Source organism: Chelmon rostratus, chromosome 2, assembly GCF_017976325.1.
Source record: "Chelmon rostratus isolate fCheRos1 chromosome 2, fCheRos1.pri, whole genome shotgun sequence".
NCBI classification, from domain to species: domain Eukaryota; kingdom Metazoa; phylum Chordata; class Actinopteri; order Chaetodontiformes; family Chaetodontidae; genus Chelmon; species Chelmon rostratus.
This window is the reverse complement of record NC_055659.1, coordinates 23,237,237-23,309,325: the sequence shown is the minus strand read 5'-3', so window position 1 is coordinate 23,309,325 and position 72,089 is coordinate 23,237,237. Positions and strand designations below refer to the sequence as shown.

The 72,089-nt window shown below is 43.2% G+C and overlaps 2 protein-coding genes across 2 annotated transcripts; both read right to left on the bottom strand.

Moving 5' to 3' along the window:
- Positions 1 to 23,013: 23,013 nt before the first annotated feature.
- Positions 23,014 to 40,191, bottom strand: LOC121621658 (monocarboxylate transporter 2-like). Its single transcript, XM_041958206.1, has 5 exons — positions 40,088 to 40,191; positions 39,046 to 39,266; positions 31,972 to 32,115; positions 28,758 to 29,573; positions 23,014 to 23,306 (listed from the first exon to the last, which is right to left on the bottom strand). The coding sequence occupies exons 2-5, from the start codon at positions 39,260 to 39,262 to the stop codon at positions 23,014 to 23,016; spliced, it is 1,470 nt and encodes a 489-aa protein (XP_041814140.1). The 5' UTR covers positions 39,263 to 39,266; positions 40,088 to 40,191.
- A 1,331-nt stretch (positions 40,192 to 41,522) lies between these two features.
- On the bottom strand, positions 41,523 to 48,632 carry kbtbd8 (kelch repeat and BTB (POZ) domain containing 8). The gene is made up of 5 exons (XM_041955440.1): positions 48,597 to 48,632; positions 46,310 to 46,517; positions 45,825 to 46,131; positions 44,838 to 45,657; positions 41,523 to 44,660 (listed from the first exon to the last, which is right to left on the bottom strand). The coding sequence occupies exons 1-5, from the start codon at positions 48,610 to 48,612 to the stop codon at positions 44,197 to 44,199; spliced, it is 1,815 nt and encodes a 604-aa protein (XP_041811374.1). The 5' UTR covers positions 48,613 to 48,632; the 3' UTR covers positions 41,523 to 44,196.
- Positions 48,633 to 72,089: the final 23,457 nt, after the last annotated feature.

The window sequence follows — 72,089 nt, the reverse complement described above, 5'->3', positions numbered from 1 at the left end:
ACTTGCCTGGAGACAGATTTCACATTTTTGCATGTTCTGCTGACTTGCTGTACTCTGAGTATGAAACACTGTCCAGGTTGCACACAGTTAATCTGAAATCATTAAATGTCAGAATAGTAACACTGTCTCGACTTTCCCTTTAATTAGAGAAAGTTGTGACACAATTTTGTAATTGCAGGGAAACCTTCTAGGAAATCACAAGGTGATGAAAGACCTATGAAATAAAGTCTTGGGTGGAGAGATCAGGGGTGGGGGGTGTATGGGGTTGCCATTGGGAGGATGGGGGCATGTATTTGGGCTTGGAACAATTCCCAATTCAGTTGTCATACAGTTGATGGAACCAGTCGTAATTGACAATAGATCTCAGGTGATTTTTTTTGACTCTCAGAGATAAAACTTCCTCGACCACGAACACCGAGATGTGCACTCACACAAACCTGGTTTGCAGGTGTATGTCTGTGTATGTGTGGAGGAAAATGCATGATGTATAATGTTTCATATTTTGCCCTTATTTCAATTAGAAATAAAAACAAAAGAATTCTTTTAGGTCATGTGTCAGTTTGTAGTTTGGCTCCTTTTTAAGTTTTGATTAGATCGAAACATCTCTGATCTACTGTGTGCAGGTAGATGGAAATCACTCCTCCCAGTCCCATGAAACCCATGCACCAATAAGAGAGACACAAGCGGCAAAAGCAGATGGGAGAGCGTTGGAGAGATTGGTAACAATCAAAAACTGTAACCAGAGACTCACATCAAGAACTAAGACAATCAGATCTGAGGGAAGAGTTGAGCAATATGTGAGTATATTAAGAGTGGAGAAAGTATTTGATGATTTTAAAACTATTTTAGTGGATACACGTCTGGATGAAAAAAGCACACAGCTGGATAGAAAAGAATATTTTGAATGCAGGTATTAAGCTTTTTTATGCATATATGTCACCTTTTTATCTGCTTGCTTAGTCCTCAATCATCCACCTGCCAACTGCCCAACATGACGAGTCTTCCTTATGTCTGCACCGTCATTTCTCCGTCAGCAGTACCCTCTATTTTTGGCTTTTGACTATTCTGTGCAGTGAAAAATCTCCTTGTCCGTGTGATATTAAAATCAAATTGATATATTCTGTTTTCATTTCTCTCTAACCAGCCAGCTGATGGGGTTTTTTAATCACATGACCACCTCACCCACAGGTGCACTTCAGGGCCTGCGCATCAATGATGAAATAAAATGAGAGTTTTAAGAGCACAGGGAATTATTTCAAAATATGGAAAAGCCTGACAGATAGAGAGACAGAGAAATAAAGACGGGAAGAGAAGGGAATTAAATGCAGAGGGGGAGAGAAGAGTTGAACAGAGGCAGACTTGTGAAAAAATAGATGGAGAGAGAGAGAGAGGAGTCTGAGGGACTGCGATCCGTCTGTACGCTGAATAAATAGCAGGCCATTTCCACATCATAAATATCATCCCCGCTTAATGTGCCGAGCTCCGAGGTGGACCCAGACTGAGCTACCCCGGGGGGGTTTGGAGGAAGGGGGGTGGTGGTGTTGGCTGCAGGAAAGGATCCCTTACCTGGAGCCTCAGGAGAGGGGGCGAAGGGCAGCTTAATCCCTGAAGCAGGTACCATATCTGTCCTGGTCCCAGCGGGGCAGATGTGCTCCAGATGCCAGGATGGACAAAAAGGGGCATTAATCATTTTCAGCCTGATGACTCTCCCCTTCATCTCCTCAACCCGGATGAGTGTGTGTGAGAGCGGGTGAGTGAGGGACACACATGCACACATGCAGCACTGCTGCAATTCCTTGTTATAGGAAAGCCAAGACGGCCGATCACGGGGGACCAACTGTCAGAAATTGAAGAGAAATAGAGGGAGATAGTGTATGGATACACATTTTCTATCGCTTTTATCCCTCTTGAACGGGGACCTACCATGCTTACCGAGTCGGTGACATTGGGCTCCGATCTGTCCTGACGTGCGGAGGGCTGAGCTCATTTTTCTGTATGTCAGGCCTCGTCCCCTCTGATGAATCCCGGGGCCCGAGGCCTGGTCGGATTGGCTCACGCGCCGACTACAGGCAGGTGATTGATGACTGGAGGAGTAGTCTTCAGCTTTGCTCCGATTTCCCTCGACCAGCCCATCTGACAGCCCCAATTGCCAGGCGGACATCTGAATCGGGCCCTCCGCCATCCGACGCCACAGCCTCTGGCAGATCTCACCGCTCAAAGTGCCTGCGCTGCTCTGCGTTGTGAAACGGTGGAAAATCTAAGCTAGAAATGCCTGTGCAATGAAAAACAATTGCGCCTTTGGAAGGCTGTGGTGTATTACACCCACTCAGACATGAAATAACAATAAGCTGGTTGTTTTCCACATTCAAGTGCAATTAAGACGGATTCTGAGGTATATCTGGGGCCCCATTCAGAACAGCTTCTCTCAGCATCCTTATGGGCGAGGAAAGCAGTGAGCCAACGCCTCACTTCACAGCCTAGTTTGAAGCCCCTGCATCAGCTATTTGGATGAATGCTCGCCTTGGAACACACGCAGGTGGTGCATCGCCTCCTCAATTAGCACCTTGTCCAAAGCCCCCATGTCCCATTCCCTCCCACAGTATGGGTGTGAAATTTAAAATCCTCCACCAGCGTGATTGCTCTTCTCTTCGGGGCACGGCGCTGCTGAGGCAGCATAATGACAATCACCACAGTGGCCCGGGATCGCAGAGCTACAAAACAGGGGTGTTTGCAGGGGGAAGCACCGCGAGCCAAACTCAGCGTGGAGCGAAGACAAGACAGCGACTTAACAATGGAATTAGGAGCGTCGTACTGCGTATCTCAGATGAGTCATCAGGTTTACTCAGCCACGCTTCTCTGCGCCAGTCCTGACCGTCTGTTTGTTGCATGAAAATATTCCTCGCTTCCATCCCTCGGGTCAAACTTCTCCCCGCCTCTTTGCATCCCATGGCAGCTTGCCAGGTGGGCAAAGTTGCGACTGGCAATTACCGCCCACCCACCAGGGAGCGAGGGTAAACGTCTGGTTGATTTGAGGAAGCGTGATTAGCCGCGCCTGTCCCTGCTGATGGATGGCTTTTTGGGCACCTGTCTCAGTGGAAGAGGTCGCAGATGATGGCGGGTGGGGGTGAGATTTCTTTTCTTATGTTTCTTTATAGAAGAGCTGCAATAACCCAATTACTTTCTTTCATGCCTCAGATCTGCCGATGCCGGAGGATGAAAACAGGACAGAGAAGACCCGCCCTTACTTCCTGTTGCCACATCTGTCTCTCTCACACACGCACTTTGGATAACGAGGCAGATTTATCGCTCAAATGTCTGAGTCGTTTCTGAAACTACGGGTTCTTGACTTCACACATGGCATGCGTATCATTGTAGCTGGAGACAGTTGATTCTGTCTCGAGGCTAAGGTTAGCTCTGTGAGTTTGAAAACACTGCGATTCATTTGAAAGTGAGAACCTTGTGAAGGGTCGTAGTTACACACGTGTTGGCAAAAATACATGATATCATGCAATAAGACTGAAGCTACGGCTAAAATAATGCAGGCACAAACCCCTCCTCATCAGCTGAAAGGCTTTCAGGATGAGGACTGGTTCCTGGAGCATCTTTCAAATCCAATAAAGGGTTATTGAAGTAACCTGTAATCCCACAAAGTAGTGTAGTTAGTCAGTGACACCCCTTGTCCTTGGATGTAACGCTTGGTTAGTACTGTAAACTAATAAGCCGTTCATGCTAACGATGGCAGCTTACTTGCTGCATATTTCTCCACCACAGCTCCATGAACACTCGACATGTGGAAAAATCCAAGGCTCGACAGGTCTGCCGTGTCTAGTTACGGTTGCTGCAGTGGGTTTCAAGGGGAAATAAAGCAGCTGAATCTATTTCTGCACTGACAAACGTGACATTTGGACAACTGAGGTCAGTGCATGTGTGTCCCTAACCGTATGGATTATCTCATCTCCTGTATGAACCCAATGCGGCCAATCCCCTTTTCAGCCGAGGCGAAGCCATTAATTCTGCTGACGCCTCCACTTACTCACCTTCAGATTCTTAAACAGCCTGACCAAACATTCGTCACGCTGTTAACAGGTTTCTGACAGCTCACAGGAAGCGCTGGACTCCTGTTTCCGGGCCCCTGGACCCCTGGGCTGCAGTGCCAGGCAGCAAATATTATTAAATCACAACCTGCAGCTAGATGAAGATGAGAAATAGGAGGAGGGGGGAACGGGTTTGCAGGGAAGAAATGCATCCTTACAGCCAAGCGCAGACACATCGCTATGGCAGTCTTCCCAGTGTCCTGCCCATCAGAGCCCAATCAAATATTCTATTACATTATTCTCCAATTTCTGCCCCCTATCAGCCTCGAGGGCCCAAGGGCCTCGCTTGCACCGTCGGCCGAGGAAATGTTTCCTCTGCAACCATCTGTGGTGATGGGAGGACATATTGGAAATCAAAGCAGGAACAGGAGGAGGGTACAGAGGGCAGGTCCCCCGGCTCAGGACAGGCTCCTCTTTGGCCGGGAATTACCGCTCCATGGAAGGAAGGGGTAGAAAGAGGTGAACTTGCACACTGCACACACACACATCACTTACTGTACATGCAATGCATGTGGGCGAACCTTACGCATACAGGAGCAGAAATACGAGCCTGGCACCTTCAGACACAGGCCAGGAGCAGCAGGGTCGGGCGTCTTCAAGCTGATGGATCAAACAGCAGTGAAGAAACAGCGAAATAACAAGAGAACAAAAACTGCGAGCGAAAGGCAAGGTCAGAAAAATAAACACTGCAAAACTGAAAAGTAAGAAAACACTGATGCCAAGACGTGAGAAAAAAAACACGGCGGAAAGACTGGCGAGGACACCCAGTGAGGACTCTCACCAATTAATCCGTCTTCTGCTCGGGCTGCCCACTGCTTCCCTCTGAGCGGGGTTTACTGAGCACTCTGTAATCTTCCCCCCAAAAATACCCCTTCAGGAGGCCTCGACTCATATCTCTGCAATACAGTCGGTCAGAGTCGTGGTCCCGGCTTAGAAGCACAGCTGCAGAGATTTTGGCTGCACGCTGAATAAAATTAGAGGTTTCGCTCGCTGTGTATGGAGAGAGAATTTGGAAATCTGGCATTAACAGGCAGGCTTTAAAATTTCTAATTAGGTTATTTTATTGCAGACTGGCTCAATAATCATTTGTAGAAGATATGCTGTGTCCATTACAGCATCCACTTTCTCTTGGAACGGATCTGTCTGCAGTATCTTTTTATCCGTCCCCCACAGTAAATGATGGAAAACAGCATTTTGGCTGGCAGTAATTTCCTGAAAAAACAGGGTAAGTTCAGCAGCAATGAAGACAGAGCAGTCAACTGCTAAACAGGCTAATCAACAAATACAACACCTCTCTACAACCTGCAATTCAAGGTTGACGAATGCAATTCTTACCCATACTGGGTAATCTATCTATCTATCTATCTATCTATCTATCTATCTATCTATCTATCTATCTATCTCGGCTCAGAGGGTTGGAGTGAGACAGTAGCTGGCTGTAGCACTCAAAGAGAAAAAACACTAGACAGCTTGTTGCAAACAGTCACATGTAAACATCTCCCTGAAGACGGAGGAGTGAGAATGCGATCAGCAGCTTGTGATTGGAAGAGAAAGAGGAAAACATGTCAGGGGCTTTGAGCGCAGGGAGTGTGTGAGATGCCTCACCTCTGGACCAAACACCACCACCCCCTCCTCCTCCTACTCCTCCTCCCCTTCACTCCACAGTGTCGGCCTCTCTAGCTGCTGCCAGTGGGTAGCAGGTGATCACATGACTTGCCCAGCAGCTTTATGAATTATGCAGCCTGAACAAACATACAAGCCACAGGGTCACTCGAGGAGAAGGCTGCTTGCCCCCCCCCCCTCAATCCTGCAGGTTTCCATTCTGAAAGAGAGAGACTGGACAATGAAAGAAAGGAAGGAGGAATGGAATAACAGACAGATGCTTGACAAGATATCAGCTGAGGTCCACCGAGACGTGGCGCGCGCCCAGTCCTGTTTTCCACACATGCGCCCCCCAGCTCGGATCACCACCTCCTGACTGCCCAGCGGGAGACTGGGGCTGATCTCACAGCAGTGTGACAGGGCGGCGGATCCTCCGAGGTGGGGGGTCAGAGGGACGACGAAGGTCAGTGGATGGTGGGACACCATGTGTGTGTAAAGAGGGTGGTGTGGAGCCTCCGTCTCCATTAACAGTGCCTAGGCCTGAAGATCAAGCCAAGGGCGCTCCAGCCAGCCACTCCTCTCGCCAGCCGTGTCTCTAGTGGGGGTGTGGGTGTGCGTGTGTGTGTGTGGGAGTGTGTGTGTCGCCGCACGCAGGGCCATGTCTGTATCTATGTGTATCTGTGTGAGTGTGTGTGACTCACCTATGACCGGCTCTGCTTGCTCGGAGGCAGCTCTTTGTCTTTGTGCTGACAGGGTGAAGATGATTGAGCGCTCTGCTCCTCCGGTTTTACGCCGCAGAGGCCGAGAGCTCCACACAGAGAATAAGTTCTGTCCTACGTGCTGGAGCGTTGTTCTGTTTCTGCACACCGTCACTTGTAACATGTTCTTTTACAAACACGTGTAGATACACGTAAAATAAATTAGCCTGCAGCGCCAACGACAGAAATGTGGCTGCGGTTGTTTTCTGGGTGCGTGCAGATTGCACAATATTAGTTTTATACATCGACTGGAACTCTGAGGAATTCAAACGACATCTGTGTGTGTGTGTGTTTTAACACGACATCACGCTGCACTTTCACTGAGATAAGCCTAAGTGGTTCGTATCAAGATGCACGTGCTTGAACAGCAATGAAATGAGCGTGCAATGAGAGTGCGAATGTTATCTGTGCTCATGTAGACGTAATTGTGATTTTTATTTGCTTTAAAATATATCTGATTTTAAGATTACGAAATAATTGTTTTTGTGCGCTCCTTTGTGTCTGAGCTAATCTTGCGTTCGCCGTGTGATTTGTCTTAATTAAGTAAATTGCTGCTCGTGTTGACGGTGGTGTACTTGCACAGGGATTACACACTGAAACAAAGGGATAAAACTGTAATGAGGTACAAAGAGGAGTGCAAGAGGAGAAAGGGGAAACCAAAACAGAAAGACAGGAAGAAGAGCAGCACTCCGGGGGACAAAAAGAGCAAAAGAATGACCTTTTGGGTAAAATTCATTTGCAGTCGATAGGCTGCTTCAGCGTGAAGCCTTCATCAGAGCAGGCATGACAGCAGCAAGCAACCAGCGGAAAAACAATTACACCTGTACACCTGCAGGAAGCGCTTCTACTCCCCAAGCCACAAAAAAACCCCAAAACATAACAATTAAAACCCCAGCACCAGAATAAAATCAAACAAATATAAAAAAGAAATAATAGCAATACATTTCAAAAAGTAAAAAACATGTAAACACGTTGGAAAAGCCCAGAGGTTCTAACAATCACAACAGAAAAAAACTAAAAACCATTTGCGTTGATGGAATAAAAATGTCAGAAGGCATATAGAAAAATTTCAACATGTTTGACAAGATGAAAAATATGGCAAAACACTATGGTCAACCTCATGGATTTATCTATAATAGTCTATAAGTTCAGGGCTAAAACAATTAATCAGTGAATCGTCTGACATAAAACTCGTCTGCACCTATTTTGACATTCACTTCGTATTTGCTGATTTTCTTTGTCTTATGTGATAGTAAATTGATCTTTTTTCCAACATGGCGGCTGTGGCTCAGGGGGTGGAGGGGGTCGTCCACTGATCGCAGGGTTTGGCGGTGTGGTGAGCGAACGGGACGAAAACTGCAAAGTGCTTTGTCCGCTAAAGTAAAAGGCGTCATAAAAGTGCAGTCCATTTACCATTTTATAGACCAAATGATTAATCAGTTAGTTGAGAAAACAATTAGCAGGTTAATCCATCATGTAAATAGTTAATGCAGCCCTGCAGAGGTCAATAAAATTTTACAACGACTGACTGAAGTGCTCTCGTTCTGGGAGGATGGTAGCAGGAGGCAGACTGCGCTGTTTCTCTTCCTCTCCCGTAATTTCACATTTCTGAGGCTGTTGATACCATTATGTTGACAAGTGTGGGCTGAAATGTGCAGTTTGGCTCGTGTCCCTGGAGAGCGCGTGCTGTTGGAATGATTAGTAAAGTATGTAACCAGTCTGTATCTTGTTGAGCCAGGCAGACAGGGAGCATATGTATGTGTGCTCGGCCTTGTAATCAACACATGGGCTGCGAGGCTGCCGCTGCTGCCGCGGCCAGAATTCACTTCTTGTCTCTGCGGTTCGAGGGGAATAAGGTAAACGGCAAAACAAGTCTATCCAAATCACACACACGCACGCACGAGTGCGTAAACATGCTGAGATATAGATGCCAAGAAGCAATAAAAAAGAAGTTTATGGCTCCTTCTCCACTGAAAGAGATGAACTAAATCAGATTTGGAGTGTGAACAGACAGGATTATCCATTCAGCTTTTACAGCCACACACTTACAAACACACAGAGACGCTCACATAAAAACAAATCCAAACACAGTTGTCATTTGAATAAAACTGACCTAAACAGCGATATGAAGCTGACAGAGGCTAATTAATTTCATTGGCAGCCCCGTATTCCCTGTGTGTGTGTGTGTGTGTGTGTTAAGCCTCCAGTGTGTTAGATGTGATCAGTATTCGTCTGTGGTCGTCAGTAAACTGAGAGAGAGCGGTGTGACAGTGACCCTCTGGGTGCACACAGACCCCACTGCCTCCTCACTCTGCCTGCCGTCACTCCCGTCCCGCCGAAGGCTGCCTGTAATTAAGAGCCACACACTGGAGGTGTGTGTGTGTCTGTGTGCGTGCGTGTGTGTGCGTGTGTGTGTGTGTGCGTGTGCGTGCGTGTGTGTGTGTGTGTCTGTCAGTTGAGCAATACAATGAGTGAGTAATATCCATGGAGGTAATAAGGCAGCGACGGATTAACCCTGAAAATAAACTGGAAAATCCATTTCCTTTTTTTTTTTTTAATTCATGGAAAATCTTAAAGCGTAAGGCTGCAATATTTTTAATTTTCTGATTACTGACAAACATTTACACAAAGACTAAAACCAACACCGTCTGCGTAGGCGAACGTAGCCTGGAGCTTGTCCCTCTGGGCCGGAGATCTCTAAACCACGTCAATATACAGCACCATTGCGCCGAGTGACCTGGTCCTCACTATAATGAACACGGGCCCTGGGGTTTATTTTGAGTCAATTCCACCATCACAGTCCAGTATCTGTGGGGGTCCCACAGGACCATCCACACTCCCTTCAGAAATCGTTCCTATAACTAAAAAGTATTCATTTCAGACAGGCAGTGGAGGACTTAAAACTGTAACTTCCTCTAGTGTCGTACTATTCTTTACACAACATAAACGGTATATATGTCATATATATATATATGACGCCTCCTGTGCCAGTGGCTGAACAGGATGCAGTGTGGACCTTTGCTGAGTCTGAGCAGCGCTGCCCTCTGGCCTCAGCGACCACAGATCGCTGGTCCTGCTTGAGCGAAAACTCAGTAGTGCACATCTGTATTAATCCGCAGCTTGAAAATCTTTTTCAGAAACTAAACTGTGTATTTGTTTTGAAGGAATTACGTCTTAAGTAGAAGAGAATGGACCTGGAGCTCAGCGCCGTCTTTGCTAGATCCCCTTAACGCACTCGTCAGAGTGAGTGAACACGCTGCATGCTGAGTAGGCATGTTCATCATATTATCCAGAGTAAATAAAGTTAAGCTGTCTGTCAGAGGTGAGCTGAGAGCAGCTCATCCACACGTCTCCCATTCACGTTTTCCATCCCTGTCGCTCAAGCCTGTTTCCCCGGCGCGGATGTCAGCTGAGGTGAGAGAGGAAGATGATGGGCCCGACTTCCTGCGAACGCTCTCATCAGTGTGTTGCATTGATTGCGTTAGTATCTCCCCCTCACCGATCAATGGCTCTCTGTGGCGTCCTGAGCTGTGCTCGACGTGCAGGATTTCACCTTACATCATCACATCAGCACATCTCCCTGCTTTTTTTTATCACCACTGCTCTGTCTGCATCATATATGACATCTTACACATGTACATACAATCTGGAATGAATACAGAATTGTTTTAATCACAAAACGATATGAAAGTCTCATATTTACATGGATTTTTTGGCTTCCCCCACCTTTTCATATCCTCATTATCAGAGAAGAGACGAAGAACAGGAAGATCAGGATTAATGCCATTGCTTGACCCTCGACCAGGAGATAATTTCTCTGTCTCTCTTGTTCTCTCCATGTCTGTGACAGGGAGGCAGGTGTTAGATGAAACAGAGAAGATGAGCTTGGTGTAGAGAGCCATTAGACGCCAGCAGCAGGGGCTCAGCTGAACAAATAGAAACACTGCGTCGTCTTGGTTTCCCATAGCCACCTGAATGCAATCCTATCAAAGGATGAACAGGAACACACGCACACACACACAGGTAGGGGGATGTGTTCGGTAAATTAGCCCGGCTCTGGTGCAGGAATCACAGAGTTGTTGATTGTAGAGCGGCATTTTCATCAAACGTGAGCGTTTAGTCTGATTCTTTTTTTTTCTTTTTGCTCCAAAAAATGAGCTTTTCCATCATAATTACTGTTTCTTTCAGACTCTACAGCCAGTGTGTTCTGTCCTGTTATCCATCACTTGGCTTCAGTTTCATTGTTTAACCTGTGAAATCACCAGCCGTAACAATCCCCACCTGCAGGTTACTGTAAGTCATTTTTATCCTGACCTCCTTTTGCTCTGTATCTCTTGCACCAGCACAATACTTACTGGACCGTACTGTATGCAATCTCTCCTCTTCCTCCTCCTCCTCCTCTCCCTTCTGTCGATTTACTGTCACTGTCCTGCTCACCTTCTGGCGCTGGCATGTGTGCTGAAATCCACCGCGCAGCTTCGCCACCGCCCCTCCCCTAACTCCTGCAAATTTATTAATATGATTTACATAAAGTTAAAGTTCTCCCGGCAGCCAAGGAGGCCGCTCTAAAATAAGCTGTGGTGGTGACAGAGCCAATGTGTTATGTGTGTCAGAGGCCCGGGGGGCTCCAGGGGCTGCTGGGTTGGGAACGTCGTGGAGGGTCCCTGGGGGACGCTGGCCTGGAAATGACACAGAGTGAGGGAAGAGCCCCCGTACCCCAGAATCAGTCATCTCATCTGCAGGGGGAGAGGAGGAAGGACAAAGACGCATCACTGCACCGCCGGGCTAACACACACACTCACCATGGGAAATGCGTGCATGCCCTCTCTCTCTCACACACACACACACACACACAGCATAATATAATATTTTATGTGTGATTTTTAAATATGGCTTCAAAAAGGATTATGCTGGGGATGATGCGGGCCGATTATGGTTTCAGGACATTAGGGACACATGATCCCTTCAGAGGTGCCCAACACATGAATGTATTTATTCATGCAGCGCACAGGTTTGCAGAAAGAAGATGTACATTTTCCAGCTTTTAAAGGGTCTGTTCACCCAAATGACAAAAACATACACACATGTTTTTTCACTTACATCTAGTGGTACATAGCCATGCAGAGAGTTTGGTATTTAAGGGTCGAGGTTGCTTTTATTGTCTCCTGAATAAGAAAATTGTCTTGGATTTCAGAAATTTCTGCAAAGACATTTCATAGATACCTCACTCACAAAAAACTATGGAGCCAACACAATCAGAAATACTTTTTAATTCTATTTTTAAACATTGCTTGTTTTGGAAGTTCTGGCTTTACTATATTTGTGTTAAAAGGCTTATAGTCAGGTTTAAGTCACCACCGCGCTCCACTATCTGACACAAGATAGCAACAAAATCAATTGTTAACATGGCCCAATCATCACCACATCTGCCCATGGAGGGCTGAAAATAGTAGTGTGTGGTGTCGCTTACCTACCACAAGGTCAATATCTGGCCCCACCCGATGACAGCTGACTGATCTCCAACTACACTGACAGCTTTTTGATGGGATGATTTTTGAGAAACCGCCATCAAAGCCCCCGGAGGTTTGAGGCCCACAGCACACTGGAAATACAATCTAGTGTAAAATGGGACAGAGGAGGTTTAAAAAAAAAAAGACCAAATCCCCCTAGAGGGACACACAGCAGCCCAAGCCGTCTAAAGGGAGCAGAAACATGAGAAAATCAAAAGCTTTCGTGACAACCTACCGCAAGCAGAAGGCCTTTTTTCTGAGCGAGAATAAGTAATCCTAAAAATAACTTGGCACGGCCTGCGTTACTCCTCGCCATTACCCAACACGGCTGTTAAATTATCCCAGTGTGTCTCCTTTGAGCTGCTGCACGACGATGAAATGGCTAAATGTCAACACCTAGTTTACCCTGCAAATATTGAAGAAAACCGTGACTAAAGGAGAAGCCCTCAGAGGGAGAAGGGAACAGAGAGAGGGGGAATTAGCTGAAACATTCATATAACATTTTGCCTGATGTTTCATCTTAATTACCGCCGTGCAAGCCATGCAAATCCGATTGGCCGTTTATGCCAGGAAATTCATAACCACAGTGCGATATTAATTACTCCGGTAGGATTCGGGCTATATTTGATATGCACGAGGCATCGCGGCCATTACCAGCCTTGTGTTTCAGCCCCAGCCCTGTGTGTCAGCGGTAATCAAATCTAAACGTTGACAACAACACGTTCACCAATCAATAGAGGATGGGAGGGATCCTTTGATGGTGGAATTTTAATCTCTCTCCTCTCATGTGTGTGTCTTAATCTGTGTCAATATCCTGCTAGCATCTCTCACACACAACTCTATTAATTTCTCTCCACTGTCGCTCTCTGGACTTCCTCATTCAAAGCACATCTTTAATGTTCCATTGTTCGTGAAGCCATCAGATTAAGTGGAGTCAAGTGCAATTATGGCTCATGGTTGTTCAGCGATAGCAAGTATCTGCTGTGTGAGGAAGAGGAGATATTTACACTGTGCTGTGACTGTCACATAACGCCGAGTGAGATTGAGACACTAAAGAGAGAAAACAGAGAGAGTGACGGAGGGACGGCAGACAGAGAGAGCGAGCTGGCCTTTAGCTTCATCAATGGAGCAACAGCGACCTCTGCTGGCGAAACACACCTTTCCTGTCAGTGTTTGTCACACGCTTCAACTCCCCACCAGTGGCTTTAAAATTGCTTTCTTAAATCATCCGCAATGTGAGTGAGAGGGAACATAGATCAAGCACACTGAGGAGTAGAAATAATAAGGGGAAAAAAAACACAAAGCACTGTGCCAATTACTGGCTCAGGTTGTACATTGCTCTTATAAAAATGTAATCAATCACCTGCTCCAACGTGGGCCACACACGGCGCAGTCCGGAGTTTTACGCCCCTCTGCTGCAGGACAAGGTGATGGGGGGTGGGGTAACATTGCACTCCTGTTAACAACGCAGCAAATACATGCCTTTTAGTGAGCTTACTAATGAGAGAGACAGCGAGAGGAGCACACAAGATGACAGGCAGGGTTTCGCTTTCATCCATATCCATAAAACCATTCATCTCTCCCTTCAGGACCCCCTGCACGACTCCATTCTCTGCTAAAAGCTTCAGTTGATTTTCAGACAGGCACTGAGGATGCCACCTCAAGCTGGTAGCAGTAGGAGCGTGTTGGAGAGGGGAGAGGGGTTGCCCCAGGGGTCCTCGCAGTCCAACGCATGTCATTAAGGCCACAGACGGCGAAGAGCAAGAGGTGCCAAAGAGTGGCGGCACACACACTGATGTAAAGGCACATATAGTGCAGCATGAACTTTCACACTGTATCGCACTAATATGAATGTTGAAATGTGTACAAAGTATTACAGACGCACACACACGCACACACACACTTTCTGTCACTCGTTAATTTGACTATCCACATACTGTGTGTTTGTTCAACTGCACACAAAAAAACAGATCTGGTTCATGAGCAAACCGCTATCAGAGACCATTACAAAACCATACAACCTGCGTTTGTGCGTGCGCGCATGTGTGTGTGTGTTCCTGCCTCACAGTCATCCTCTGCCTCGGCTAATGATGTGTTGGCACGCGCGATGTAGCCGCGTAGCCATTCGCAGGGCTGGCACGTGTTAATGGCCCTGGCACCCCACGCCCACAGTAAAGTGATACATCCAACTGGCTTAGTGGCGTGCACACAGTCAGGACTGAACAGATGCCACTCATTTCTGCTGGCCAAAGTGACCCAGCCATCAGCTGGCTAAGCACCTAAAAAATCTCAGCAAGCTAGTAATGAGAGGAATGAATGCTCTACTGGGTGACAACACAGCGTGGAGCCTCGCCACAGTGGCCGCATTTCTCTCTCCGACTTTCTCTTCGTCCTTTTCCTGCTCTTGCCAGTTTCGGGGCTGATCCTTACTTAGCTGATATTTCGCTGACCTCCACTCAAGTCTCTCCATCCCCGACCTCCTCCTCTTCCTCTCCTCTCATTCTCACTCTGTGTCCTCCTGCCATTCTCTTTGTCTCGTTTGCTTTTCCATCACACAAAACACTCGTTCGCTGTCTTTGTATTTTTCTGCCCTGCCGTCCTCTCGCTGGTATGTGTGTGCGGGCATGCATGTCTGCCTCTGTGCATATGTGTCTGTTTGCGAGGCTGCTAGCTGATGCACTCTGTGACATATTGAGGTAATAAAAAGCTCCTCTGCAGGGACGGCTGTGGCCCACTAATTAAACACCTCCTATGCGACCTTATTGCAGGCTCCAGTTGCCATAGAATCCAACTACATCTTCTGGGCCCCGCGTCAAGCTGCATCTCCAATCTCTGAATCATAGGAAAGGGGGAAAAAGGGAGAGGAAGGGAAGGAAGAGAAGCTGCAAGGTCATTACCTCAGAAAACCCAATTATATCGTACGCAAAGTAATCTCCTCACTCGGGATGGAGGTATTGACTTGCAGGACGCAGACTTGTTTTCACACCTCTATAAGAACATTTATGCTGACAATTTCAGAACAACGTGGTCATGATTCGTCCTCATAAACAGCAAAATATTCAGACGACAGGGTGTCTCTGCTCTTTCCTCAGTCTCACAAGAACAAAAACGACCTGCGTGACTTTTGTGCAGCTATTTACAGTGTGCTTTCTGACTGTGTGCTTTATTAATGAGATTACATTTACCTAAAGGACAGTAACTCAAGAAATGCATCTTTAATATAAAATAGGTTTGCCAAGGTTTCACAGGCCTAGAATCACCCCTGTAATAACTGTGATGCAGGTCAAAGCAGCAGCTTTCCGAGAGCTCTTGGTTATTAAAAGCAAAAAAGTTGACTGCACCTGGCAATAAACCACCCAGCAAAGGTTTACCAAAGAGCATCATCTCTTTACCAAATAGCGTTTCTCTTGAGCAAGTTTTCCAGCTTGGTCTCATTCCCCGATCGTCAAATAGTGATGCTTTGTCACACCCCTCGCTGTTTCATAGACACACACAAGGTACCTTTAGTGTCTGTATGAGAGGCACTCTCAGCTAACTCCATCGTAAACACATCTGTGGCAGTGTTGGACACCCACAGCAAAGGGAGGAAGGTGGGATGGATGAGTGGCTTGAACAAACCCGCAGATTTCACCCGTGTGAAACCATCTTTTTCTAAACTTAACCAAGTTGCTTTGGTGTCAAAATCTAACCAGTGAACATAACATTAACCACATTTTAGACAGGCTTGAGTGAGGACATTTTTGCTGATCCTCACAACTTCAACGGGCTGTTTGAAGGTGAAGGCTTAGAATGGAGGGTAGAATTGGGTTTAGGGAGGGTAAGTGCACGGGGCCGGGGAACATATTATGTCAATGAGTGTCCTCACAAGGATAGAAGTTGCACGCGTGAGTGTGCGTTAGGGTCAGGCCTGCTGAATGAAGGTGTCCTCCGATTTGGTCCGTTGTGGGGCTGGGGTCAGCGCGACAGACGACTCAGCACCTGTCACCGGCCGAGCCCCGCTCATCAGTCACCACCTCCATATGCTGCCCATTAAAATCAGACATGTGGGCACTCGGCTGGCAAAGTCCGCACACCTAGTGACCCTCTCCACATCTGTTGACAAAGCCTTAAACACATGCAGCACGGAGAGGGGGGAAAGGACAGTCGACAGGGGAGGGAGAGCAAAACGAAACAGCCTCTACATTTACACACAATGAGATCTGACTTGGAGTAAACTGGCTCACGGTCGACGGGTCTAATACCCATCACTCAGTTACCTCAAGGCTGCTGTTATTCTTCATTTTTCTTACTGTCAACTACCAACTCCCATTAAATGACCAAAACCAACAACGTTTAAATCCGTTTCTGACTTTCCTCCCCCGTCTGTAGCGCTCAGCCCTAAGCCCTTTCACTACCACTGAAGATGTAAATCTTTAAAAGCAAACATATACTTTCATTAAAAAAAGGCTTGGTGATTCCCTAATAAACGAAATAAAAGAAATCTACTTTCTGAGGACTATTTTCAACTGCGGATTAATTCGTGCTAGTGAATATTTCTGGCAGCAGGATGGTGTAAGTGGGATCACCTCAAAATAAATTACAGTGCCCATGTTGATCATAATGAAGGAACGTGTCACATCACTGTGCCTCACTGATGTGTTTTTAATATGGGCTTTGGCACAGAGGCTGTACCAGACTGTGACCACACAGTCAATAATAACAATAAAAAAACAGAGAATATCTCCAGACTCATCCTTTAAAATATCATCTTCTGAGATTTCAGAAAAGGACATTAGTACTGGTATTTAGAACCCTTTATTTTTAAGGTCGCTTATCCATGCATCTGCTCTTGCATGCTGTGACTGTGAGTTATGCAAAAGATAGAACCCGTATGAAACCGGTTGACAGCAGGTAATCTTGTGATTATCCAGACTAAAGGTGACATTGTGTCTAGAAAGACAAGAGCTTGGACAAATAAAACCAAATCTGCATACATGGCTCAACATCGCCTGAGGACGTTGGGAAAATATCTTATTTGTAATTTGAGTGGGCCGACCTGTTAACTGCTTTATCCAAGGCAACAACAGGAAAACTCGGCTGAAAGGTAAAAAAGATGCATGTAAGCTGTTTAACCTGAATTAGACCTTTTCTGGAGAATGGCCAGTAGCTGGAGTAAGGCCATGCATATAAGTGTAGCCAGAGAGAGAGAGAGATCAAATGAGGGAGTATGAGTTCAAAGTGGGAGAGAAATACACTCTCTATATACCAATGACACTGCTGAAACTCGATGTAGGCGTGAATGCACGCGTGTGTGTTTTGATGCGAGCCAGTGTGCGCGAACGTGGGCGCGTGTGCACGTGTGATTGTGTTTCCGCATAAGCCTAATGTGTTTGTGTGTGTGTGTGGAAATGTAAGAGAGTGTGTGAGCGCACTTGAGTGACTGTGTAAAAGAAATGCAGAGGGCATTCGCTTCAAACGGATGGTATTCAAAGAGCAGGGAGTTTCAAAAGGAGACAGCACTGAGGGCAGTCGGGTTTGAACTGTGTTTGTGCAAAGCAGTCTGCCTTTAGAAAAGAAAAAAAGAAATTCCTGAAGTGCATTCGCTTTTCTTGGAGGAAGAGAGACTATTAGGAGAAGTAAAGAGAGCCAGACAGACAGGGAGTTTACGAACCAACCGGAGAGCAATGAGAGGAGCGAGAGAGAGGAGGGAGTTGTGGACTGGAAGGCGAGAGAGGGAAAGAGAGAAAGAGCAGGACACATAGAGGGAGAACATTGGCCCGGGGCGCTGCTACGTGCTGCGCCTCCCTTCTCCCCTTTCTTCAGGAGACTCAGAGAGGAGGGAAGAAAAAGAGAGGGGACAAGAAAGAACAGAAACCCACTTTCCACCCGTACCTATGGGAGAGCTGGAGCCGGCGGTGCCCCATATAGCTGCACCAATCTGACCTCGGCGCTGCTGGAGTGATGGCTACTGAATTACCATGTCAGTGGCCCAGTGCCCCGTCATGCCAGCCCCCTCACACACACATAATAAACACACTCCATCATCCGTTCGGCCCAACCACACTGCCCAAAGAGAGCATATTAATTATAGATGTACGTTAAATTACTTTCATTACCTCTCCTGCTCGGTGGACGGGACAGAGACGGAGATGATGGATGGAAAGGGGTTTGCTACATCTCCCCGAGTAGCAAGCGCCCCCTCTTTTAAGTTCTCAAACCCCTTTCCAGCCCTTTTGTTCTTTATGTTGCACCAATTCCAGCACTTTTTCTGGTTCCTCTCCCTATTTGTCTCTCTTCTGTCTGCCGTGCAAATATTCCTCCCTCGCATGATCCCGCTCGAACAGGTTATTTCCTGCTGCGACACAGACTGGAAACTGGGAGACGAGCAGGTAGGAGGTGAAGCAGTAAGGGTGCTAAGGTGTTCCCCAAAACAAAGCCTTTAGGGCTGAGATATGATGACAATACAGCTGAAATCCTATCTGTGAGTCATATGAACAGAGAAATTATGGTGCAAGAGAGTGCTGAGACATAGTCTGATAGAAAGCAGAGGCCTATGTAGCTTTTCATACATTTTGATTATTCTGCAGAGGAACCTACAACCAGGGCCACCTTTAAACCTATATAGTCTTAAATACTCAGTAGGTAGATTTCCAGTGGAGTGTCCCTTTAAAGCAGTAGTTCAGTTTTTCAGGAAAGACGCATATGTGCTTTCTTGCTGAACGCTAGATGAGAAGATTGATAGCACTTTTGTGCTTGTCTGTTAAATGTCAAGCAGCAGCCAACAGAGGAATAGTTAGCATTCAGACAGGAGGGAAACAGCTGGCTTGGCTCTGTCTAAAAGGTAAAATAGCTGCCTACCAGCACCTCTAAAGCTAACTGAAGAACACATGACATGTGGCTTCACAGGTGCTGGTAGGAGGGAAGAAAACTGTCGTAGTGTCTGTATGTCATCAGGCACTGCAATGTTTGCCTCTCGAGGGCAGATGGGCTGACTGTGAGTGAATCAATGAATTAATGAATGATCACAGAAATTCACCCCTGTACAGTTGTCATTAGCTGCAGAGACCAAAACTGTTTCTCATACCAGGCTGATGTTCATTTCTGCTGGTACGCTGGGCATTTTAATGTGGGGGTTTATGGGGAACCATAATCAACCATTTTGGGAAACAGCCTCAAGTGGCCATTTGAGGAACTGCAGCTTTTTGCAATGCATTTGAGCACTGCATTTTCAGCCCTGGGGGTTGCTGCTTGTGCTTGACCACAGAACTAAATCATTTGGATCCTTGAATTGAAAGATATTCAGATGATGCAAATGTTTTTCGTGTTCAAGGCAACTTTTCAGATTCTTTTTCAGAGTCTGTCTGTCTGTAAATTAAACTTATTACTTGTAAAAAACAAATATCACCTCATTCATAGAGACATTGTGACATTTCAAACGGTGCTTGACGAGAGCTAAACTAGTCTTTCTTGACAAACTCTCTCTCAGATGTTAATTCTAACACTCCACTGAGAATCCATATCTGACGTGGCTAATGTGGAAACAGGACATCTCTAGTGTTATCTGGCATTACCGCTCAGTGTACTCTCTGAGCAAATAACAAAGCATCACATCTCTACTTCAAACCTAAAGGCCACTGGATGATCAGTGTGTGTGTGTGTATGTGTGTGTGTGTGTCCTTGCTCCACTGTGTTCTGTAAGTTTGATCTCACTCCGCTGAGGGAAGCATCACATCGGTAGCCGGTGCTTGCTCAACATCCTGGGCCTATCTAATCTCTGCTGCTCTGAAACATCCCATTCAATTTCTTCTGTTGATAGATGCCGCTGCTCTTTGAGCCCTCTGGGAGCACATTCTTTCCCTCCCGCTTGTCTCCGACTCTTCGCTTGTGTAAGACCGCTCCAGATTCATCAGGTCAGCCGCCCATTGTAAACAACCGCGATCCGCTTCGCACTGATCCAAAGGTCAGGAGAAGGTTCTGATAATCAACATCCCGAGACCAGCTTCTCGTCCCCGCTCGCTCCATTTATGCAAGCAGATGCCGATGAAGGCAAATGTTTGGTGCACACAGGACAGGAAGGATGTTTTCATGAGGAGTGAAACTCAACTACGATCACGCATTCCCAAGCTGGCGGCTAGTTTAAGGCCTGACATTTAACTGAGAGCTGTCAGTTACAGTTACCACACGGTGATTCAGTCTATCTGCAGTCCTTTTTACGAGATTGGTGAGACACTCAATCACAGCTTCCGTTCCTGTTTATAATTGAAGAAATGGTTGAAACTGGATGTGTTTCAAGCCATTTTACAATTCATTTCGGCAGCAATGCGAGGGCTCTGAACGCCAAAGGGAAGGAGAACTTCCATACTGAGGAGGAGAAGGAGAAAGCCACGCATGCCACGTATAACCACATAACATGGCAGTAACCATGACATTACACCGCAATAAAAGCAGAATATCAAACTACCTGAAGGCATGTTATTCAAATTCTTGTTTTTTTTACTTGCCCAACGGTATTTGTTCAGCCAGTCACCCGACCACCTACAAGACACTCTGGAGACCCAGAAGTCGTTTTGAGCATGGAGGACAACGATCATGGGGCTAAGACAGAACACGCATTGTGGGGAGGGCGCGCTGTAGAGGAGGGTCAGCAGGCCAGAGGGGAACAGCAGGTGAGAGGAAATATAATAATGATAAACAGATTTCTGGCCACAGCGCCCATCGCCTCGTCTCTGGGGTGCCTTTCCACCTTGTCATGTCCAAAGACCTTGCATAATACTGAGCAAAGGGACAGGAGACAGCGAAAATGTGTGTGTGTGTGTGTGTGTGGGTTTGCACGTGCAGTTCTAATTTATTGGCCCACTGATTTGCTGATGTGTGTGAGGCTGCATGCAGCTCAGAGCACTAGCCTGGAACATCCGGGCCTTGCTTCATTAGGTGCTCACGCCCTCAAGCTGCTGACATTTCCAAACTTGTTCCCAAGTCTTTTAATTGTGGTTGAAAAATTGGACACAGCCACCAACGTCGAGGAGTCGCGCGGTAGATCTGGATTTGACGACATTTCTCTTGTGTCTATCTGCCATTTACCTCGCTGCTCGAATGTGGAATACATAAACTTGCTTACATCTGTCCTAGACACCACAATAAGTGCTGGAGGAAAAGAGGCTGGACTGATCATTGTCTTCTTTAGCAACAACAAACAGGTCTGACTTTAAGTTAAATCCAATTTTATTTATACAGCCCAAAATCACAATTCGACAATATAGTTTTATTCATTGTATCCATGGTACATTGTACACCACATGTGCATATAAGACGTCAGAAACTGAAATACAGCTAAAATGATCAAACTAGTAAACTAAAGCTTTCATTACATTTTCTTGAACACAGAATCCAAAAAGCTGCCATCACCTTAAAATACAAACTTACAATAACTAGATTTTGGATTATTTCTAACACGTTCTCTTTCCGTCTCTCAAGTCCATTCACTCACATGCACTAATACACAGCATCAAATCAAGTAACAGTGCATACAAATCCATTCTCACCCACGTAACAAATGTCACCGTTCAGTGTCAGCACAACATTATTGCATTGCTGTGGATCACACGTCATAGTTTAGAATGTGTTTCGGCATAAAAGTTCAAATGAAATAAACACTGACATGAAGTTTTAGAGACAGTAGATCAGTAGATCAGAGAGGTCAACACCACACGTCAGTAACAGGCTTTGTTTCTGTATGTGCACCACACGATTTAGTACTAATTTTCAATTACTTCAAAGTGACTCGAGAGGAGATAAATCATCTCTTCACAACTGCAACGCTTCCATGTCTTTGCTGGCAGCTGCAGCGTTTCATGTGCGAAGCCTATTGGCAGTTTTAGAACGTAAACACTGCAAGTGTAAAATACAGTATCTCACTTTTCAGAGACAGATGAGATGACTGCGAAATGAACGGTTAGGAATCACAAAACAGAAAAGCAGATGTTTGCATTTCCGATTGAGAGAAAAACGTTAACAACTACAATGTTCCCTCTCACATATTGAGGCTATGTGCGTTTCAGCATTCTCTGCGGCACTCATGATGCCCTGAGGACGAAGCCTGTTGACTTTGGTGATCCCCTGACTTTTCCTCCAGCATTTTCACTTATCCTGTTGAATATCTCAACTACAACTGAATGGACTGCCATGAAATGTTGTACGGCCATTCCTGTTCCCCTCAGGATGGACTTAAACTAGTTTGATGATCCTGACTTTTTATCTAGCACCATCATCATTTTGAGAACATACTGACACACATATCAGCCATAATTAGCAAACGTTAGCATGCTAACACACAACGCTAACGTGCTAAACATGACCAGACTAGCATCATAATGTTTAGCATTGTCACTGCGAGCGTGTTAGCATGCTGATGTTAGCATTTAGCTCAAGTACGGCCTTACACAGCCCCTAGCTGGACTATAGGCTCTTCTTAATTGCTTGCTAAATGGCTTAAATTGTTAATCAAATATCAAAATGATTGCTGATTGACAGAATGCACTGGGTGAGTGCGCTTCCATCTCCCTGATTTACGTGCATTTTCAATCTGCACATAACAAATGTGAACAGACTTGGTGAATAAATCATGACTTGTGACTTAAAAGTTCACTCAAGCATTTGTTCCACTGAAGAGTAAAAAATGGCGGCAGACAAAACCATCACATCCGTGTGGCGCGATGATGAGGCTGTAATCTGATGATCTAATTATTCAGAGAAACAAACACAAATGTCACACTTGCATCGTGTTTTCTACATTGTTTTTCATAGTTTGAGGTTTCACAGGCGCTCTTTTCATTCCGTCACCTCATTGCACGCTCTTTTTCTGCAATGATTTCATGTCACCTGACTGGAGCGCCACCAGCCGTTCATCCTGGTGAACCAACTCCTAATATTTGCATGACGGTAGTGGATTAATTGCGGAAATCTGGTTAAAATTTGCACTACCATTGGATGGAAACCTGGCTTATGGGCAAGCTGGCGTCGCATTAACACCTACATGCCCCCTGACGTGCATGCTGAACACAGGAATCACGTTTAATTTGGGGTCCCTGCGTTCTCTGGACACGGATCTCTCTGGGTTCCGTTCTTGTGTTTAGCCTCAGGCTCAGTCTGTCCCATCTCTACCTCGGGGGCCTGTTTCATCTCCACTTGGTCCTGGTTCTCTGTGGTTTTTTGGTTCTGCTCTTTGCCCTTTGCTGTCTCCTCTCTTTTCAGCATGTGGTAGTTGTAGATGTTCATGATAAAGAGAAAGAGCCCGCCAAGCAAGATCACTGAGCCACACATTATGAAAAGGTACTTGTAGTCGCCAAAGATGTCCACCAGTAACCCTGTATGGAGAAGAGCAGAAGCGTGCAAAAAAAATTAGGAAATTGCAAACCAAACAAGTGTCAGTTCTGCCCATTTTACACTTTTACACTTGCAAATGTTGCAAACCGTGACAAACAAAACACAGTGTGTCACTGAATAGCATCTTCATTCGACCCCTTATCAAGTTTGAAGGTGAGGAGCGAGCCCAAAACTCGGATTTGGCTTATGTGTTTGTGCAAGAGAGTGAGAGTGACCACGGGTCAATTTTGAGAAGAGCCATGTCGGAAATGACAGAGGGCCATTACACCCCTCCCGGCTCTCCCTGCATCTCTGGGAAGGCGATTTGGACGGCTGCTACCAAAACGAATCAGAAGAGAGGCCAATTCTCAGAGCCATAAATATCGAGGCCAATTCTGCAGAAAAGTGACAAATGTGGTTTAGATCAGATTTAAGCCTCCAGGTTTTCAGAGTCTTAACCGCACCCCATCCCGAACCCCCCCACCCCACCACCTCCAAGACGTGGATCGAGGAGCCAGTGTTGCTATCTCTCTCAGACTCTGCATGTATGACGGCCTGTCTGTCTGTCCCTCCATCTCACTGTATCACTATCCCTCTTTTCCACTATTTTAGAGCCTTATTAAATCAATGGAAGAGCAATTCAATATCTGATTCATTTTGCGAGGGAATGTGTTCTACATTGTGGTCTTTAATGTCACCTAAATTATCAGACAAGCTTTCTACAAATTCTATAAAGGGGAGATATGCATCATCCAACAAAATATATGTACTTTGGAAACCATTTGTTTATCACCACATTATCACCTAAAGCGTTTCTGACAACCTGGTTCATTTTCTTCCCTCCAACCTTCAAGAAATCTTTGATCATGGCTGGTTTGCTCCATGAGGGCACATTTATTGCACAGCACATTACGGTATCTTATCAAAATCTATTAAATGAAAGGGCAGTTTAATTGGTGGGTCTCCTGAAAGCTACACACCAATTACCGCCTTTACGACAAACAATGATGATAACGATGCTTGTGTGCTGCACTACACTGGAAGGGGTCACTGCGTTTCCCCCTTTAGTGCTGTTAGAAAGCAGAAATGTGACTGTAGCAAACAGGGACTGTATACAAGCTTTTTCAGTGGCAGCAGCTCACACATGGAACAGTCTACCAGCACTCATCAGAGGCTGTCACACATACCGTACACTTAAAATGAACTTCAAATCATGGTTAACAGACAACTGAGTGTGTGAGCATACTCTGTCGCTGATGCAAATAATCTGAAATGTGCTTTGTTTAAAGGTGTTTTACGTGTTCTCACGCTGTGCTCTGCTATATTGCCGTTCCTCTTGTGATGTATTGTATCTTTTGCAGCTGCCATTACACGATGTCCAGGGACTGCAGTTGAATATGAGCCGAGATGACTAAACTGGCACATTTCCATGCATGTGCACGGTCCCTGTAACTTTAAACTAATTAACTAACCAACTAAATGAATCAATCAAAAGAATCTGGATCTGTCCCAGCCGTCTCAAAGCAGGCTGGATCGTCTGATTGATAGCACTCATCTGGTGCGTGTACGGCAATGACCATCACCCTCATTAAGACAGCCCTTGATTGGCTGAGCGGTAATTAAGTCCATCTGGCACAGTCACCTCTTTTTTAATGTATTCACAGCGTAATTATGGCCCAGGTACAGGACTTCAATGACGAGAGTTTGAACTGAGCGTCATTAAACACCCAAAGCAAAAGGCTAATTACACCCACTTACCTCACTTCCTCCTAATTGGATTGACCCGCAGGTTTTGGGGAGCGGTAACAAGCAGACTAGTTAGGGGAGACATAACGATTGTGCCCTCTGGAGGAGAATGTTAGACGTACAGGGAGGCACTTATTTACCCTATTAAATGAGGTACCAGACAAACTGGGGGGGCATATGAATTTCAACTCATTAAAACTCAGGTTGGAGGTAAAGGAAAGTTTGTCGGTGGGCCCATATGCAGCTACACTGCTGTGTGTCCTCACTGCATTTATCTAAGCCTCTAAACAGGCCTGTCTGAGTGAACCTGAAAGCTGACATATTGATCAGTGCACAAGCTGAGCACTTAATAAAATGGCTTTGACCATTCTGTCCGACAGCTTTTAAAAGGACATCACTTCCAATGCAAGCATTATGGCTGAGAAGGTTACTCTGCGCTATTGAACGGACTGAAATACACACTACACACTACACATTCCTCACCTGGGCTCAGTTAAGTTCAGTACACATGTCTTTTTAGACCTTTTTTTTGCTTGTTTTATACTACACACACTCCACATAACAAGCTACAGTGGCCACAGCAACAAGCCAGTTATCAAACAGCAAGCAAGTACATTTTCCAACACTTAGGAGGAAGCCTCGCTGTTTCTTCATTAGTGCGACTGCAGCAAACTTCACATCCTACATTTGACTGTAATATGACAAGTGGCGGCGGCAAAAAGCCTCATCAAATTTCTTTGAGGACCAGGAATGATAGAGACCTTCCTGAGCGCAATCAATGGAGAGTGTTTAACATTATGTTGTACAGGATCCCTCTACGACCACTTTGTGTATATGAAATGTCTGAAACTGCAAGACCAAACTGATGTCTCCAATATGTGGCTTTGTCTTGACACAGCACAACAAAGTAGCTACGTCAGCAGGAAACATTAATACATTTATGTTTATTTGCCTACTTTGGCAGCTGTTACAGACTCCATCAGCGAGGCCTCAATTCAAAGCGCTTTTGTTCAAATGATTACAAATTGGCCCTCAAAAACAATTTTTCCCAATGGCTGCTTTGTCACAGGCCGTCTCTGTCATTACGTCCATTCTTCCAGTTTTACTGAATCGAGAGAAGAATGTTCTATAGCGAGGCTCTCACAAGTGCGCTAATCTCAAAAAAGGCCAGGGAGTGGAGAGGGTAAACAATATCCTTCTGATTACACAGTTATTTAGACCATGAAGGTTGCTGTCCAGCTCTTCAATCTAAAGCCCGATCGGAGGCAGGAGAGAGCTGCACATATAAGTGATCAGATGAAAAAGGGCTTTTTCTTCTATTTGACAGGCTGGTAAGCAAAAAGCATCCAATAATTCCACTTGCAGGTTGTTGCTGAGGAGTGAAAATAAATAAAGTGAGTCTGAGCCACCACATAAATCCCCACTAACAACACGTATTAAAAGGCAGTCACTTAATATAGAAAGTAATATTATCTTAATTACTGAGAAGATCCATTTAAGATTAAAGACTTAACCAGAGAAGTTTGTGACAGCCAGTGATCTCATAAAGGTAAGGTGACCTCTGGAGCGCCCCTGGGGAACATCTGAGGCTGCTCAGAGCGCTTTTCATCGCCGTAGGCTGCAGCTCGTTTAGCTATAAAGGCAGCTAAAGGGCTTGTTGTGCATGTTTGTGATATCATCTCTGCTGAGAAATACTGACTGGGAGAAATGGGCTCTGCGAGGTGAAAGGGACAGGTTCGTGCTGCTGTTTTGGAACTAACGAGATGTTAGTTAATGCGGTTTGGCGACAACACAGTCGGCAGTTAGAGCAGCAGTCGCTATGACAACACAGCTGACAGACTTTATGTACAGTAAGCGCCTGAGGAGAACAGAAAACACCAACTCCAGAGTACTCAAGTCCCTTTGTCTATAAACACAATGTCCACCTGTTTTTTAATATATTCTTTAGCATTAAAAGGAAGGAATATCAGAAATGCTCCTTTTCCTCTCCGTCGGCTGGAGGGGCGTGTCCCTGTCGGTGTTTGATTGACAGCAGCTGGCAGGCTATGAAGACGCACTCAACCATCTTGGGCTGTAGGCTACACATCACGGCCAGACAGCGGCGTGTCGTCAGCGGCACTGAGGACCACAGCAGCGTCGAAAAGGACTGAGGTGACATTTGTGTTTACATGCTGCCCAACGTGCCGAGCGGCTAATTAGCTGCCTCGTCTGGAAGTTAGCGGTGCACTTTTCCTCTGCCAGCGTTCGCTTGGAGGCTTGTTAACAAGCGAACATGCAGGACAAGAAATGTGTTGGTGTAGGTAAGTTAGATAAGTAGGAGGCTTTAGCAGGAAAGCTTAATGTGGGTTGTTGTTCCGAGTCTGTGGCTTGTGGTGGAACTGCTAATAGCTAAACTGAGATATTTAATGGCGCCAATTTGCGGTAGAGTCTTTCTGACTTGGGGGACCCACAGTGTCAGACCCTCAGTTTGAAGCAACAGAAGGACCAAACCATCACTGGAGTTCAACATTTTAATTCCAGTGTATTTCTTCTGTATTTCTATTCGTGCAGTTTACAGTATAACTTTGCACATCAGTGGCTTAAAACTAACCTGACCTTGATTCAGACTCTATCGACCGAACGTCAGCCTGGTGTCTTTTTTATTTAACAACATTGCCACTGCTAACGTTAACATTCCACTACAAAATGCTGCAGGAAACCTTGGTGCAATGTTCCCTTGATGGTAACTGCAGACCATACGCAGCAAACATGACTCAAGGATTCTCACAGCCATTTATAGCAGAGGTGGACCATCTTTGCTCATTTGGCAACTGCTATTTTTTCTTATTGAGTCAAAACCTTAAAATATTCAGGGGAAAATGATAAAATATCTTCATGATTTGGGTTATTTTAAAAAGGAGCAGCTCTGCCTCTCAAAATGTTTAGGCTCAGGCTGGATCACACAGCCAGAACAAGTTTTATTTATTAGATCCAAAGATCCGGGGCCATCTGAGCCTATGACCTCATAGCACTGCCTGAATCTGCATCGCAACGCCAGAAAACACCTAAAGTGGCCACAGTTTGTGGACGCTGCTGCCTTTACTCTCTTGAGGAAATGCGATTCTGTGGCTCTTTTCTTAGTACGGTATAGGAATGTAGTCAACATAAAGGAAGCACACAATCCTCAGCTTCTTAGCTTTGTGTTCCAAATGTTCCACCATTTGTCTGGAGGCCAAATCCCACAGTAGAAATTTCATACAAGCCTGAGCCATGAGTACCGCCAGCTTCTCTACAGCAGTAAACAAGCGTGACCAATTACTAGTTTTTGTGGACCGCTCATGCACCCCAAAACCACCCTCCTCTAATCCTGCTCTGTCTTACAGTAATGACAGCACATGACTATGACAGAGATAAACACACATTGGCTGTAATTCAGTTTGCTGTATTGTTTGCAAAGGAGTTTTGCTCCAAACTGGCTATTCCTGCTGTAACAATGGAGTTTGTTCCAAGTGTGTTTGTATATGTGTACAGTATTCACTTCCTCTTGGCCCTTCTGTTGCAGACAGGAGCAGCATGAGACAGTCTGAAGTGAGCTGAAAGTAAATACTAGTGCCTGTGCCTGGCTTATTAGATTCGACAATCCAGATAAACATGGAAACGTGTTTTGTTGAGAGCTCCTGATTCTTCAGTGAGTCTAATGGATTCTGGTGGACGGTGTGCACAGTTACCTGCAGCAGGCGGCCCCACTAGCATGGGGAAGCACTCCATGATGGTGACCAGTCCGACGGCTCTGGGGAAGCGTTCATTTCCCATCAGGTCCATCAGGCATTCAAATATCAGGGCGAAGACCATGCCGAAACTCATGCCATAAAGCACCGCGTAGACCACCAGGAAGCTGTAGTTGTTCATCAGTGGGCACAGTAAGTGGCACGTGCCGTTGAAAATCATGGCAAAGCTGAAGAAGTACTGGATTCTGGGCCTGACCCACTTGCTGTTGGCTACCAGGCCTGTGCCAGGCCGAAAAAACATGTCCACCAAGCCCATGATAGAGAGCAGATAGGCTGCAGAGTACTCATCTACGCCTTGGCTGATAGCATAGGCTTGCAAGAACATGATGGGTGAATAGGCACCAAAGATGAACAACATGTTCCCAGTGAGGTAAATGACGAAGCCTCGATCCTTGAAGAAGGAGAAATCCAAGAACTTCTTGAGATTCATCATACAGCTTTCTTTTAGCGTAGTTTTGCTGTTATTTGGCTGTTCGTCCACTTTTGTCTGTGAAGCAGAGGAGGATAGCTTACAAGGTACAGTGACAGGTCTCATCAGGGCCCCAGCAACACAACAGTTGAGCATCAGACCCCCGATGATCAGGAGACTTCCTCTCCAGCCAAAGACGTCCAGGAGATATTGGTTGACAGGGGCCATGACAGATTGAAACACTGGACTCCCAGCCATGGCTAAACCGTTGGCTAAAGGACGCTTGGCCAGGAAATACTTGCTGATGATGGTGAGAGACGCGTTGAGGTTTAAGGCGAGCCCACAACCTGTGTGTAGACAGAAAAAAATGGTCAAATATCAAAAATCCTCCATAAGAAAACCTTCCTCAAGCTAAACTCCAAAGGGTACCCGCTAAATTCAATCAAGACTGATTCTGCTTGCTGCTCATTAAGGTTCCATCTCATTTCACTTTCGCCGACCAAAATCTCATTACAGAATGCTGGAATTATTTCAGAAATAATTTCTCCATTTAAGCAGAAATAAATTAGAGGGCCTGGGTAATACATCCACTCGCTTGCCTTTTTACTCAAAAATTCAATTTAATAGCACCTTGTTTTCCATGAAGATGAACAGCTACAGGTAGATGGTTAGGGTGCTATACTCTCCCTCCCCAATGTCAATTCAATCGTCTTCTCTCGCTTCATGATGAAGCTCGAGGAAAAAGGTTTTTGTTCCTTCATTAAATGGAAATCTTTTTACATACATTCAACACTGAAATGAACCATGGTCTTTCATTACTCTGAGTTTAAAATAATATATTTAACAGACAATGTGGCACTGGTGAGTTGCTATTGTAAACGAAGGTTACAGACAAGTTACTGCAAGCTTGCGACTGGTGAGGGAAAAGATAATGTTCCAGATTTCTCAACATCTGAGGAAATCTTTGGTTATCCAAACATCAAGAGTCAAACAGTACATTCTTATCTGTAATGTATCTGACAAATACTACAATAAAAAAGAATTAGGAAACCATGAAGAGATTTTGAAAAGTTAAAGGAATACGAACATCGTGAAATGTTAATGAGTAATTCACTTACAAAACTAGCTTTGTGTTAACTTGTGAGTGAATCTGACATTTGGTTTAATTTGCTAATTTACACACGCAAATACTCCACTGTTGTTCCACCTTATCTCCATGTCTACGAGATGGGGTGAGAATCAATACATGGTGTAAAGTCCATCAACAGCCCCGACGCAGCCAGCTGATGTAGGCATGTGGACAACACACACCTCACAATTTCTCAGCCCAGTTTTTCTGCTGTCTTTTCAACATCTCTTTTTTATTTTCTGCATGTTTTCTCACAATCTGTCACTGTTGATGCCGCTGTTGACCTGGCAATGTCAAGACCTGCGATCCACCCCCGTCCGGACACGCACGACCAAGCCAGGTACTGCCACCTGGGATTTACGAAACAACGGAACAGGCTCACATTTCACTGCCTCTGAGATAACCCACATGTTTGGGCTTTACAAAGAAACACCCCATCCCCAGCCACTTTAGCACCGCACAGCTGATCAGATTTGTTTACCACTTCAATGGCTCCTGTCATTATTTGAACTGTTTTGCTCTACACGGCCTATATCTTGAACAACTTATCACTTGAATGTCCGCCCTTGTCCCACATAATCGAAACCTGAACCTTTCAGATGTTGAAAAGCCAATGTGCCGACCTCTAGGCCTCATGGGAATCCACAGCTGCTTTTCTGCAAGCTTGTATAATGACAAAAGCTGACATGGATGGTTGATGCCTACTTCCTAAAAAGCCGCAGAGGGACACAAGGCAATTTATTCCATTTGAAAACATGGCTAGGAGCTGCATATACAAGGATCCGTACTTACTAAAACAAACTCACTGAATCCGGGTGTTTTTCAACTAAAAGGTTATATTTCAGTGTGTGTATTTGTGTACACATGTGTCTGCACGTCTGCTAGGAGGAACTGTCCGGTGTATCAGTGTGCCGGGGCACAGGGGAGCAGAGCAGGGCACACTCATGCCCCCTGGCACCGCACATGGCCCAGCCACTTGCTGGGCCTATTAATCCTTCACAGCAGTCCTTGGCAGGGTAATGAGCCTCGCAGGGTGGCAGGGAGCCCCCATGTGACAACCATGATGGGAGCCTACGGGAGAGTGCAGAGGGCCACGGAAGACCATGCTCTCTGGGATCAGGGACAGTTTCTTTCTTAATTACCGCCCTGGTCCTGGTCCCTCTGGTGCTGTAACTGCACCCCAGGAGGTGGGGCAGATGCCCAGGGCCCTGACAAACTGCACAGCGGTGGAGTCAAGGGAAGCAGATCTGGCAACCAAGAGATTCTGAAGGTATGTGAAAAGATGCAGACTTTCCCTACCACGAAGAAGCTTAACCAGGGCTGATGGGAATGGTAAGCAAAGAGTTAAACAAGTCTAGGATCCATATCATGAAATTAGTTGGCTGAAATACTTGATTGCAAAGACACGGGTACTGTCTAAGTTCTAGTTGTGATCAACTAATGGTCATAAGTATTTCCTAGGCTGGTACACAAATAGTAAAATCTATCTATCTATTAACCTGGCTTAGCTTTTCAAGCAGCAGGTTAATAGATAACCTGGCCTAGCTTTTCAAGCAGCAGTGTCACAAAACATTGTAAAGAAAGGACAATATCTGGAAAACATTTACACACTGTACCTCCAATGATGCCAATGCAAAGGTAGAGGAAAACGATGGAGTTCCCAAAGCTAGCAGTTACCATAGAGACCGCACACATCACTCCACCCAGCATGGTTACTGGCCGGCTTCCGAAGCGACCGACCAACACGCTGCTCACTGGTCCTGCAAAGAGGAGGAGGAAGACAAAGAGGAAGAGGGAGAGAGCAGTTCAGAACGATCATGTTACATCTCAGTACAGTTACTAATGAACTTACCTGCTGCCACTGATCAAGGGTTCACACAGCTGCATCAGCTCTCACTCTAGGTCTAAACCAAGGGCAAAAGGACATCACAGCCGGTGATGGAACTCCTCCACACTGCAAAGAAACTTAGCGGCTCATTATACTCTCCCCTGATAATGTCAAATAGTGCACTCAGTGATCAATCAACAATTAAACAGCTTTTTATATGCTGTCACTCTTCCCTTCATTCATAACCTTGCCTGAAAGAGTGACATTGCACCACCGGTCCTTCTGCAGCACGCCATAATAACAAGTTGTTTCTCCTCCTTGCTTTGATCGTTTGAATATATATATATTCATTTTAGTCAGTTCATAAAGAAAATTGGGGAGAGCATCAATCAAACTAATGTACGGACTGACATGATTATTGAAACATGCGGCAGCTTTTCAAGGCGGTGGTGGGAAGGGACTCTGTGTGAATGGTGATAATTGAAAACAGCCCCGTGAGCAGTAAGAGGATTACACACCTACTGTCTTCAAGAGCATGTTTACCGTGGCTGATGATTCATTTCTCAGTGCACGAGGAAAAAAAACCTAATACTAAAAGGGAAAGTATGTTGTCTTAAAATCAATTAGTTGGCTAATGGTTTCAGCTCTACAGTACAGAGAAGTTTGAGAGGAGAATAAAGCAGCACCTAAACATTTTCTTTAGCTTGCTTTTGTCTGACAAGCTGCCAACTTGCTGAGTGCTAGTACAGGACAGTACAGGACTGGCTGACTGAGCTAATGTCCGTACACTGATATCACAACTGACAGCGGAAATACACCTTTAAAAACCTCCTTGTTTGTGCGCTTATCTCATGAACTGTACCCTAAAATAAAGTTGATTTCATCTCATCTTCTATGCACATACACATAAACATGTGTAGTTTTCTGTCATTTTCTTTTATCGTCACCCTGAGCTGTGCAGAATTGTCCTCAGCTACTGAACCTGCTGTGCCGCTGTAACTACACTGCATGAAATAAAAATATCCATCCCGCTGTTTATACAGTTAACCAGGTGCCTGCGAGGGTCAAAGATAGATCATCTTTCTCTCTGTGGCTGTGTCACAATAGGGCATCTCCTGCACTACCACCATTTCTACTTCCATTATAACTTTATCATTCGGACTCCTTGAGTCAGAGGTTCTCTGAAAAGGCTGTCACGTCTCTCCCGTGGGGACCTGGTGTCAGACCCCAGTGTGCTGAACCTTCCTCTGATATATTCCCCCTGTCTCTCTCCTCCACTGGGTGACATTGCTGAAGCCTTGCCAAGGACAATATGATAAAGCCCTGTGCCTGAGCCACAGTGGAGGGGAATATTTCACCAGTTAGGCCTCTCTGAATTGAGTGCAGGTGAACCACACACCCTGTTTCCCTGTAACCTTGAAAAACAGCTAATGATAAATTCATGTGAGGCCTAATCAAGACTTTCATTTTGTCACATCTTTTGTCATCAAATCTCTATAAACAGATATCTGCATATTAATTTTGAGGCAAGGGTCAAGATTTTGCTATTTGGGCTTCTGTTTGTAGTCTGTCTGTAGCCTATTTGAAATTGTCTGTATGGAGAGAAAAAGAGGCACAATGCTTTGGCCAAAATGCGATCTCGGGACCAATCGGTTATCATCTGAGGACAACTCCGCTTTTTATCTATTTATTTATTTATTTATTTATTTTATTTATCTACACTGTCTTTAAAGAGATTTAGCTGAAAGGCTCACATGCATTTCTATAATTCAAGTATTCAAGTATCGGCCCACAGGCCCTCTTCAAAATCCGGGATCACAGCCAGACCCAGGCACCGGTATGTTCAGTAGGCCACACCAAAGCATAACGTCTGAAGGGGGATTAGATCATCATGGTCCACCATTCAAAGTGACACGAAGATTATGTCTCATCCTAGAGATTGAAATATTCTATATTATTCTTTAGTTAAGTCTTCCAAAATGTTAAAAATACATTTATAATAAATGAACAGAGAAAGTGAAACATCAGCTCTGAGTGAACATCAGTAACACTTTTATCTGAATATCTAACAAACTGAGGCACATTATAGAAAACACTTCATCAGTATGAGAGGAAACAGGATGTTTAAATTCAACAAAACATGCTGCTGCTGGATAATTCATGTCTTTGCACCTGATAGTATTTCTGTGCTGAGGATGTTCATCACTGTATTTCTGGTCATAGATAGATAGTGCAGCAGCAGCATTACACACAGTGAAATAAGTGAAAATTTGTGAAATAGGACTATAAAGAACAAACTATACATAATAGCAGGCAGTAAAAATGATATACATAATAATAAAATAGCAAAAATAGCAAACAGTAGTAATAAAAAGCAAGAATGTTGGGGTGTTCTACTTTTAGGAAGTCATGTTCATTTTCAGAAATTTCACCACTCTGTTCTAGATTCTCAATGGCCTGCTGAAAGCTCACTGTAAACACTCCCATCAGAGAGCAGCCGTTCATTAACATAGTCAGCCTCATTCACGGCCGCAGCACCACCCCTCTGTCTGCTTGCTTCATGACAACAGACTCATCTGACTCTAAGTCCTTCAGGGCATGTCTTCTCTGGTTAGATTTTTGGAAGATAAACGTTTCTGTTTATTTTTTGATCTTGTTCTTCTGGTCTACAGTTGTGTCTCAGTAGTGTAACTGCAGTTTGAGGCAGGTACAAACATTCTTCTGCTTCTGAGCATGGCCTCTTGTTTCCATCAGATCATGGAGATGGTTGAAAGTGGTCATATTCTGCGCTGTCGCCTCATGGATGGGCTTGTTAGATATTTAAATAAAGGTGCACGAGCTGAGGCTTCACTTTTTCTGTTTATCTCTTTGAATCTATTTCAAATTAATCTATTTTTCTAAAATTCTGTAAGATACTTAATGGAGAAACTGCGCAACGTTTAAAATTAGGTATGAGTCATACAACTTTGTTACTTCGAAGACGTGTGATTGGCTGTAGCTCCTGTCACTGTGTTGTGTTAAAAAAGAAATTGATTTGCTGACGGCCTCTTGGCGATGTCTCTCTCGCCATGATGGTGGACCATGACTATCTAATCACCATCAGATGAGTTACATGGGTGTGGCCTATTTAACATACCAGTGCCTGGGTCTGACTCTGATTGTGAAGAAGGCCTGAGGGCCCAAACGTCATCTGAATAAAATAAATGCATATAGAGCCAGAGTGTGGGACACCTCTTCTCTTCTCTCTTGCTAATGGGACTGTTAACAATGTCCAGCGCATGTAAGAAGAAGTCTTGGCCCAGATACCCATTATATGGATATCAGCTGGCAACACCGGAAGTCCTGAAAAATGTGGCTGTTAATCATCATCAGACGATAGCTGATGGGTTCCCAGATTGTGTCATTTAACGCATTACACACATATATTGTGAAACGAGAGCAAACACGCATTGTGGAAAAGTCATTTCAGGTCTCTCACATTGTTCAGTCTGCTGTGAAAGACGTGATTGTAGCATGAGTATGATTCAACTGATTAGCTGGGCCCAACACGTGCAGGTATTTACTCATGCACCACACAAACATTTCATTCTGTTAAAATTAGGCTTGAAATTGTATTGCAAATCCAACTGCTGGAGCATCAATAGCTTGTTTTATCTAAGGGGACAACTTGTAGTTTGTATTTTGCTGCCTACGGCATTTACTTAGAAGTCAAACCCGGGCCTCCTTTGTGGTCAATATAAGATCTGCCACTAATCTAGCAACGCTGCAGTGTGGATGAAAGAAAATAAATTGGTTCAGACTAGATCCATGAGTGGTGAGACATAATCTGGATCCAGGCGCTTCCAGTTGTTTTCACACATTTGATATCTGTGCAGTCATCACAGATCCAGCCAGTGCAAGCTGGGTGAAATACAAAAGCAGAGGAGACACATGTGCATAGCGACAACTACAAAATAAGTAGCAGAAATACACTGCTTCCGTTACAAAGTAAAATAACGTGAACGTGTGCTTGCATGTATTTGATTGGCCGACGCAGCACCTTGCCAGATGACACCGCATTGAGCTCCAGCAAAAGTTGAGCCAGGTAATTAGCCTGCAAGGTCAGACAGCGTAGGGGCTAAATGAGAACATTGTGTTTTGTGGAAAAGGGTTTTTTTTTTAAGACAGCCATAGCAAACGACCAAACCAAACCATGAAGGATTCCGATGCGGAGAAAACACTCTGCTGGGGGCCACTGTTGAGACTGACCACCGGAAAGACAAATCAAGCATCTGTTGCTGTCTGTTGGAAAATGTGGCGGACACAGACAGGACCGGGGTTCATCCTCACTCCTTAACGGCTCCTAATCAATTTTTTGCCGGACGCTTTCATTGCTATTTTTTTTTTGCTTTTTTTTTGTGCAGGAGCTCAGTAAAGGAATTCCATTGAAATGAATGAGGAGGCTGTGTTTCTTCAAGCGGTGCTGTTGTCTATTTGAACACAGCCTTAAGGGGTCACAAGATTCATCTGGTCACAAGATCATTAACGCGATAGGGAAGAAGATGAAAAAACATCTCTGCTACACAAAACAATGTTTATTTTTCCAGACCTTTGTGGAATCTTAAATTTTGTCTTTTAAAAACAGTAAAGAGTTTAACTTCTTAATAAGAAACCACCAAATTAAACATCCTGACAAAGAAACATCGCTGTCTGGTTTAACTTTGCCCACAAGCGCACGTTGCTTGGCTAAAGAGGGTCAGAAGTCAAAAACGTTGGCAACCACTTTGCATGAAGTAGAGCTGTGACAACAGCTGCCTGCTCTGACAGTGTTACTGTGAAAATCTTCTTCTGGCACCGAACTCTTTACAGTCATCAACACACTCGGAGTGTGGAAGGGAAAAATGTGAAACTGCTAAACCATAAATGAGTCACAATTAACAGCGTAAGTCAGTGTGAACAGTAAAATTCAAGTCAGGTGAGTAATGCATACTAACGTCATTCCTCTTATTAGGCAGCTTAAAGCTATTTCAGTGGGTGCAGTAACTCATGTGAAGTCAATCTATCAATTATCTCCCTGGTCCAAATGAGCACACAGCACAACAGCTGTTTTATCTGTAGAGTAAAAAGACACGAAACAACTTTTTATTTGCCAGAAAACTGGGATTTACATTTGGCCACGACGCCATCTGATGCACTGACCACTTATCCCCTCCCGTGCAGGCGTGTGCACGCCAGTTTAGCTTTAGTCCTTGTGGTGTCCTTGAAAAGTAGATGTGAGGCGATTTAAAGAGTGTTTGATCAGGAGGCCATTATCAGGGCTAGGTCTTGGAGGTGGACTTGGTGTGTCAGAGCTGTAAGAGAACAAAAACAACCCAAAAAGAAGACCGAGATACAAAACAAAAAGAACAGCTCAGCGTGGTTAACCTGCAGGCTGTTATATGGGATCCACTATAAATGCGAGTCATGTAAGAGTATTGATTTAAAGGTGCTGAGTACAGAACCTGTGATGGCCTGGAGGCATGTGACCTCACATTTCACAGCTCTGCTGCAACACCGGTTTTAAAGTCAATGCATTTATGGTAACCAGCGTGTATCTGCTGATATTACCGACAAGTAATATGACATTGTAGTGTGGCCGCTCAGAAAAAGACGGTAATGGTGTAAAATAATAGTAATAAAACATACAATTTTATAATAAAAAACCCTTTTTGAATTTCTTTGAGGTGCTCTGCACACTGTCAACAGCTTATCCCGGGTGTTCTATAACTTGACACATATTTTGAGCTGCGCTCACCACAAGCACACTCACTTGCTCTGAACTGCACTGAACAGCATATTGCTGCATCGGGAAATGTACCAAATCTGTCTTTGTGGCTAAAAAATGGTTAAATTGAAAATCATTGCAGTCAGGGGAGAAAATCTGTAGAAAATAAAAATGACGTCATGTCATTCACTGCTATTTCAAACCTTTTTTCTCATTTTGAGTCGTCTCCTGGCAAAAGGCAGGCGGGTTATTAACGCGGCCCTGTGGAGTTTTCTTGTAAACAAACACAAGCATTTTAAATCCAGGATTGTTTACGTCCACGTTTGCTATCTCCCTGTCTTTGCTGGTGCACTACAGCACAGCTACCTGTTGATCAGTGGAATAGCACGATGCAGGATTGTGTAACGCGTCGCTCATGTTTGCGCATCCTCATGCACGAGGTAAACAAAACGGGGGCCCGCTCATCGCTACGGGAACTCTGAAACTCCACAGGACACCTTTAGGTTCTCCTTGAACATACAAGAGATTCACTGGAAAAAGAGCTGCGAACTGCAGTGCATCTAAACTTGACCTTTAGCCAATTTGCATATATCTGGACACATACCAGAGACCGGGTCTGAATAGGGCCTAAACTAAAAAGTAGGCGTCTATAACCCAGACATCCCGGAGGGGGGGAGTATGAGGGAAGGTGTCAAAGGAGAGGGTTCCAAATGTAAAGTGTGAACATCACTTTTTTTTGTTAGGTTACTAAGATATTTTCAAGCTCAGTAATGAACTTACAGTACTGACACTCAATGTAATCACCAAAATGAAAGACATGAGAAGCTTTTCCTGCCCTGCAGCTGAAAAGCATTGTAGGCCTGCTTAACAAAGGCAGACACAAAGCAAATGTACAGACTGAGAACATCCCGTTTCAACAGCAAATTCATCAAGACGCGCATTCCTCGACGAGACATTTACCAACTTAAAGGCAACTTAAAGGTGAGCCTGCCTTTTTCTAATAGTAAGAAGAAACTGATCTGTGAAAGAGCCGACGGTGCTGTATTTGTTCACAGATAATAGTGATTAATTTTCCATGTGAGGGGACGGATGCAACAAATGCTGATTGGATCAACTCACCGCCTCCATACATGGCGGCTAGCATGATAGAGGAAATCCACGCCACTTCACTGGAGCTGGACCCCAGCTGCTCTTGGATCTCGCCGAAGAAAATGGACAGGACTTTTGGAGTGGAGTAAGCAAATCCAATGGAGATGTGGGCCCCAAAAACCACTACCCAGCCCCAACCGCCATCCCGGGGCTTGTGGTCTGAGTCATCTGCAGGAGCCGGGGACATATTCCTGTTTGAAGAGTGGAAAAACGTACATGACATTCTGTGACCAACAAAAAGTGTGTTGTAACTTGAAAAACCAAAACGATAAATGCAGAATTGATAGTTTTGCTTAAACTGCTATATTTGTGAAGCCAAATTTCAAAATAAAAGACTGGTTAATTGGCAGGTATTTTAACACATGGACCACCAGTAGCTGTGAGAGGTTTGTTTACGGAAGTCAGGTTCATAAACACAACAGCAAGCAACAACTGACCGAGCAACAATTTCATCAGGATGAGATGACAAACACAAAATGCTGCTTTATCATCATTAAATCAGGCTCTTCGGTTATGTCGCGAGTGACTGTGGACGCACATGTAATCAATGTGATCATTACTCATACTATGTAGCCTCGAACGCCTAAAAGCACGTGACGGTGTGCCTAATTAATGAGGCTGTAACATATGTCTCGTTACTGCAGTATAAACAGGAGAAGTTTCAGCTGTTTGTTGAGTAGTCAGCCAGAGAGATACCATCTGTTATGTCACACATCTGACTCCATTCACGAGTAAAACTAATAAAACGCTGATCGCAGTTTAACTGAATCTGAACCGCTTTTCCCACTCAAAAAAAGTAGCGCACAAGTGTCCAACTGTTACAGAAGACGTGTCTCTGTCAAACTACAAAGAAATGAGAGGAAGTAGTCGGACCGGGAGGGAAATATTTCACACGTGGACAGCGATCGATCACTGTGATAGAACTTTAGCGCGATGTGAAACCCCGCGGATCTCAGAGCGTTAAGGCGGATCAGCGCACGGACGCGTCGTGGAAAGTCTCGGTGGATCTTACCTCTCATTGAGCGCCTGCTCGGTCCGTTCGTCTGCACTTTCTGAGTTGAGTTTCAGCCTGCTGCTTTATTTGCCGTCGGGTCACGTGTCACACGGTGGCCTGGGGGCTTCCTCGCAGTTTTGACTCATCTCAGGGTCATGAGTGGAGGAGCTTCGCCTCCCCTGCACGGCGCTCATCCTGCAGCGAGTCAGCTCACGATGGGTGTCACTCCACCCAACGCGTGCGTCTACCTGCGGCTGCGACCCCTGACTGGGGGGTGACACGCACAGTAACAGTTGAAGGTGGAAGTTTACATGCACTTCAGACTACAGACATGTGGTTAGGAGATCTACTCTGTGCATGTAACATGTCATTTTTTTCCCCCAAGGACTGTTTAAAGATGATTTCACTTGTAATTCATCACAGTTCCAGCAGGTCAGAAGTTTACATTCACTAAGCTGACTGTGCCTTTAAACAGTGGATGTATTTTAAGGCCTGACTTTACACTCAGTGCCTCTTTGCTTGGCATTATGGGGAAACCAAAAGAAATCAGCCTCCACAGGTCTGGTTCATCAGTGGGGACCTTAATGTAGTTCATTCATCTGTACAAACAATAGTACACAAGTATAACACAATGACATCACACAGCTGTCATGCTGCTCAGGAAGGAGTCGTGGTCTGTCTCCTAGAGATGAATGTACTTTGGCACGGAAGGTGCAAATCAGTCTCAGATCCACAGACTACAACTGCACAAGACTGAACTGTTTGGCCATACTAACCATTGTTATGTTTGGAGGACAAAGGTGGAGGCTGGCAAGCCGAAGAACACCATCCCAACCGTGAAGCAAGAGGGTGGCAGCATCATGCTGTGGGCTGCTATCTGCTGCGCTCGTGCAACATCTCAAGACGTCAGCCAGGAAGTTAAAGCTTGGTCTTCAAAATGCACAGTGACACAAAGCATACGTCTGGCAAAATGGCTTCAGGACAACAAAGTCAAGGTATCTGAGTGTCCATCACAAAGCCCCCACCTCAATCCAACAGGAAATTTGTGGGCAGACAAACCTGACTCAGTTACAGCAGTTCTGTCAGGAGGAACGAGCCAAAACTCCAGCAGCTTATTGTGAGAAGCTCATTGAAGGCTACATGAAACATTAGACCCACGTTCAACAATTTAAAAAGGCAACGCTACCAACTAAGTGAGTGAATATAAACTTCTGAGCTACTGGGAATGTGATGAAAGAAAGAAAAGCTGAAACTCTTTATACTATTAGTCTGACAGTTCACATCCTTAAAATAAAGTAATGATCCTGAGTGACTGAAGACTGGGAATGTTAACGAGGACTAAATGTCAGGAATTGTGAAAAACTGAGGTTAAATGTATTTGGCTAAGGATTGCGTACATTTCCGACTCCACTTGTATTATTAAAAAAATGAAAAAAAATGGATAAACTTCACCTTTAATAGTTTTATTTTCAAATTATGTGCAATGTGAATTTCACAGTTGAGCTCAACCACCACTATAACCCAAAACAGACAAACCAGCGAAGTAAAAGGAGGAAAATGCATGAACACAATGGAATAGCACCCATAAGCGATGCATGGAGATGAGCAGGATGAGCTCTATATTGCAGCCCAAGGGCCACTAACTTTTGAACACAGAAAGCAGGTTTTTTTTAGCTTGTTGTATTACATGACTGGTGTTTGAAATGTGACGTAACAATGGAGTTACTCGATCTGTAATGCTTAGTTTCGGTGAGATGGTACAAACAAAATACTACTGTACAACAAAGGGAGAAAAAAAAACTCAAAATGTATCACTCGTCCGGGTAATCATTTTTTCTCAACAGAGCAGGATTACTCTACCATAACTAAATAGGTAATTACATAAAGAAAAAATAAAAAAAAACAGCCACTGGAGACAACAAAAAAAGAAAATCACATCTATTTTTTTCAAGTTATAAAAGAAATTGAAGAGAAGTTTAAAAAACTGTGCAAGTACAGCAAACCTATAGTACAGTATATTACACATAACAAAAACATTTAAATACAGTACTGTGTATCAGTAGAAATCCTGAGAGTTCTCCGTTCCTGGTTCTCCAATGGCCGTCTGTAGACATGTGGATGAAGCTCAAACCTTCTCTCACACTTGATGAGGGCTGTTTCGAGGGCAAAGCTGAGTCAATTAAAAATCAGCTCGAAGTCGGTCAACAGTGGATCTTCTCTTGGAGAAGTTATATATCCTCAAGTCCTTACTGAATGTGACTCTTCTCGTATCAATTTTCCATGTGAATCTCTTTGACGATCGCCGCGTGGTTACTAAAACCTTTTTCGTAATAGAGGGGCACTCACTGTCTAGATAAAATACAATGGAAATGTGTAGTGCAAAGATGACACAGGAACCTGCATGAGGAAATTGACGGCACTGAAAATGTCACACTTTCACAGGGAACGCCACTCAGTGGTGGTATTAATTCTTCTATACAAGATTGTCAAAAAAAAAAAGGAAAAAAAAGCAGCACCAACAATTTGTGTCCTCTGTGTGATGGCGTGTAACGACGGATTCGTGGCCGTTGGATGAATCAGCACACAACCCGGCCCACCTTCACTCGTGTATATAGTCTGCTTGTTCAGGAGGGTGCCGCGTAGACGCTTGCAGCTAAGGACTGCTGAAGTGGAGAGTGATTCAGTGCAACGCTGAGTAAGACTTTTCAGATATTCTTCATCAGGAGGCGCAGTTTTTGATTCTGATGCCCCTTCTCAAGCCACAGGCACATTGGCATCCCAAATGATCTGCACTAAATTACGCATCACTTCAAGCCTGCACCCATGCAACAGCCACACAATCATTATTGGAACTACCATGATTTTCACGAGCAGAGACAAGCACACGAAACAATTAATGCACTTTTACTAAGATAATATAACGTAATATAGCCTAATCACAGTTCCATGACTTATTGCTACCACAAACTTATTTTCAATGTCCAGAACAACTATAACAAGACCTCAAATGCTTTTATTGGCATTTAAGAGGAAGGCTCTTTCAACCTTTTTTCCAAATAATTATCATCCAATGTCGAAAAACAACCTCAACAGAGCTCAATGCTGAACTGAACTTTTCACACAGTTGCTTAATCAACACAATGGCCTGAAATGTCCCTTTACTCCCAATCAAATACATATGAAGTTTCTGAGGTAAGCCTGTTAGTTGGTCTGAACTTTCCACTTAGTGTTGCCACAAATTTGACTCCGTCCTTATTTCTCCAATGTGGAGAGTGAGTACTCTTAACATTTCACTTAAGTTGTCTTCACATGTGACACAAAATGGATGCCAACTCAAAGAGTGGGAGGCACGAGCCCCCATGCAACCGGAATCTCAAACTAAACTTAAAAACAGCTTGGAAGCCACACATAGTGTATTGTTTGACACACTGACGCATGTGAAGGAAGAGAGGGCCATAAAAATAAGGTACGAGCTTCAAGCTTCAAAAACACTAAAGTAATGTAAATCACAAGCACACTTCAAATTAAAACTTGTCTATAAAATAAGCTGAGGAGAGACTTGAGCACAGAATAAAGAAAGAAAGAAAAAAAACACACACACACACACACACAAACCTCAGAGCCAGCAACCTACTAATGAGCTATGGTACTCATCTTACCCGTATGAATATATAGTTTATATAGTTATTTATATATAGATTTATATATAGATTTTCACTTTATGCTGACACGTAGCATCCATATCTCCTGAGGGCACCTTTATCTTGCCAATACCCTCATTCGCATGCTTATCATTTGTAAAAATCCTTACCTATAATAAGTATCTAAAACAAGAATAGAACAACATGGCTCAACAACAAGCAAAAAATAGGATAATTGCACTTATGATTCATTGTACGGTTTTGTTAAACAAGCATCAGTGTGGGTAGCTGGTGCTGTGAGGAAAAAAAATACTGCAACCTTTAAAAGCACCCCCATTTTGATCATGTTAAACCAAAGTGTGAACGACTTAAGACTTAACCAAAAATGGTCCTTGTGGCGCAAACCCAAGGTAATACCAGGCACAAGGCAGGCAAGACCACACCACTCCCTCCGCCTCATAGATTGGGTTCACAAAACCAGCTACCTCAAAGCACTTTCTGTAGACACTGTGGGTAAAGTTTGGCCACCACACATTCAAAATGGCGACCCAGATCCCAGAGGCGGTCGGGTGTCTCATAGACTTTGGTCCATTCATCTGCCTCATCGTCATACTGGTAAAGGGAGTTCTTGCGGCTGGTGCGAAACACGTGCTCCTCCACCATGACCTGCGTGGCTCGTACAAACAGGTGTAGCTTGCCTTGCAGCAGCATGGCCTTTATGTACGGGCTTGTGGCTTGGTCAAAGGGCAGATCTCTCTTGCGGCTCCATGTGTTCTTCTCAATGTCGTAGACCTCCACAGTGAAGGTGCGCTGGTGGTTCCTGCAGATGCCAGCGATGTAGTAGATGCAGTTTTTATACAAGGCAGCCAGACCCTGACTTCGAGGGACACTCATTGGGGCAAGATGACTCCAATAGTCCTTACGGGGATCAAAGCAGAAGAAATATTCACCTGCAGAAAACAAAAAGAAATGTTAATATCAAGCTGGGATCAACAAATTAGCTCACGTACGTTTGTCTTGTAAGTGTCAAATTATGTACACATTTTCCAGTAAGTTAAAATGAATAGGAAATATGACTTTATCAGGGTCAGAGAGTGCACGATGTCACTCAAGCAGCATAACCTCACCTTGGAGGACATAGATGCGGTCCCTGTACTCCACAGCACTGTGAAACTCCATGGCCACTGGCATAGGACTGACTGCTGTCCAACAGTTGTCCCTGGCATCGTAGCACTCCACTGACTTTAATGCATTTCGCCCATCACCTTCATATACTCGGCCTCCCAGTGCATAAAGCTTCCCGCAGCAGTGCACAAGTCTGCAGCCTATCCTCGCTCTCAGCAGAGGTGCACGTGGAAGCCATCGGTTGCCTGCATGTTCGTATTGCCAGAAGTCGCTTTCTGCTCGATGGTCTATGGACACCTCACTGTTGCTTGGTCTGTAACCTCCAGCAATGTAGATGTCATTTTCTGATGACACCAAGATGCCGACCTCCCGGAGATCATTGGGTGGTTTGCAGAGCTTGAATACCCTTCCTGTGGCTGTGTCCAGGCAAGGCACCGTCTGCTTCTTCCCTGAGTGTTTGTGAGCAGCGTCGAAGCAGATGACCATCTCAGAAGCGGTCATACCCAGGCGCTGTGGGCAACCATTGGTGCCAGTGAGGCGGGCTTTGGCCTCAGCAGGGTCCTTGGACAGGGACAGGGCACAAGCGAAGGGGGCAGGTATCCGACTGAGGAAGGCCTCATCCAGCAAGGGCAGACGGATGCATTGGGAAAAAACCTCACCTAGGTGGGCCTCACGGCCTGGCAAATCATGCTCCAGCCAGCGGACAATGCTCTCATAAACATGCTCTTCTTTCTCCACGTTGAGGTCATCATTGTTTAAAATGCTAACAAGCTGCTCCTTGGTCATCTGGAGGAACTCTTGCTCCCACGACACACACAAGAACTACCACAAAAACAGCAAAAAGAAAAAGCTGTGAGAAAACTAGACTATAACAATGTCTTCGGACAAAAAATACAATGCAAAATTGAAATAAAGTTGTATCTGGCATAATCATTAAATTACAAAGCAAATAACTTTTAAGAAACCAATCCTGTGCTGATGTTACTGACCTTCTTGCGGATGTAGTCCTGAGAGCGCTCCCTCAGCTCCTGGTGTCCATAGGCATCAGCAAACATGTAGACCCCAATACAGTTCTGGGGGTCCAGTCTGCTGATCATGAACTGGGCACACTGGTCCTGCAAGGCAGGAATCTGGAAAATGCTGGCTGCAGTGAACAGGGCCTGGACATTGGACTCAGAGAGCGTGACCCTGGATGTGTAGGCATAGTCTAGGACGAGGTGCATGGATTCTGATTCCACCCCAACAATTCTGACCTCACGCTGGCTGCTCTCTGTAAGGCCACTGGTGAACATGGACCTGGCGGTGATGGTGGAGAAAACACAGATGCTATCACTGCAGTAATCAATTGCCTGATGACTCAAATATTCTATAACTTGACAAGGAAGAATGATCTGAATATTATAACATTCAACAGTTAGCCTGTACCTAAGCTGACTTTAAAACAAAGTAATGTTCTACTTTCAACATGTGTTACCTAAAATACGGACTGATTGCTGCAAGGACATTTCGGTGACATGAGAAAGTCTTGCCGTGGTCCACTTCTACGACGATGTCTGTGAGCTGTGCTTCATCATACAAGGCTTTGAGCTGCTGAAGGATGTTACAGGCATGAACAGCATCTACCCCGTTGTAGTTGGTGCTTGGAGGTGTCCCATTTTGTACTTGTAACAGCTTCCCTACCTCTGAACAACACAGTACAAAGACAGAAAAACAAAAGATCACTAGAGCTGCAAGAATAAGTTGATTAATCCATTAGTCAATTCGAAAGGAGAACTATTTTAACATCTGATTACTTTTTTCAGTCAGTTTTCACACAAAATTATCAAACATTTGCTCATTCCAGCATATTAAACTTAATGACTTGCTGCTATTGTTTGGCATTTATAAATAATAGTAAATGAAGTCTTTGAGTATTGGACTGTTGGATGGAAAAAAGAAGTTATTTGAACACATCACTTTGGACTCTGTGATTGACATTTTATATACAACAATCAACAGAAAAATTGTGAAAATAATCTGCAGATTAATCAATAGTAAAAATAATCGATAGTTGCAGTCCTAAAGATCACCATAGCAGTTATAGTGTGGGCAGGACACAACACAAATATTAAAGACTTAAGCAGACCCCTATAAAAAATGATTTGATAGAGGGTCATGAAATTCTAACAGCTCTAAACAGTAATTCCTGTTTCACATTTTGAGACCCTTGATGCAATCACCTTTATATACTTGTGCAGTCTGCAATTTCTCAGCTTGGGATAAATAAAGTATATCTATCTATCTATCTATCTATCTATCTATCTATCTATCTGTCTAACAAGTAAAGAAAAATAAACACAGATTAAAGATTAACACCTGTACTGTATCACATTATATTTAAACAGAACACAAGATGAAACTGATTTGAGATGAGTTTGAGATGACACAAAGGTGACTACTTAAAATACTGACTATAGTGATTACAAAATCTACAACGTGCCAAAATAAAACCTAAATATGTTATGTTTGTTAAAAAAAAGTTTACAGTAAATGTATACTGCAGAGACCACTGAGACAGTGTGGGAATTAAAGTGGGAAAGGTCCAGTATACACTGTATTCTGGTCTTGGAAAAGAAAATCAGTGTTCATTTAGGTGTTATAATTTACAGTGTCAATTAGCCAAATGTATGTCTGGTCCAATAATAATAAAAACTGTGGCAACCACAAAAACTTTTAATCTCCTTTCCTTGATTTTTGTACATCTGCTTTTTACTAACTTTAGCCCAAAGTTGTTCATGTTCCCACAGGCCGACTCAAGACACACGGAAAACATATGGGCCTATGAACTCGTGGATTGAGTGGTGCTTCCCTATAGTAGTGTCTGCAAAGTAAACACGTTTCTTATCACATGTCTAATGGCAAGTTATACAGGTGGCCCCTCAACTTCATGCCTTCAGTAATTTCACCACCGTCTTATATCTTCAGCTGCTGAGGAACAAAAACTTTTCCAACAAATACACGAGGTGAGCAACGTTGACTTCTTGACAGGACAAAGGCTAATGATGAGTGAATAGCAAACTACTATCTCGCCAGGTGGTAGCTAGCTTGCTAACATTTCATATCGTTGCCGGTGACTGCAATAACTGTGTGGGTGGCTAATTAGGTTAGACTGAGCCAAGTTGAAGAATACAAACCGTTAAGAGTTATGCTGTGTAATACTTGGTCGGAATGTTTGATTATCACGAAAAACAGCAACGCTCGTGGTTACCTTGGCTAGTTGACATGCAAGCTTAACTTTTAGCAGACAGCTAGGAACCAAGCTAATGTTAGCAAGCTTTCTTGACACAACATTGCGAGATATAAACGGCGATAAAACCCTAATGGTTCCAATCCGAACGTCCCTCTCTTAGAAAAACATAACAGTATTTAACGATGTCTAGTGCGTTACTATAGATAACAGTAATGTTAACTCTAACTACCGCTTGTCTAACCTTTGTCTCTTGTCATAAACAAGTGTTTACACAATCAGCTGTGGGTAGCGAGCTAACCGGCCGAAAGTTAGCCAGACAGCTAACGTTAGCTGCATAGCGAGGCTAACGATAAGCAACACTTTTGAGGACTCGTTTAGAGCGTGACCTCTTTTAACGAGAATGCAACATGTCATGACTCTTTCCATTAGTATGTCATACTATACTCCACGAACATGTAAAGACACAAATTATAACTTTAAAATTGGTTATTTAAGTCTGATTACTACACAAAACAATGAAGATTTTGCTAACCTCCACTGGCAGCCATTCTCTCCGGTCTATCTCGGGGCAGACCGAGAAACGTCAGTGAGCGGAGTCAGCGGAGCCCCGGAAACAAGGAACAGCCAATCACAAGAGGAACACGAATCTCACAGCCAATCGCATGTCTTTCATCTGAAATAGGAAAAAAGTTGATCGCTGCATGGACAAATTACACATAGTAAACGGAATTACAGACTACACTCAATATAATGAACCAGAAAAGTCAAAGCAGTCCATTTAATCAGGTGGATACAGAGTAGTTCAAAGCACGAAGAAGGCACTTCGAGCAACGCAATAACCCGCCTGGTACCATATTGGGCAAGTGTAGGTAGACATTAGTCTCCAGAGGAATCCATTGCTTTGTATTTGTCCCCACATATTTAGCTGCTCTGGTGAGGTGGTAATAAAAAGAGAAATAAACAAACAGATATGCAAAGTCTGAGTTAAATAAAGTTTGCATGAAAAAATTCTTAATCATCTTTTTAAGGAGTTATTATATTGTGAATGGGTGCTTTTGTTATACAGTACGGTCCTCTCTTTCAAATTGCCTTTAGGGCTGAAATTTCCATTTCCACTTTATATGAAAAGTATAAAGTCAAGGTTAAAATACTCTTTTGACAGTGTAATGGAAACAGAAAACTCTATACTTGAAAAGAAAAACATTTGAATTTTCTTTTAGAAATGTATCTTACTTGCATTATAATTTCACTAATACAGCTTGTAAGCCTAAATCTTAAAGGTCCCCTGTGGAGAATTTAGTGGCACCAAGCGATAAGGTTTCAGACTGCCACCAACTGAATACCCCTCACCTTACCCTCCCTTAAAAGGAAAAGTGAAAGGCCTACTCATGTTTGGTTTGTCTGTTTTGGGCTACTATAGTAAGAGGGTGGTGCAACATGGCGGATTCTAGGGGTGGGGGATATGCCCAAAATCTTCTGTAATTTTCTATCATAGTAATGGTATATATCAAGGTATAGTAACTGTTAAATTCAATTAAGAAATGGTTTAAGAAAACCATGGCGAACCATATTTCATCACAATTGATTATTTTCATTTTTTATTGGGCTCACACAAGACAACGTTAAAGTTTAAAACAAAAGACTCAAAGCAGTTAAATTAACTTTCTTTTTAAATGGAAGCTTAAGGTTCAAAATGAGAAAAAACAGAAATTCAATAGGAGTGCACTATTGCCACCAGCTGTCACTCTCAGGTCACATGAGAGCGTGGTAAGCAGTCCTGCTGCCCAAATTAGAGACATATGGCAGAGACACTAAAGCTGTTGTCTCATATGAACTCTGGACAATATCCACAGAATCAGGTCCACAAATGTCCAAAGTTTGCTCTTTCACACATTTAGCAACATTCGTCCATGTCAGCTGCACACTTACTGGAAATAGTCTATTTGGTTCAGGTGAGGGTGGCACCTGGGTAGATTGTGCAGTTGGAGGAGGACTCATTCATAATGATGATTGTTTTTACGTTGATATCAACAGTATGTAACTATGTTTGGATGTATCCGCAAATATCAGTAAAAGAGTGGAAAACACTACACAGGCAAGCAGAAAAGAGCACGAAGGAGCTATGTCCATGTAATGTCATCAACACGCCCAGCAGGGTGGCGGTGTATACACTATGAATCACAGTGTGTGAATAAGGCTTAATGCTGGGATCAGACTACACAACATTTTTTCCTTCGACAGCGGTCACCACGTCAGATCGAATGATCACAGCGCCACGAACGCTTGTTGTGTCTTGGTCCCAGAAGCTGCACGAGAAGTCGTTTAGCTTGTCAAACTACATGGGTCATTTGGTGCGCAGGTTAGGTATATGGAGGAACTAATTAAAGACCGTAGTCAAGAAGTTGTGAATTGTGGCACTACTGACACGGCCAGTAATCTAGGAAGCAGTAGGCCGAGCTTATGTTTCCTTCACTGTGCAGGTTATGAATGAATGTTATCTTGCTGAAGTTTTAAAGGCAAACATCAGCTTTAAATGTGACTGTAAAGCCTCTGTATACATATCACAAATATGTCACATGTTCTCAATGCTGGGCATTTGGGTATGTTGATTAGATTTAAAAGCCACGTAGTAAAAATGTTTCTGGTCCACTGAAATCCTGAAACCATACGTGATGTTAATTTCTGTCTAAACTGGCCAACTGCTCTCAGAGCAGTCGGTGCTTTGATTAACACCGACAGCAATGTACTAAACCATCCGGGCACAGCTTAACGTGTACATTACAAAATACTCTCATTCTAGAATTATAAAAGAAAACAGAGCTGGAGCTGAACTACAGGCAGCTACACTACTGCGCCACGCAGGATTTGCCATCTTGGAAAAGACAGCAGCACTGATGGACGCCACAGAGACATGCATGGAAAAGATGTTCGGATAATTGAACATTTAGCTGAAGCTGATTAAACAACCACGTGTGATATGTGTGATATGTGTGATATTCCATATGTTGGAGGTTTCTCATCCAGTAACTGGAAGTTGGTATGGAATGGTGAAAAAGCTACAGGATTTGTTGTGAAAGGTTGCCATGCAGACTGACAGATGCATAGCTTATAAGTTAAGTTTAATCATGTGCTGTTTCTATGTAAGTGCAGTTGTGGCCATAAGGGCCTGAAATTATTTATTAATATGATCTTTTATTTCATGGTATGTGTGTGCTGGCAAATTAAAACCAGAATCATGCCTCAGGTATATTTTCTTTCTACTGAAAAATTTGATAACTTTTTTCCTCACCTTTTGTGACTGGCGTATGTGCTGTTTTATGGCCTTGCTCAGGTATTGGCAAGGCAGACCTCTTTGTTTGTATAGTGTGTTTATGTGGCACAGTTGGCAAAAGCACATTATCACTAATCTGGTTCACAGAATTGACTTTCACACATAAATGAGAGGTGCTGTATTCCAAGGATATATTTATTTTATTGTAAGATACCACACCTTTTTCCATATTAAATACATATTCAGAAGAGTTTCATTTGTTTGTGCATTTACCAGACTTGTTAATTTTGTGTATCAGAATGAAAGTGCTAAACGTCTGATTAAACCCCTTTAATAAAAATAGTATTTTTCTTCCATTTATAAAACACCTATCATTACACCTCTTACTTCGCATGTTGCAGGCCATTAATTGTAGATCACACAGGATTATGTTAGCTTGAAAGAGTCAGTAAACTTTATTGTATTTCATGTTTTCAAAGCTGAATAAATTGTGTTTCAGTGAGTTTTCTCAGCCTGGTGTCCCTACCCTTTTTGAAATTTTGAGTAGCAGTGACAGTGACAGCGGATGCAAAACGCCCTCCGGTCTTACCAAGCCAATTAGTATTTTTCCTGACTTCTCTTAATTGTTTTATTTTATGTTTATGTTATTAATGTTGCTTCTTTGTCAAAACTGACTGCTACACATGTGCAACATTTGAGTTGAATTTATAGACTTATTTAACACAATGATTAGAAATATGGTAATGATATAAAATCCAAAATGATGATTATGTTTCGGCTACAAAATATGCAGGATTTCAATTTCAATGCCTTTCTTTTGTCTAGAGGAACTGCATTCTATGAATCCCTGTAATACATTTACATATTTTGATTTCTTTTTTTTTTTCTTTTTTTAAATAAATGAGGCTTGATGGTGGCAGAAAATGGAACAGTACCAACAAACACTCAGTCCACCCATTAACTTTCAGACCACATCCATGTTAGTTACAGGGGCCATACCCGGCATGGTAATGACATGTCACAAGGAAGTTTTTGGGCCATCATTTAATCACAATGTCAGACAATTTCATGCCACAATGTATTCTGATTTCTGGTCAACAGGTTTACAATATACCAAATTATTCCTCACCCAAAGTACAGGAATGATTTTGTTTTAATAGAAACAAATAAGCAACATTATTAAACCTCTCTATCCAAAGGGAAAATGTAAGGTGAAAAATTAATAGTTGCTACAGGAAACATGCATTTTTCATTTGCCAATTAAGTCAAAACTTGAATGTTTCATTTAAATTCTGAATTATTATGTTGATTGCGTATTTCAGGCTCTTCGCATCAACTGTCAATGATAATAAGGGAGTGCCCTTTGTGGTGATGGCACCTGATAATTCATCGCAGTTTGAGCTCTCTATCAGGGTCCAGCTGGGAGTTTTCGCCGCAGCGGGTCTTTTGACATCCACAACATGTGGCAGCACCTGCACCCTCATGCTGTCAAGACGAATCCACTAACTGCTGTTTATTGAATGCTACGTTTGCCGTGTAATTCCCACGTATTAACGCGCTGTGGCGGAATATCTGTTGCCGTTCATTCAGAAGTCATTTATTAATGGAATTGTACATATAATTACACAAGCCTGTCTGATGATGTTATTGCTTAATGGATGAATATCCAAATATCCATCAGGCTGCTGCTTATCGTTTCCACATCTGTTCTTGATCATGTGATGTTTGTGTTGCTCATTTCCAAAATGGAGAGTTAATTACATTAATTGCCTCTTAATTAATTGTGGAGTGTTGTTAAGTAGCGTCAGATATGAAGCTTATAAAAAATGAAATGTAATTTTCTTTACGTGCCAACTCAGTGTTGCACCGCTTTTATTTTACTGAGAGTTTATCTGCTTTTACTAATTACCCTTCAACACATACCTCAACTCTTTCAATGCATACACTTCAAACCCTTTCTGGTCTAAGGCCATCACCTCTGAACAAAAACAAACCTTCTTCTGCTCTTCACATCCAACAACTTCCACCGCTCATAGATAATTTACTCCAACTCCTCTAGAGCTTATACTTCAGCCAACACTTCAACACATTAAGTTATCATCAGTTTATATACTTTAACTGGCGCTCATTTCTTTCAGGATTTCCACTTAAAGTGAGATCTGTAAATTAATTTATCATTTTCTCACTTTCAGCTCCTTTCAGTGTCGTCACTTCAGCTGACACTTCATCCTCTCTCAGCACTTACACTTCAATTGACACCTCACCTTCGTTCAGTGCTCGGCTGAAACTTCAGCTTCTTTCAGTAATTGTATTTTAACTGCTTTCAGAATTTTAGCCATTTTAAAAGTTCAGCATGTACTGGATAGAACTAAAACTATTACAATGAAGTTAAAATACCAACCCTTGGTATTAATTTAAGGATGTTTACTCCCGTGTAGGTTCAAACATTTGAAAGGTGGTCCTGTCATTGTCTTGCTGTACTATTCAGAAATGTAGTGGACTATGTATAAAAGGGGCTAACTTACTGCACACTGTTACCCAAGGCAAAAACTCAGAATTCAGAAATTGCTGCAAAACCAGTCTGCTGGAGTACACAGCCAACAACAGAAACTGTCACTGTTCAACTACTTACTGTTGTTGTGTTTGCAAGCAGAGACACCAGACCCAAACGCTGAACCCCGAACATGGAGACAGGTGTAGAGTAAAAAGGTAAGAGTTTAATGAATATTTAAAAGACAGACAGGAGACGAAGAGGAAGGAAAACACAAGAGCACAGGGAAAGGAGGGGGAAACTGCAGACCCTAACAATTGTACTGCAACAGAGGACCTGGTATCTTAGTTAAAGTACACCAGAATATTGCCAGCAGCACTAAATTAACCCTTATCTTAAGAACTGTCCATCAGGGTCTCATGACATTAATGATGTTTTTGCTTATTGAGTGTTATTTATGTTTTCTATGAATATGTTGCATTACAGGTAATTTGACAAAAGCATGTATTCAGAGCCAACACTAGCAACCAATATAAGGCCTACATTCCTGGATGATTGTTAGCAGTATTTGCTGCATGCAGAGGGGGATTGTTGCAAACCTAAAGGTCGCACCGTACTGCAGTTCCATTATCAGTGTTGTAAAGGCTGGAAATGCTCTCTAACACTACATAACACTGTAAAATGACAGAAGGAGAGACAAATAAAAGTACAACTGCAATCTAACCAATCAATTTCACTATTTTTTTCCAATTTCTTCCCATTCAGCCACAGTGTGGCCTGTGAAATTGGGCCTAGCTTCTGTTGAACGAGAGAAAAGGGCATCCAGTGGTTGCTGTTATTTGATGATGGCTCTGGTTTCTGTTTACACCTCTGCAGATGTCCTTTGTTGGTACATTGAAACTGATCATCTGATATCTACAGTTTCTGCTTTATCCACATCTAGCACAAAATTGTCTGGTTACAGCACCATGAACGAGAAATGTATTATTATAGTGTTCATTCACAATGTGATGCTGGTGCAGCCAGAAAAACCACAACAATGGCTGCAACCGATAAAATTAAAGGAGGGTTCTCCAGAGAATATTTGGGAATGGATGGGATCATGTTTTGCTGTTTACCATCAGATCCAAAAACACAACTGTTCAGTGATTTTATTATCTGTCATTATTAGGTCCTAAGGGAAGTAAATGTATATATTTATATTTTCTGTTGAAAATATGTGATATATCTAAATAATTAATTGTGTTTCCGAGACTTTTTGTTCTGTATTGTATGTATATACACAAAGAAAGGGTTTACATTTGTCATAAGTGCTCTCATCTTCTCTATAAGGGCCCTCTTTAGTTGTGAGTGTGTCTCTTGTAATCTCTTGGGAAGATGAGAGGAAAGCAGTGTGGGGGGTTAAATGCTGGAGTCCCAGGCTGGCAACAATTGAATTGCAGAACAGAAGAAGAAGAGATGAGATGAGATGCATGAAGAAGAGGAGGCAGGGGGTGTAATTGTAGTTTAAATGTGTGTTTTTGTCAGAGATGGAGGTAATGGGTTATTATATGCTTCTGGGGGCCTGTGGAAGAATGCCTGCAGATGTTGTGAACAGCCACGGGCCCCCCACCCCGCCACCCAGGAGGAGACAAATAGGAGCGCTATGGGAGGCTGCTGTAAATACAGACCTGGAGGTCCTTCTCCATGTTTCAAAAGTCTCGCTAACCCCACCTGAGGAGCTGATGAGCAGATGGTCTGAGTTTCCCCAAAAGCACCTTAATTTCTGCACAATCCCACCCTAGCAACTCAAACTGCTGACAAAGTCGTTTGCTAATGGTTGTTGTTTAGCTGCACAACTCCAGAGCTCGAAGTTTTTGTAGTTTTGTTGAGCGTCTTCTTTCGGCAGTAAGTCAGGAAGATAGGATTTTAGCTTTTAAGGTCCAGTATGTGGGATTTAGTTGCATCTAGTGGTGAGGTGGCAGATCGCAACAAACTGAATGTTCTTCCCCTCACCCTCCCCAGCGATGGCCAGTGTTTGGTTTGTCCGTTCTGGCCTACTGTAGTCACATGCTGGTGCAACATGCTTCCTCTTTGGACAAAAGATCTCATTCTGAGTCGAAAGCAGAAAAAAATCAGCTCCTCTAAGACCCTCAAATTAACATGCACCTCTTTTTAGTTTAACACAAAAACATCAATTCACCTTTTTAAAGGGTTACAAGACTGTTCCCTGACCATGAACATGAACGTGCATAACCAGCTAAACTGAAAATTACTTAAATAAATTAAAGATTTGGTTTCTAAACAAACAAAATCTAAATTGCTAGTGAGTGAGCTTTCAGGGTGGGTGTCGCTAGGTGGATTCTTAGCTTTGAACAGGCCTCAGGCTAGCTGTTACCCAGTCTTTTTGTTGCTAAGCTAACTGCGTGCTGGCTTGACCTACTGTACAGACATGAGGATGGTATCATCTCATCTGGCTCCTGGCAAGAAAAAAATAGGCTAAGCATGTGATGTCCCTAAACAAACATGACAACGGTGTTAATTAGTGAGTTAAAGCTAACTTGTTTCTTCATGGCACACAGTCTCAGTCTTCTCATCTTCCTCACCCAAAATGTTGAACTATTTCTGTCAGTGATTTGGCTACAAATTGTCAGATTTGTATCAAGATTTATTTGCAGCTTGATGCAAACTTTGCAGAGTCGAGTATGAGATAAACATTTTTGTTTCAAATGTAATGTCCAGCCTAGACACTGCCGGGAACTCCTCCAGGCTGAACTCATATGAGGAAAGATAAGACTGAACAAGTATCAGTCTGTTGAAAGCTGCCTGAGTCTGATCCGGTCTGCTGCATCATGTGGTGCTAATAACCATTCATGCTTTCATAGCTATGACATGGAGGACAAACTCTAGCTTTAGCAGAGATGAGCCCAAAAAGGAAATGTCCTCCGTGCTTGTTTTGAAACTGTGTGAAAATGTAGCAGCGCTGATAACACTGGATCAAAGCTCACGCGTTTTGATCTGCCTGCCAAAAACCACAGCGACGAGTCGGAAGCCGAGGTTCACATTGGCTAACTTTGGGGACAGATTCAGTAAGCTGCTGCTGGGTGACCGTGCATCGTCTGCCCTTCAAGTTGTAAAAGCAAACAAATAAGCCTGTGCCGCCTCCCACTGTGAGGTCGACTCATTTGTTCCACTTGTCCGGCTGATGGATTTGGTTTTATAAAATTTGGCTTTTTTTAGCCTCCCGCTAATTAGTTAAGGGAGGGGAAAAAAAATGCACTCCACACGTTTTGTCCAATTTGACTAGCCTCTTTTTTTTCTCCCTCTAAATCGTCCTTCGGTGGTCTTCTTCACAGACCTGTGCGTCCACTGCATGGCTGAGCTCACTCTGTGTCAAGGGGGAGCTACAAAGGCCGGGAGGCTCAAGACACCCAGCGGGGAGGTCTGGGGCCCTAATAGCAGAATCAGATTAGAGGACTCCCCTGGTGTGTGCTGCCATGCACCCGTGTGCGAATGCTCTGCCTGTCATCAATATTGAAGCGCGCGGCGCGGGGAGATCTATCAGCAAATCCGATTGCACGCAGAGAATTCTGAAGTCCCGGCAGAAAAGGCTGGGATGGGATGCCCCCCCCCCTCCCACTTTCCTTTTACATTATTTCAGGCCCCAGGAGAGTATTCTCCATCATGTCAATGTAATGTAGCACACAGAGGCAATCATGCAGCCTCTCTGGCCTCAGGGCTGCCTGCGCAGAGGAGAAAATGCAACTTTAGCACTTAATCATCTCACCCATAGCTGCCGCGCCAGTCTATGGGAAGGTTTTCCACACAATATGAAACCAGATCCCTCACGGTGGGCATGCTGTTGTGTATCCCCCATAGTTGGGGGCTTTCACTCCTCTATTACCCGTCTTCCCATTTGAAGATGCCTCAGACCTGCGCTTATATGCCAGCCCACGCGGAAAAAGACCTCAGTTGGGCGCGATGTTACCTGCTGACACCTGCTGAAACATTTGGATTCATGAATGCCATCTCGTCACAGAGGAGTGCACGGCAATCAGAGTCATTCTGGTGTGATCAATGCCACGCCACTTAGGAAGACCATGCATGCCGGAGCAGAGTGATGTGGGGCTCTATTGATATTAGCTCACATGCATACCAGACATTACTGTTTCATGTTTCAAGGCCGCAGAGTTTAAATGTGATCGGAGGCAGATACAATGCAGCCCTTGTGCCTTTGTCAGAGCAGAGGAGGAGACAGAAAAAAAGTGTTATGTGTGTGCGTACATGCATAGAAATGAACTGGGAGGTGTGGGTATTATCAAGTGATTGATCGGCTGCACGCACGGCTCCAAGGGAAGACATAGGGAGAGGTCAAACAAGACTGTTCCAAATAGACCTGTCGGAATCAGCCTCAGGGAGGCCTAACTGGTTAGACAAGGGCAATACTCTTTTACTACAAGTGCCCTTGCTTTACTGTGCGTGGACTGGACAAGCGCATGTATTATTCACTGGTCTCACTGGGTGATAAATGGGAGACCTCCATTCCAGAAACAGTAGAATATTCACCAGTGCTTATCTCTTTTAATCCCGTGACCGCAGGCCAAGTCACTGAATTAGTGGGCAAGGCATAACAGTGCTACTTAAACTACCGGGGCAAGGTTGTTTAACCAGGAGATTCATCCAAAAGCTGTTTGTTTGATAAATAAGCTTGACGATGTAAGCCGACACTGTTTATAGAGCATATTTAAAAGGAACATATGTGAGATGCATGCTGAAGATGAATTGCAGTTATGACCGTGCCCTGTATATTTTCTGGAAGCATCTTTTTAAACATCTGCACATTAATTTATTTCTCCTCCCGGCTGCGTTTGATGTACAATGTGAAGGCGAAGCATTGGAGCATTTGCAAGCGGATGGCTGTATTTTTAAAGTATGCCATCAAGACAAATGTTATGGCAATAGGCTAGTGAATAAATCACATTAAGTCACAGTTTTATCCGTGATTTGTTTTTATTAGATTTCTTTTATTCAGGTCTATAAAAAGGGCTTTTTTGGGGGGGGTCTGTTGTGCCTAAAAACGGATCAGTTGTGGACAGTTTGTGTGTGTGTGTTTGCAGAAATGTGTTGTGCACATTTATGCATTTCCAGACACATTACTGTTGTTGTAAGCAGTGATGGAAAAAGTAGATTTTGCTTAAAGGCTAAAGCTGGTGATAATCTATGTTTTCTTGATGCTAACAAATCCCATGAAAAGACTAAAACAAATCCTGTGTTTGTCAGTCTCTCTGTACTTTCTGACTTCCCCATCCTATTTCTGGCTGTACTTTCGTTACATTGAAGACAGACATGAATCTTTAAGAACGGCTGTCAAATATATGGTTTTACTGTCCAAACAGACTAAATAGTTTCCTTAAACACCAGAGGTCCGTTTCACAAAGCAGGTTTACTGAAAACTCTGAGTATGTTAACCCTGAAATGAGGGGTTCCTATGTTTCACATAGGAAGGTAAGTCAAACCAGAGAAAGAGGGGTAACTCAAGCCTGTTTCACAGACAGAGGTAAGTTAAACTCTGAGTCAGTTACCGTAGTAACAGACTCTATAAACCTAACCTGGTCGGGACCAGGTTTTACTCAAGGAACCTCGGGTTTCTCTGTGTCTCCGCCCTCTTTCAACCACACACCGTATTTCACTTCCTCATTCATTCATTCAGTCAGCAGACGAGTTTTGGCATAGTTCTGCTGTCTGTTATTAAAAAAAAATCATTAAAAATATCAGTCAGTGGAAGTCCATTAGGCACAGTAGGTGGTGACTTTATTTCGTTAACATGGCATGTCCTTTTGATCATGATCCCGTGGATGAAGGTGCAGCAATACTGCACAGAGAATGAAATATTCGTGGGGAGATAGTTATCAGACCACGCATAGATGTTCTTGCTTTTCCAGGCAGTTATCTTTTAGAGCGGTATAGTTTCACGGCACAGTCCATCATCTACATACATAATCTAATCCGTCCTTACATACACAGTTTTTTTGCAAATGGGAGTTTTCTTTACAATGTCGGAGATGCAGAGCACTTGAGCAAGGCGACTGTATGCAGGGCAGTGAGAAAAGTGTGCCTCGCCCTGAAATGGCTTTTACCAATCTTTGTCGTTTTCCCTGGACATAAACCCGTCAGAGTCATCAAGGAGGAGTTCCACAGGATTGCAGGTGAATGATGTAGAGATCCGTTAAATGAATTTTTAATTATATTTGGTTAATGACGTGCTGCAACCTCAGGCTGGGATTAGTAATTTTATTTTCTTTTAGGATTTCCCAGTGTAATTTGGCTGCATAGAAGCAGACTATGTGAATAGGAAGTCCATTCACAGCATAAATGTGCAGGTACAAGTTGATTGACTACTGTTTCAAAATGTTAAAGACTGCATCATAGTTAAACATCTGTCATTCTCTGCACTGTCAAGCTCATATGTGATGCTGGATACATTATTTCCAATGTGGAGGCCAAGTGGCCTGGGCCTGTTCATGACTCAAGGATTTATCGCGAGTCTAACCTGAGCAACAGACTGCAACGTGGTAAGCAGCCTAAAGATTTGCACAATTCACTTGTCTCCCTCCTTTAATATACTCTAACTATACATTACAGGAGAGTGTGACGGCCTTCTGCTGTGTGACAGGGGTTACTGTGCGCAAAACTGGGTAGACACTTTTCAGATACCATGGCAGAAGCTCCCTGAAGAGTTAGTACAGAGTTTGGAAAGACAGAAAAGGCCAAGTGCCCGACTACGACGAGAAATGATAAGGATTGTGGTCGCCAAGATGATGAAGATTTACGAGAATCCAACCAAACACAACACCACAGAGATAGCAAAAAGGAAGGTGACCAGGTATCCAAAGTCTCTTCAAGATGTGATTGATCGTGATCTTAATGGACTTGGATATCATTTCCTGGCAAAGCGACTCCAGTCAAGAGTTGAAAATGTCAAACGACCTGACACACCAAAGATGAAGAAACGCAAAGCAGCATCAGATGGTGACACTGATGAAATATCTGCCAAACAAAGTGCAAGTGTTAAAGACACATATGGTTGTTGTCAATTGCATGCCGAAACATTTGCCACTCCGAGACTGTGGAGAGTCAGCTAGGGAAAAAAAAGAAGAAAAAATTAAGAAGTTTGAAGAGATGAACTTTAATTTAGAGGCTGTGAAATAATTAATTAAGTCCACCTATTTCACACAGCATAAAGAGATCAATAATGGTGCAAGCATCCTGAAATTAAGCAAGGAATGGACATTTTTGTTTTAGGAAGTCGGTATGCCAGCACACTTTCAAGAACTGACCGATGTGAGTTTGACTGAGTCCTTACTTGTGGACAAAAAGGGGTCACGTCTCTTGAACTTCTTTAAGTTGATGCACATAAACACAAACAAGTTCTGGATGCTCTTCTCAAGCGTCAAACTGAAAGAGGTCAGTCCACTGGTTGCTCAGAAGAGTTCATACAGATGGTGCTTCTTTTACTGGCTCATTTTGATGAGAAGGAAGAGCATCTGTTCCATTTTGTCGAGAAGACAAGCCTTGCTGAGGAGGTTCAGTGGAGAGTGTGTCACCAACACCCTGCCTTATTGTGTGTGGTAAGTAAATTGAAACAAACCTGCAAGCTTTCTCCACCACTATGCTAACACCCACTTGTACTCTTGGCTTGTTTACTTTCATGTTAACTTGTAGCCCACTTTGAGACTGGCTAACATTTTACCTGATTACGAGTTCAGTAGATTGTATGACTCTCATCCTATACTGAAATAAGTACCATTGAATTTCTATTCATTGTTGTGGCAGTTACTACTGCTTCAAGGTACACTACCCAATGGAACTATGGTCCACGCTGGAGTTCCTCCAACAGTAAAATTTCTTTCTTTTTATAATATTAGAAAATGCAAGGCATTTGATATCCCACCTGAAGTTGTTCTTTCTCTCTCTTTTATAAAGGTGTTTCAATAAATCCAGAGAGAGGCACCAAAGTTGAATGGAAGAAGAAAAAAGTGTTCTTAGTCAATCCCAGAGTCTTCTCTCTGATTTCACAACACATCATTAAACATCCAGATCCACTACTGCAGGGAAAAGGTCCTTAAACTCTTACAGTTGTTATTTTCTTTGCTGTTATTTATTTTTATTTTTTTTGCTCTGTTGTTGCTTATTTGCACCTTGTTCATCTTGCACATCTTGTCCTAATGTTCTTATTTGCACCCTTCGTGTTCATTATTGTTCTTATTCGCACCTCCATTTGCTGTTTTGTGCTTGCTTTTGTTAGTGCATGTAGTAATTCATCAAGAATTATGCATAATTAAACATTCCTTAAGTATATGATTTGTCTCCCTTAAGTGAAATGTTATCTTTTAAAGATTACTTGCAGTCATAGGGAAAAGTATTTCTTAAGATTTATGATGCAAGATCTGAAACTTTTGGTAGAACAATGTTTTTTTCAATGTAAATTTTTTTTATGGTAAAATATCAAATTGAGCAAATTTTTTAACCATAAAATCAATGGTATCAATTTATTTCTTTTTTTCCCACTGTAAATAAAGAAAAAGTTTTACCGTAATTTAATGGTAGAATTCTGGTGCTGCCAATACTTTACCATAGAAATAACTTAATGTAAATTTTCAGGTAAAACATTGGGGTTTTCTTTATGTAAAAACTTTTTTTTACAGTAAAATCTTGAATTAAGTACATGTTTTACCGTAAATGTAGAAAATGTTTTACTGTAATTTAATGGTATAGTTTCGGGAACCACAGCTGCCGGTATTTTACTGTAAAAATAGCAATTTTTTGTGACAATGTATTCCTTTTAGAAGTAGCTGTTATTATTTAAAAAAAAATGATTTGTGAACACTTTGATGTTTTTCATATTGAATAATTTTAATCATTTCAACAGGGCTTGGATTAATCCCATGGTATTGTTAACACGTCTGTTTTTCAAATTGGCAAAACTTGATCAAACTTATGTAATGATTTTAATCCAAAACATTAAACACTCGTTACATAAATATCTCTTGGCTTACAGTACTACACCTTAATTTGGGCAGACTGTTATGTGCACAGGCAAAAGGAAATAACAAATCTTAAACAGTCTGTAAAAAGTTATTACACTTTTTTTTTTTCATATGACATGGAAATATGTGTAAAATAATGGCAAAAAGTCATTGTTGTGACCTTTAAAGTTGCCTTTGAAGGTTTTTTAGCCATTATTTTTTTGGAGATTGTATGCTGTTGAGACGATGTGGCCACTGCAGCTGATCGTAGCCATTCTGGACAATGCAGCAATTCTACCAGGTGCATCCGAAGAATACCTGAAACATTTCTCCACTCCGTGATGGATCCATGCTAAGTGTATTTTTGATGTCAGGCACAAGAACCCTAGAGAATCCACATCCAAATTAAAACACCCTCTAAGAAAGCAGACAAAAAGAGAGAAACCACTGAACTACGTAGCCTATTCAACCATAGTAGATGCACAAATTTCAAGGAAAAATTCACATATCAGTGAAATCTGAGCAAGTAAAACCCTCCGCATCTGAAACAATCCTGGTGGGGTTTGAAGCTGTGTGGGGGGCAGAACAAAACCATCACAGCTGGAATGCGATGCAGCCATGCCCAGTGGACTCCATGCTTTTACCTCCAGCAGGCTGGACTAACAGAACACTATTCTGTCTGGTGTGTCGAAGAAAGCTATTGGTCAGTTACAGCTCCTACAGAACGCAGCAGCACGTGTGACGTCTGTCTGATGTAAACCAGACAGAGAGCCTGCATTACTTCAATCTTTAATATCCTTACAGGCTCCAGGAGCCTCCCAATGACAACAATGGGACACTAACGAGGCAAACGACTGTCGTTGACATCCAAGGGTTGCACCCCACCCCGCCTTAATGGGGGGATTGTTTGCCTCACAATAGAGTGATACCATTCTTGATTTTGGGGGTTGGCCTCACTCAGGGGATAAATACTTGAACCTAACACCATTGCATTGGACTAGAGCTGTCCTATCTAGTCTGGTTGCGTACGAACTGATGAAGCCTGCTCGGATGAGAGGCGAAACGTCTTCTGAGACTGACGAGGTCCAGTTGCGAACGATTGAATGCCCTAAAGTTTACAATGACCTGGATGAATGAGAATATTCACAGGCATCCTTACATTGGTTACATCTGTCACACAATTCATTTAAAAATGATTTTATTGGTTTTTAAATCACCGAATGGCTTCGCCCCCTCCTATCTGCCTGACATGGTTAACACATATGTGCCTGCTAGGTGGTAAGAACTTCTGAATCTGTTGATGCCTTTAAACGAAATCTTCAGTCACATCTTTTCTTTTTACACCTTTTTACTTTGTATCATCAATTTTTGCATTCTAATTTATGCTATTTTATTGCATTTCTCTTTATTTTATTTCATTTTATTGGATTTATTTATTGGCTTTGATTGTTTTATGATGCACGTTGTTTGTTTTTATATACTGTACTATTGTATGTAAGCACTTTCTGTTGCATTTTATGCATTAATTGTGCCATATAGATAAAGTGCCTTCTACTTTTTCTTCTTCATCGTCTTATTGTTAGTATTGAATTGACAGAGATGTGGTTTACAAAATGAATCGCTTTTCGCTCATACGTTTAAAAAATTATTTCATAACCTGAAAGTTTAAAAAAATGTACTTGTTTCAAATGGTGATGTACTTTGGATTCTGAAGCAGTGACAATGAGTAGACAAGTTTAGTTTCAGCCGAATTTTTATTATTTTCATTATTAGTATTACAGTAATTATTCCAGTACATTATTCCAACAACATATTATGATTATTACTAGTAACAATTTATGATTATTAAATTCAGTAACCAATTCTGTTTAAGCATTAATATTAATTATGACTACTATTAAGATTGTTGTTTTTGATAACGGAATTTATTAACAATTTATTATTGCAATTTTATTATTATTAATTATACTTTATTACTGACATATACTAACTAAATTAAACTAAACTGACATTTCCGTTATTATATTTACTTTATTTCATTTTATTGTATTTTGTATTTGTTTTTATTGTTTTATGATGCACATTACTGTTGTTTGTTTTTTTATGGGAAGCACTTTGTGTTGCATTTTACGCATGAATTGTATTAATATTATTATTATTACTGTTCCAAAATGTATGTATGTTCCCTGTTCCCCTGTTGTACAATGGTAGGAGGAACTGGCTGACCCCAGAGTGTCCTGTATCCATTCTGGGACTGCTGAACAGACAGAGGATAAAATCAAAACCGATCCAATATCTCACTGTAGAAGTTGATGGTGTTTGATTTTAACATTTAAATCGTTTGCTTCTTTTGCTGTCCTCTCCTTCATCGTTTTCCCTTGACCTCTTCCTCGAGCACACCTGGCCATGGGTCTTCTCCTGGCTGACTTCCTCATCAGTCTCTTCCACAGCACTTCTTTCCTCAGCCACATCAAGACTGTAACTTCTATGACCAAGATTGTGACTAGTTGTGGCTGTAACAGTGTCGGAGTTGCTGTCAGGAAACTCATAACACCATCTTGATTTTTTGCTGCTGCTTGTCTCGTCTTCATCTCTGTCATGCTGTCCTGACCATTTCCAGGATGGGCCAGGCAGAGGGTCTTCACATGCAGCTTCAGCACTAGCACCTGCATGTCTGACTGGACTATTTACACTGTAAATAGTCCAGTCAGACATGCCAATAAAATCAGGAATACTGTAAATTTTACAGTATTCCTGTATTGTCCTGTATTATTATCTTCACAGTCAGTGACATCAGTATCACTGTCAGAGGAGCAGTCAAACTTCGACCTGTCTGTCATGCTGTCTTGGCTGTTTCCTGGATGGACCAGGCAGAGGGTCTTCATCCGCAGCGTCAGCACTAGCACCTGCATGTCTGACTGGACATTTTACAGTATTTCAGTATTGTCTTGTATTATTATCTTCACAGTCAGTGCTGTCAGTGTCGCTGTCAGAGGAGCAGTCAAACTGACCGTCTAAATTGTTTGCTGCTTCGCTCATCTTTATCCTCATCTGCATCTCTATCATGCTTTCTTGGCCGTTTCCTGGATGGGCCAGGCAGAGGGTCTTCATCTGCAGCTTCAGCACTTGCACCTGCATGTCTGACTGGACTATTTACAGTATTCCTGTATTGTCCTGTATTATTATCATCACAGTCAGTGACGTCAGTATCACTGTCAGAGGAGCAGTCAAACTTCGACCATCTGAATCGTTTGCTGCTTCCCTCATCTTCAACTTCAGGTCTGTCATGCTGTCTTGGCCGTTTCCTGGGTGGACCAGGCAGAGGGTCTTCATCCGCAGCTTCAGCACTTGCACCTGCATGTCTGACTGGACTTTTTACAGTATTCCTGTATTTTCTTGTATTATTATCTTCACAGTCGGTGCTGTCAGTGTCGCTGTCAGAGGAGCAGTCAAACTCTGACCGTCTAAATCGTTTGCTGCTTCTCTCATTTTCATCTTCATCTGCATCTCTATCATGCTTTCTTGACCGTTTCCTGGGTGGACCAGGCAGAGGGTCTTCAACCGCAGCTTCAGCACTAGCACCTGCATGTCTGACTGGACAATATACAATCTTCCTGTATTGTCCTGTATTATTATCTTCACAGTCAGTGACGTCAGTGTCACTGTCAGAAGAGCAGTCCAACTTCGACCATCTGAATTGTTTGCTGCTTCGCTCATCTTTATCCTCATTTGCATCTCTATCATGCTTTCTTGGCCGTTTCCTGGATGGGCCAGGCAGAGAGTCTTCATCCGCAGCTTCAGCACTTGCACCTGCATGTCTGACTGGACTATTTACAGTATTCCTGTATTGTCCTGTATTATTATCATCACAGTCAGTGACGTCAGTATCACTGTCAGAGGAGCAGTCAAACTTTGACCATCTGAATCGTTTGCTGCTTCCCTCATCTTCAACTTCAGGTCTGTCATGCTGTCTTGGCTGTTTCCTGGGTGGACCAGGCAGAGGGTCTTCATCCGCAGCTTCAGCACTTGCACCTGCATGTCTGACTGGACTTTTTACAGTATTCCTGTATTTTCTTGTATTATTATCTTCACAGTCGGTGCTGTCAGTGTCGCTGTCAGAGGAGCAGTCAAACTCTGACCGTCTAAATCGTTTGCTGCTTCTCTCATTTTCATCTTCATCTGCATCTCTATCATGCTTTCTTGACCGTTTCCTGGGTGGACCAGGCAGAGGGTTTTCAACCGCAGCTTCAGCACTAGCACCTGCATGTCTGACTGGACAATATACAATCTTCCTGTATTGTCCTGTATTATTATCTTCACAGTCAGTGACGTCAGTGTCACTGTCAGAAGAGCAGTCCAACTTCGACCATCTGAATTGTTTGCTGCTTCGCTCATCTTTATCCTCATTTGCATCTCTATCATGCTTTCTTGGCCGTTTCCTGGATGGGCCAGGCAGAGAGTCTTCATCCGCAGCTTCAGCACTTGCACCTGCATGTCTGACTGGACTATTTACAGTATTCCTGTATTGTCCTGTATTATTATCATCACAGTCAGTGACGTCAGTATCACTGTCAGAGGAGCAGTCAAACTTTGACCATCTGAATCGTTTGCTGCTTCCCTCATCTTCAACTTCAGGTCTGTCATGCTGTCTTGGCCGTTTCCTGGGTGGACCAGGCAGAGGGTCTTCATCCGCAGCTTCAGCACTTGCACCTGCATGTCTGACTGGACTTTTTACAGTATTCCTGTATTTTCTTGTATTATTATCTTCACAGTCGGTGCTGTCAGTGTCGCTGTCAGAGGAGCAGTCAAACTCTGACCGTCTAAATCGTTTGCTGCTTCTCTCATTTTCATCTTCATCTGCATCTCTATCATGCTTTCTTGACCGTTTCCTGGGTGGACCAGGCAGAGGGTTTTCAACCGCAGCTTCAGCACTAGCACCTGCATGTCTGACTGGACAATATACAATCTTCCTGTATTGTCCTGTATTATTATCTTCACAGTCAGTGACGTCAGTGTCACTGTCAGAAGAGCAGTCCAACTTCGACCATCTGAATTGTTTGCTGCTTCGCTCATCTTTATCCTCATCTGCATCTCTATCATGCTTTCTTGGCCGTTTCCTGGATGGGCCAGGCAGAGAGTCTTCATCCGCAGCTTCAGCACTTGCACCTGCATGTCTGACTGGACTATTTACAGTATTCCTGTATTGTCCTGTATTATTATCATCACAGTCAGTGACGTCAGTATCACTGTCAGAGGAGCAGTCAAACTTTGACCATCTGAATCGTTTGCTGCTTCCCTCATCTTCAACTTCAGGTCTGTCATGCTGTCTTGGCTGTTTCCTGGGTGGACCAGGCAGAGGGTCTTCATCCGCAGCTTCAGCACTTGCACCTGCATGTCTGACTGGACTTTTTACAGTATTCCTGTATTTTCTTGTATTATTATCTTCACAGTCGGTGCTGTCAGTGTCGCTGTCAGAGGAGCAGTCAAACTCTGACCGTCTGAATCGTTTGCTGCTTTGCTCATCTTTATCTTCATCTGCATCTCTATCATGCTTTCTTGACCGTTTCCTGGGTGGACCAGGCAGAGGGTCTTCATCCCCAGCTTCAGCACTAGCACCTGCATGTCTGACTGGACAATATACAATCTTCCTGTATTGTCCTATATTATTATCTTCACAGTCAGTGACGTCAGTGTCACTGTCAGAAGAGCAGTCCAACTTCGACCATCTGAATTGTTTGCTGCTTCCCTCATCCTCAGCTTCACGTCTGTCATGCTGTCTTGACCATTTCCTGGATTGACCAGGCAGAGGGTCATCTTCTTCTATTCCCTCTATTCCCTGGTTGACTCCAACAGCAACTTCAAGTCCAGCACCATGACCAGCACCAGCGACTTCTGCATTTTTATCGTTGTTGTCAACGTTATCAACAATGTGATTGTCAATGTTGACAATGTTGTCAATGTCAACATTGCCATCTACATTGTTGTGGATGCCGTTATTGTTGTCAATAATGTTGCCATTGTTTTCATTGTTGCCATTGTTTTCATCATTGTCTTCATTATTGCCATTGTTTTCATGGATTTCATCATCGTTGTCGTTATGGTTGTTATTGTTGGCATTGTTTTCATTTTCACGATCTGCTCGGTGCATCAATATTAAAGGACCGATTAAGTTGTGCCTTCCCTGATTGAAGAGAAATTCTATCCAAACAATTTCCCAAGGGCGAGGTTCTCCCATTTGCAGGCCATTAGGTCCTGCAAAAATATTCAGTGGAAATGGTCTGCCTGTAAAGTCAATCAGAGAATTGTGTTAGTATTACCACAGAATATAATAGAATACAATTAAACAAGACTGTAAGAGGGCTGTGTAAAATGATTAACCAGGTACTTACGATTAGGACCATTGTGCTCTCCATCTCCTTTTTCATCCATTTGAAGTAAATAGATCTGACAAGAAACATATAAAGAAAATCTCACTGTCCTGTAATGTGTTTTAACGCTTGCAGTGTTTTGATGTGTATCCTAAGTAAATATTAGTAGAACTCATTGTCTCAGGTCTAAGTACATTAGAACGAAGTCCTTTGATCTCACATAGATCAAAGCCAACTTTATCTTATTGCTCTTTTCCTTTGATCTCCATTGTTAGATAAATGGTCTTTGATCTATGTGAGAAGTAATGAAGATCAAAGGACTCTGTTATGATGTCATAGTTACACTGGCACCGTTCAGCTGACCGTCCCTATAATGATAACAATAAATAAATAAATCTAAATCAGAGTTAGTTACTTTATTTAATAATCATACCTGTTTCATACTAACACTAGCTGCGTTTCCATTACAGTCTCTCGCAAAATAAAAGCGGTATTTCAGAAATTTCGGCAAAGTTCAAATGCGACTTGCAGAGGTCCGTTTCACAAAGCAGGTTCAACAAACTCTGAGTGTAACCCTGAACTCTGAGTTGATCTACTCTGAGATAGGAAACTCTGAGTTTTCGATTCCACAACAGCAGATTTGAGTTAGTTTGATTAACTTGATGAGTAGGTTCACCTCGAGTTAAGCGCGTGCACCGCAACTATAAAAATACAGCATCAATGGAACCCCGATTTGCGGAGTCACCATGGCAACGGGGAAGCGGACGGCTGCCTACTTCACGCCACTGGATTTAGACATTTTAATGCGCTCATACAGCGAGTATGAACACGTTTTTAGACGGAAGTCCAACACCGCTGCAGCTGCGAAGGAGAGGGAGACGGCGTGGGAGAACATTGCTGCCCGGGTCAATGCGTGAGTATAAATGTAGTCCTTTGAAATCACAATAATATTACAGGGCAAAATTGCTTGAATGGTCGCCTGTTAATTTATTTCATTTAAGTGCAATCCCGCGGGGGAGAAGCGCACTTGGCAGCAGCTTAAAATGAAATATAAAAACATTTTTCGGCACGATCTCATGGAGGTAGCTACCTCATTTTGATCATGTTTTTACATTGTAATGTAAATATTAAGTGGCTGTTTGTGCAGTTGTTTTATCCCCAACATAATGCTGTTTTCACACACATAAATATAAGTTTTTTTCTTCTTTCTGCTGCCTTTCATTGTAAAATTGGTTATATTGTGTTCATATAATGTTTTGTTTTTTGTTAACGAATGAAATAAAATTTAAAAATGAAAACAAGTGTTCTCATCTATATCATGTTATGTTAAATAATTAAGCCTATATTTAAACTAACACAGACTTTTACTCAGCCAACAGAAAGAAGGCAGATGCACGAAGAACAGGTGGTGGCCCAGCACCACCACCTCCAACTGAGGCAGAGGAGCTGGCCCTAAGCCAGAATGTAGGAAGGCCAGTGGCTGAAGGAATCCCTGGAGGGAGTTCATCCTCTGAGACCACCACCCAAGACACAAGTGCCTTCATAAAATGTAATATGCCTTGGCATATATATATATATATATATATATTAAAGCCTATTCATAAAAACAATTGTTTTCCTTTCATGTCTTTTTTTTTCTCCGTTTGTCCCAACAGATTCTGATGGTACTGTCTGCCTGGTGGAGCCACCTCAAGCCACAACAGACCTTGTAACTGTAAGTAGGCAATACTCCAAAGATTTTGCAAAATGGTCCATTTAAGTATACTGAAACATATCACTCATCTAGGATGAAGACTACAACGAAACTCTGACTGCTGTCTTCACAGAGGGGGATGCAGAAAGGCCTTTAGAGGTAACATCTTCATAATGTTACTGATAGTTGCCTTCCCATTTACATATATTAACATTCTGGTGGAATATAGAGTGTGACATTTAGCCTACACTGAAGTATAAACACATTCTCATCCTTTTTAACAGGGCATGGCTGGGCAGCAGCAAGAAGGTCCCTCAACTTCCACTGCACAGATTGACACAGTGAGATGAATATTCAGTAAACACCAGAGGTTCAGTCTGTGGAATTTGTGTGCAACTGTATCATTTAATGTCCTATGTATTCCCAGTTACCTGTAAAAGAAATCTACAAAATATATCTCCTGATAAAAAAACAAAAAACTGAAAAAGACATGCAATACTTGGACCGCAAGATAAAAATTGCAGACCTAGAAACTAATACTGGAGCACTAGTTAGAGGTGGGTGCATGGTGAACTATGTTAATTATATTAACAATTGGAACATTAACTAAACAAGCTCTTTTATTCGTAGGAAATAAAGAAGACCAAATGAAATGTGTATTATTGATTTATTTGACTGCTGTGGTGGTGGTGGTGATGATGGTGACTTCATCTCGGAAATGATTATGGCATATGGTGTCTCTGACTGCTCTGCCATCCTGCATAGCTGGCAAGTGGAAGGGGTCATCATCAGGGTCATCTATTTGTAGGGCAGGTTGTTGCTCTCCTCTAATAGTAGCAATATTATGAAGAACAACACAAGCCACAATAAAATCACAGGCCCTCGCAGGGGTCACCCTCAGGTGACGTAGGCACTGGAAACGGGCTTTCAGCAGGCCTATGGTCATCTCCACCCGGGCTCTCGTCCTGCAGTGAGCCCGATTGAAGTTCTGTTGGGGGCCTGGTTCAGGGTCAGGGTAAGGGGTCAGCAGCCTGGGTTGGCATGGGTAACCCCTGTCACCCAGCAGTAGGCCGTCAACTGTAATGTATAGGTTAGGTTCATAGAGTCTGTTACAACGGTAACTGACTCAGAGTTTAACTTACCTCTGTCTGTGAAACAGGCTTGAGTTACCCCTCTTTCTCTGGTTTGACTTACCTT

What these genes read in the sequence shown, in the direction of transcription:
- LOC121621658 (XM_041958206.1), bottom strand. Translation starts at nt 39,262, where the DNA reads ATGTCCCCGGCTCCTGCAGATGACTCAGACCACAAGCCCCGGGATGGC. An exon ending in TTGCATTGGCATCATTGGAG is followed by an intron (nt 29,574 to 31,971) that starts GTACAGTGTGTA and finishes GTCTACACACAG; the next exon opens with GTTGTGGGCTCGCCTTAAAC. An exon ending in AGTGGGGCCGCCTGCTGCAG is followed by an intron (nt 23,307 to 28,757) that starts GTAACTGTGCAC and finishes TTCTCCATACAG; the next exon opens with GGTTACTGGTGGACATCTTT.
- kbtbd8 (XM_041955440.1), bottom strand. An exon ending in GCAATCAGTCCGTATTTTAG is followed by an intron (nt 46,132 to 46,309) that starts GTAACACATGTT and finishes CATCACCGCCAG; the next exon opens with GTCCATGTTCACCAGTGGCC. An exon ending in CCGCATCTATGTCCTCCAAG is followed by an intron (nt 44,661 to 44,837) that starts GTGAGGTTATGC and finishes TGTTTTCTGCAG; the next exon opens with GTGAATATTTCTTCTGCTTT.